Genomic DNA, 72089 nt, shown 5'->3' on the forward strand with positions numbered 1-72089 from the left:
AACTAAAAGATTGCACAACTAGAAACAATGCAATAAACCTTTGGCTCAATCACAATCTCATGAACAAAATTCACAAAACAATGACACATTTAAGTAAGAATGACTACACTCCAAATGTGAGCACCAAAAGTATAATTTTATTGCATAATAATAGTGGCCCTTGTTATATATTACAATGGGGTATTTATAAGAAATCATCTCCTCAATTTGTGTTGAGAGTGAGAGATATTCTTCATGCAATAAAATGCTTTTAACTAATAAAAAAAACTAAATATATATAGACTAACAATTAATCTGGTGCTTAGAGGGACTCCATCCATATTTTATTCATTAATTGGATGCATGAGCCCTTTACGTGTCAAAAAAAAAAAAAAAACATGAGAGAGAAAGTAGGAGGAAGCCTTCAATCAAAGTAGGAGTGTCTAGAGGTGCTAAAAATGGAAGCTAGTCCTTTACTAGGTGTGTGTTGAAGTTAAATTGTCATTAGAATATGTTCCTAGTGCCTGGAAAGGTACTTGTGGACCTATGCACCTATAGACTTGTGCATCTACGGAGCTATGGAGCTACGGACCTCAACAGTGACAAAAATCTCAAAATTTTACTAAGTGTCAAAATTAAAATTCTGGCATCTGGGTTTTGTTCTTCTCCATCCCAAAGCTATGTTTGGATGTTTGCCCTTGAATTTCTCCATCATTTCAGTAATATTGGCCACATCTAGAAGAACTAAAGCCTCATACTTGTCTTTTACCTTCTGTCTATAATTGTCTACCTCAATTCAGGTATCAACAAAATCCCCGAGTTTGGTATCCAATTCTAACAATGCTTCTTCAGTCCTGAAGGCCTGTCGGATGTCCTCATCATCAGTAACCTCAACTAAAATCTTCCTAAAATTCTCCACTACTGTCTCTATAGGTAACAACTTTTCATGTTCCTCATCTTACAAAATATCCAAGCATGCATCATTATAGTGTCTCTCTACTTCCAAAATTTTCTCTCAGGCTTGGTCCTTGAGCTGATGAATCTCCTAATGTAATGTCTCCATTACTTTATTGCTATCTGCTATTTTCTCTATCCAATCATCAATCATATCTAATTCTTCTTCGGTATATACATCAATCATAACCTGATATCTTTGACCCTTTATGGCTTGTAGAGTCTGCAAATCCTTACTCTAGGCCCATACCTTATCCATGATACTGAAGTCCTACTTCAAAATTGCTATGATCTTATTCACGTTCTCCTGCATAGCATGCAGTAACTTCAAATTCCCTATGATGATTGTAACACCTTTGTCCTCAAAACTTTCTCACCACTCCTAACAAGCCTTCAAAAATGGGTCAAGTTGCACACCTCCCCCTCCTCTAAGTATGGTATTTGGAGTTTGCTTGGGGTGTTCAGGATCAAGAGGACCAACAACTTTTGCTAGATATCCTTTTAGGATCTCAACCTATCTTCGAAGTGATTGGAGTTCAATCTCATCTTGCTCCATGTACTTCAGAACCTCTTTGACTCCCATAGTCATTATTTGTCAGGTTGAATCCCATGTAGACCTTCCCAACATAACATCTTTTAATTCATAATCCTCAAGGCTAAGGCCTTCTACATCTATGCCTTCAGGAGGGAGAGCCACTTGTGCAAATAAATATTGGTTCTTTATGCTAGTGACAAATGCCAATGGAGTTTCCTCATGTGATGGAGTCTCAAGTTTATTCAAGATCTCTGCAATATCCCAAATGTCTTCCTCTAAAGCATGGAATTAAGGCTTAGTACTCCTCATTATTTCCTTTTGGATCCATCTAGGGATGTGCCTCGGTGAGGACCTGGCTCTTGATGATGAAGGGGTATGTTATTTATCACTCCTACTTGGAGTCATCTCCTGTTGGGAGGGCTCCTCTTCTGTAGCCTCAATCTCAGTAGAACCTATAGCTTGCAACTCGATGTCTTGGGAAGGTGGTTGGGAATATTCCACCATTTTTCCTTCTAACACTTCACTCATTGTCATTTGTTCTAGTCTCTCCTCTGATGATGGTTCCTTCCAAACTTGCTCTTTCTTTGAACTCTGAGGTGAAGGAGTCACCGAGCCCTATTCTACCATTGTAACTCATGGTGGAGATGGAGGAGTAAGATCAAGACCCTATGTATCTGGTGGCATTTGGATCCAGTCTTCTTGTTGAGGTTCACCTATAGGGGTGTCCCTGATCTTATCCCCAATCAATTTTGTACCTATAGGCATGAAATCAAAATTTGACATTGAGAAAACATCATTTCTCTCTTCACTCTACTCATCCACCCACTGTCATACTTCATCTTTTGAAGTAAAGAGTTCTAAGGGTTTTTCTTGAGTGGATGGTGGGTACTTGTGGCACTCTTTCTTCTTTGCAACTATGTGGCTCTTGCTAGCCAAGTTCTTCCCTATAGGGGCACTTGTTCCTCCTCCTCTTCTGATTCTTCTTCTTCCTCCTCTTCATCTCCTTCTAGAATTCTTTTAGGAATGGATGGATCAGGCACTAATCTTCTACTAATCCTTTTCATTTTCTTCATCTGAATCTTAATTCTTTTCTTTTTTTTCTTGGAGGTAGAAGGAGAAGCTGGCTCATCTTGCATAGGAGTGATGGAGAATTATGGAATCTCACCCTCTTCTGGTTGGCTAGACACAACAAGAGGCAACTATGGTTCATCTTGGACTTAGGTAGCCCCAATATCTTGAGACCCTTGTGGATTCTATTCCTATTATTGGGGAGGCACCTATTCTACCTTAATCCTGTAAGGGGAGGTCCTCTTTTTGTCATTCTTTCCCCTCCTCTCAGGAGGGTGATAGTATCCAACTAGGTGATCAAGTTGGTATAGCATTTTTGGCCTAATAGGAGACTAAGTTGTAAAGGTAGGAATTGTTACTTTCTTCCCTCTACCTCTTTCTGGGTGGGCATGTGCTTGGAAGATCATTGTGTTAGGAATTGGATCAAGTGGAAAAGGTTTCTTGATCCAATCCTTCATCATTCTAATGACATGCCCGAATCAATGATTAATATCATCTGCCTCCTCCTTGTCAATCTCAACATTCATATTGGGTCTTTCACCAATTTTTTTAGCATTGAATAGGGGTCCAGTAACTCCTTCAAATCCTATTGCCTTATCTCCTCTGGGATGTTTAACTAGAGAGCCTTCCCTACTAGATACAAAGTCATCCTACAATAGTCCCTTATGTGGACATCATAGTCATTTGCGGCATTCATCTAGTGATATTCAACAACATCCTCATGATGGAAGTCCTTTCCTACCAAACTCTCCACTCTCCCGACATTATCAAAATTGGGTTAGGGATGGTTATATTCCTCAAGGGGATAATTCTCTCATTCCCACTCAAAAGATAGAATATCCTGCTTCCTCTTCACCTGATATGGTCCAATGACCAATGGCCATGCCCAGTAAGGTCTTCGTTGCCTCTTTATCTTCGCATAGGCTGACTCAATTTGTCAAGATATCTCCAACAACACCACTTTTTCACTTTGGTATCTCAGGAGCTTTTTAGGATTGATAGAGGTACCAGCTACTCGTAGATAGGTGAATGTTTTGAACTAGATGAAGTAGGCTCTGAGAGCTATGACTTGTGATGAGTCTTGATAGTGCCCTATTTTTGTTAATCTTTTGCCTCATACATTCCCCACTTTTATGGCATAAAATTCCCTTTTTGCTAAACTATTGATAGGAAATTAGAATATTTAAGTACTTCTCTAAAGAGGGAAGAATAGTTCCTAAAATTTATTTATTTTTTGAAAATAACATATTGTGATTGATGCTGTTACAGGAGCTAAGAAAGCTAAGGATGCGTAATCAGCCATTCAGCTAGAAGAATAGTTTTTAAAGTTGTCATTTTGTTATAGTTTTGAATGGCTCTATTTTGGCCATATGTTATTATAATTAGACTATTGTATACATTGTTATATATGGCCTGCGGCCAAAACAAACTATTGTCTATGTTTGGGAAACAGGCCAGCGGCCATTCGAGTTAGTTGTCAATATGGTTAAACACTTTAGATTATATGAGAAAATGTGAATCAAAAGACCTATGAGCGATAATATATGAAATTCCCTATTTATGTATCATTTCTGAAATATTGAATTGAGAACCCAGAACTCCTGTAGCAGCCAGTTTTAAGTTAGTTCTCACCCTGCGTACTGGAGCAGGGCCCCCTCTTGGGAAACTTGGTGAGATTAGTGCAGTTTATTTTGTAAGTATTTTCATTGTTTGATTTTGTGTGTTCCTTTCATGTTTTAAATTGTATGCATTTTCAAGAAGTCTACTATATATTTGATTGAATCTATACAGAGCTTGTCGATTGATTATCAATTCGGTTGTCTGATGAAGTAATTGGTTGTGATAAGTTATAAAGAAATTGTTTGATATTATCCTATGATTACATAAATCTATTACTGTTCACCACATTCCTCCTACCGCCTGCATTCATCCTCAATATTCACAATATCATTTGTTCTATTCCCCTTACCATATCCCTTCAATCCTTGAGCTAAAATACTCCCAATATTTATAACCTCCTGTCGCCATCCATATTATTCTCTGCCTTCTTCATCATACTTCCGACCACATTCATCACACTCTTTGTTGCACTGTATTAAAACCAGTCAGTTAAAAACCTCCTGTCGCTACCATACTTCCTGTCGCAATTGAGTAGATTATAATCTTTAATTAAACCAACCTCCAATCAGACAACAACTTTTGCAATAAGCATTCATTGAGAATAATTATCTAAAAGAGTGTGATTAATTACTTAGAGGTGTGTTAGTAAATACATTGTTTAATTGTTAAAAGGTGTGAACTTTAGATGAATTTAATCCATTTATAAAAAGTATTGTTTGGATATTAAAACTCATTTTGTAGCAGATGTGTGGTGTGTTTGACTTTTAATTGCTTTGTGTTTAAATTTCATTTGTAGTAATTTGATTCTTAATTGCTTTGTGTTCATTTGTAGTAAATGTGTGGTAGTTTAATTTATTAGTAAGCAGTAATTTGCATTCACAAAACCCTTGATTTATTACATTCACCCCTTGAGCAAACAGTCATTATATCTCTCACGAGTTTACGAATCCCAGATTGACATTTGTAAGGGTAATTTCGATTCAATTATATCCATAAAAGGCTATCCCAGTGAACCTCAATTTTACCCAACAACTTGTGCTTTGGCTTCATTAGATAACCTCTTCCCATAGTCTCCCTCAATGAATCAAATGATCGCAAAGATAAACACATAATTAACAATTTTGTATTCCTTGCTTTGCACTGAGAGTTTCCTCTTTACCAGCTAAGGGTAGATTGTATATGGCCAGGCATTGGGATCCTACATACTACCTCTCCTGTACAAATCGAGATAATTTTTTGCCCTTGTAGCAAGCAGGTATACCATATAAGAAGTCATATAAAATTTCTTCTTGTCCTTCACTGTCCTCAGTTGCTCACACAAGTTTTCACTTAGTGTGGTGGCCCAATCTAGTGGTATCTTTGCTTGTCTGATGGTCTTAATAAAGTTGACAATGAAAGTGCTGAGGTGGCCTGTTGTGGGTAAGCCCATGACTCTGCTCAGGAGAATGATGGAATAACCAATATCCTCCTTCATGTATCCTTGGGTCATATCTACTTTTCCTATTATCTTTCCCCTTAGAGGCTTCTCAATGAGATAAGAAGATTGTATGATGTCTATGGCCTCTTGTTGGTGTTGCTTGTACCATCTCTCAGCCGCTTCATATAAGAGTCTTATGAATTGGTCTCCTCTCAGGAGATGGAAGACCCTCTCAATGTTATTGGGTTGGAGGTCCAACACAACTTCTCTTGTGACGCTCTTGACTACTCTTTCATCAGGAACAAAATGATGTGATAGGGCCATGATTAATCCAGTTGATTGTATTGACATGGGATGTGAAGCTACGCTCACCAACTTGGAACGGATGAGTGAAGATACCAGTGCAGATCTCTCTGTTGGATTTTTGCAAATTTTGAGGAATTCTCCCAAATCCATGTGCCCCAGGTTAGTATCTCAATTTTTTGTGTGGTCATCATGAAATCTCAATTTTGAAGGAATGCCTTGGAATTTGAAGATGATGGGTTTGCGTACTACTCTAGACGTGGATGCCATTTAATCACCTACACATTGTGAGAAAAATGTTTATTAGTCCAAAGATAAAACATAAAAACTATGAATTGAAAAAAGCATAAAGGATAACAAAAATGCCCAATTGGGGTATTTTGATACTTCTATTTTTTTTCATCATTTTATTCTATCTTTTTTTTTAATTTTATATTTATTTATTATTAACATTTTATTTTATTTTTTATTTAAAAGAAATTAAACTTTTTCCAAAAAAATGAGTGTCTGGTGCACGGCCCACGGCGTTAAGGGTTCTCATGGCGCTGAAGCAATGCCACGGTGCCAAGGGGGTGGTGCATAGGGCAACCAGTTTGAAGGGCACTCAGCGCCAAGGCGAAGAGGAGCGTGAATTACCTTGTGTTGGCTATTCAAAAAAATGGTAAGTAAAACAAAAATGAATGAAGTGGGGGAGGGGAGAAGGGGTTTTATAACCCCACTCCCCCGCCCCCCCCCCCCCCCCCCCCCCCCCCACCGTGCGCTTGCGGCCTCACACGGGTGCGCGCTCATACAAGAAATTTTTATTTATTATTATTATTATTATTATTTTAATACTTTTCCAATTTTTGGATTTTTTTGCTTTTTTCAATTTTCTGACTTTTTGTGTTTTTCTAATATTTTTATTTTTTGGGTTTTTGTAATTTTTTTAATTTTGACGACTCTAATACTCTGAACTTCTAATATTTTCTCCTAACTCTCGAACTATGAGTCTGGGAGTCAAAAAAAAGTAGGAGGTCCCTATTCCTAGTGAGGAATGGGGTGTGTGTTGTGGACACCACAACAACACCAAGCTATCTAATACTATGTACTACTTAGTAATTAGACACTACTAGAAAATTCTAATCCAAATGAACACTTTCTTATAATCTCTTATCTAAGGTAGGAACTTGAGCTACATGCAAGTCCTATCATTTTATATTCTATTTTACTTCATCTCATCTACCTCTTACTGTAAGTGATATCAAAGCCAAAGGCAATTGTAGTTAGGACATTGAAAAGTTTCTTAAAGGAGTTAGAAGGGTTTTTCATAGTCAACAATAAAAACTTCAAGAACAACTATAAAAATTTAAAAATCACACATTTTCAAAGAAAAAACATGATTATTGGGAAAGAAAAATGAAAGCATTATTTTGGTCTCATCATATTTGAGATCTTGTGGAGAATTTGTTACTCAAAAACAACTAATATAGTAGAATATAGTATATTATCTCAAGAAGATGGAGATTTTTTGAAGGATAAAAAAAATGAAAAGATTTGTTTTATATCTTTCAAGGGGTACATGAGAGAATACCTACAAGAATAGAAGAAGAAAAAAAGTCCAAGAAAGTGTCAAACATTCTTCAAATACCCTACCAAGGAATGGAAAATGTAAAGACAATCAAGTTACAAATGCTTATAAGGGATTTTTAGACCATACATCAAGGAATTAGTAATAATAAATTCATTATTCACACAATTCATTGGAATAATAAATCAAATAAAATCACATGGTGAAATACTTGATGAAAGGAGAAAGGTTGGAAATATTTAAGAAGTCTTCCTCCAACGTTTTACACTATTACAATTGCAATAGAAGAGGTAAAGCATCTCTCAAACTTAGCTACATTTACCACTTATTTATCATGAGAATAGGCTAACTAGGTTAGAAAATACAAATTTGGAGCATGCTTTCAAGTTGTAACTTTTAATCAGTCATGGTAGAGTTAGAGGTAGAGGAACAAATTCATATAGGGGTCAAACAAGAAGCTAATGAGGCTAAACTGATAACTCAACTAGATGAGGGAATCATTAATCCCCATCTCAAAATTACCCTCAAAGAGAAAAGGTATGATGGATAATCTATTAAATTTTATTATTGTAATAAATTTGGGCATGATTTAAATCAATGTAGAAAAAAGTAATATCATTCTAGACACTAAACTATAAATTTAACCAAAGAAAACCCAAATTAGGACTATTAATGTTATAAGGCACTAAGAGGGTGGGGGGAAGAATTTGTGAAAACACATATCTATAACCTTTTATAATTGACTCCCATAGTAGCCAACATGTAATATAAACTATAACATAAAAGAAAAGTAAATCAAATATCCACAATAACAAACACATGAAGACCAAGATTTTTCGCATGGAAACCCTTGGTTAGAGAAAAAAAACCATGATGAAAATTACTTGAAATAATCTTTTTTTCTTTTTTATGTGCCTTACATCACCCTATTAGGGGCACACTTGATCAAGAGTTGTTGGAAAAATTATTCAATTATATATTGTCATTGATGTTTACACAAATGTTAGTATTAACAAAACAATGTTGAGTTTGTAGTATTAACCTTGTATATCTCAATATTAACCAAGAAATTGGGTTATGAACACTTTCCAGTATTAACCAAGTAGTTGGTTAATTAAAGGATACCTACCTACAGTACTGACTAAGTGGTCATGCAATGAAGAAGTCATGGTGTCAACCGAGTGTTCAATTCCAATTTTCAACAAGTGCCAATAGAATGAAATTGCAAAATGTTTATTATTTAAGGCCGACTATTTAGATTTTTATTGATTTTTTGAAAGGGTATTCAAGTCATCTTTTCCTAGCTTATCATATATAAGAAAGGTCAAGTTATGATGATAAAATGTAGTAAGAAGAATATGAAAAAGATGGATATGTGAGAGAAGGCAAAAGGCAGAGCAGGATAGTGTGGAAGATAAACTACAAAGAAACATTTGATCAGGAAGGATCTAGAGCTTAAGCTAGAACAGAGATCTAAACTAGCAAAGGAAATTGCTTCATAAATCAGGTCAAATTACTAATGCTTTCTAATTATTGTAGTAGTAAAAAAATCTCTTAATAGAGTTGACTTAACAGTCATTTTGGAAATCCTCTAACAAGGTGACATTTCATGATTGAAGTGTTTGAAGACCTCTAAATAGGCCACTCCTAACAGGTTGATCTAAATCCTCTAATAGGATTATACTTAACAATATGTTTTGTAACTATGGGTTAAGTATTGCCTTGAAACATTTGAACTCTCGCTCTCACTCAACGTTGTTTGCTTGGCACTCTACACTTAGATCATGGCCCCTCCTGGTAGTTCCTTGGGGGATCCTATATTTTCTCGATCAGCTTCTAATGTATATTCTATTGGGGGCAAATCTTTTGTTGATGTGGTAGCTTTCAAGGCTACAATCCATGGTTTGGGGATTCTAGTTGTGGAATGTTTGATCTTGTCCTCGGCGATGAATCCTATCGCGGTCAGCTATCAAATTCATTTGGTTTTGGTTGATGATATCACAGATGAAATTTCTCACATGGCTAAGGACTTCTCTCAGATTTCATGGATTCTGGCCTTCACTACAGACTCTTCATGCTTGGATTTCCAAGCACTGGGACCATCTAATTTTGGAATCTATTTAGATTTTCGTTGTGGCTAGGGGTTTTTTTCATCATAAAATTTGATGTTGCTGATGATAGGAGAGCTATTTTATGCAGCCACTTCAACTAGGAGGATCAGTACCCTCTATTGGCCAAACCTTGGCATGAGGGTTTCAATCCTACAACAAAATATTTTTCTAATATGCCTCTTTGGGTTAGACTCCCTAATCTTCCTCTTCACTTGTGGTTGGATTCAGTTCTTGAAGTTGTGGGAGATGTCATTGGTGACTTCCATATGGTGGACTCCAAATATTTTGATATCCTGCATTCTACTTATGCTCGCATCCTTGTGGTGGTGGGTACGTCGCAGGGACTACCTAAGAAGATCAAACTTGAGGTCCCAAGTTCATTTTCAAATATTTCGCACCTGAAAATTTTTAAAAAGAATGAGACATAAGGTTTTCATAAAAAAATTCAAAGGCTAACAAAAAGGATGACTTATCTAGAAACCCTATTCACCATTAATGGATGCAATCTAAATTTTTTATAGCTAGACAGAGGAATTTTATGATGTGAAAATTCAGACCAGCAGTGGCTCTATCTGGGGACATTGAATTCTCTAGATTCAAGTGAGGGCTCAAAATTTATGGGAGAAGTAGACCACACACTTTAGCTTTAAATTGACAACTTAGAGAGAGCAAGAACACAGAACAGAAGAATATATAGGGATTGTACAGAAGAAACAAAGATTATACATAATGTACAAGGAAACCTAGACTACTGTTCATGGAAAAAATAAGTATTTTTCAAGAAAAACAACTCTTCAAGAACTATCCATGAACTAGAAATTCAAGAATGTTGCCTGATAGATCTTTGATAATATAAGAATCTTCTCCCCATGTGTTTTCAATCAAATAGGGACCTAACCATATGAGATCAAACTTACCATGTTTTCCTTTATCTTCTATCCTAGCATTCCACATAAGGACCAAATATCCACTTTCAAATTTCTTGCTCACTTTCCTCTTATCATAGAGTGCTTTAACCTGTAATTGCAACTTTTGGTTTCTGATTGATGCTTCTTTCCCGGTCTCAGTTAGCCCAACTAGTTCATCCAATCTTTCTTGTATATCATCAATGATATCCTCATCATACATTTGAATGTAGTTATAAAAACCTACCAAGTTGTTCTAAGGCATTCTTGCTTGAATTCCATACACCATATCAAATGGAGCTACACTAATGGCTTTCTTCATAGTTACCTTGTCAACCCATATTGCTAATTGTAACTTGGAACCCCATGCTTTCTTGTTATCATCCAAGGTTCTCTTAATAACTTTTAACAAGCTCTTATTTGTGGATTTAGCTTGTCCATTTCCTTGTGGATGATAAGGAGAAGATGATGATCTTATTATTTCATATTTATCACAAAATTTGATGAATTTCTAAGACTTGAAGTACATTGCATTGTCTGTTACAATTTTCTGAGGACAACCAAATTTGGAAATAATATTATTGAGTAGGAAATTGTTGACAACTTTAGTTGTTGTATTTCTTGTGGGGATAGCCTCTATCCACTTTGTAAAGTAGTCAGTAGCCACTAGAATCCAAGAATAGCCAGTGCTAGACTTGGGGGAAATCTCTCCTATAAAATTCATACCCCATTGTTGAAATGGTGCTTGGACCTCCACTGGCTTCAATGGAGTATTACCTAAAAACTTCAAATTTCCAACAAACCTCTGACAAGGGTCACATTTCCTAATCATAATTTGAGCATCCTTGAAAAGGGAGGGCCACCAAAATCTAACCCTCATCACTTTATGTGTAGTGTTCTTGGCCATATAGTGTCCTCCACACACTCCAACATGCATTTCATTTAAGACTTCTTTTGCCTTTTCTTGATCAATACACTTCAGCAACACTCCCTCAAAATTTCTCCACCATAACTTGCCTTGGATAATTATGTATCTGATGGCTTGTAATTTATTACTCCTCTTTTCATTTTCAGGCAAATGGGGAGGAGCTTCCATGTGTTGCAGGTAATATATAACATTAGTGTACCAATCACAATGATCCATGTCACATAAGTCAGATCTGAGGTCATCAACTACCACATTTATCTGATTGGCATCCAAATTAGATTTAGCCATGATTTTAGCCAAACCTTGACCTCTTACCAACTTAGTTATCTGTATTTCAATATTAAATTCTTGGATCCTGTTAATCTATCTACATCTCCTGCCTGATACTTCCTATTGAGAAAATATGTCCTTCACAGTTGCACTGGGTACAAAGGCAATGACAATAGCACCTACTAGGTAGCATCTAAAAGCCTTTACAATGTTTACTAAAGCATATGCCTATTTTTCATTTATCTCATATTTTAATTCAGCAGGTTGCAATGACTTACTGAAAAAAGCAATGGATTGTTCATATCCTTCTTCATTTTTCTACAACAAAACTATGGCTATAGTGTGAAAGGATGCAAAAGAAAAAATATGCATAGGCCTTGTGTAATCTAGAGTTCTTAGTAGTGGAGCATTTTTTATTACAGTTTTAATATCCTGGAATGCTTGTGAAGGCTCACCATTCCAATCTATAGTAGCTCCCTTCTTGAGCATCTTTGAGATAGGTCTACTAATTTAAGCAAAATTGGTAACAAACCTTCTCAGAAAATTAACTTGGCCAAAGAAGGATTGAATTCCTTTTACATTCTTTGGCTTGGGGACTTTACCAATAGTTGCTACTCCCTCAGGGTCTATTTTCATCCCATCTTTAGACACTATATGTCCTAGTAATCTACCTTCTGTTACCCCAAATGTATATTTCTTTGGGTTCACGGATACTCCATATTCCAAAACTTTGATAAAAAAAATTTCCAAATGCTTACAGTGATCCTCAGCCTTCTTAGAATAAGTTGTAAGATCATCCTAGTATACAACCATAAATTTGTTGATATAATCATGAAATGCCACATCCATAGCTCTTTGCAAAGTAGCTCCTGCATTAATCAAGCCAAATGGCATCCTTACATATACATAGGTTCCCCATGGGGTTGTGAAGGCTATCTTGAATTTTTCATTTTCCTTTACCAAAACTTGATTGTACCCAGAGAAACCATCCATCATGGACATTAGCTCAGAACCAGTTACTTACTGCAACATGGCTTCCATATTTGGCAATCCATAATTATCCTTCAAGGATGCAATGTTCAAATTCTTGAAATCCACACATAATCTTATGTCTCCTTTTTTCTTTCTGACAGGTACCAAATTTGAAACCTAGGTGGAATATCTAATTGGTTTGATTATCCCCCCATCCCTTAATTTCATCAATTCTTCTTGCATTTTGGGAGCTAGGGTAGGGTTTACTAGTCTTTGTTTCTATCTGAAAGGTTTTACACTATCCTTTAGTGGTATGACATGTTGGAACAAATCTTCCCTATAAGCCTTAAGGTCATCATATGACCATGTAAAAACATGTCTATACTTTCTAAGCAAGTCAATTAATGGTTTTTTTATTTCAACAGGCAGATTTTGGCCAATATAAACCTTTTTGGGAGCTTCATTAGTACCAAGGTTTATTTCTTCTAATTCATGAGGCTTAGGGTCCTTAACTCCTAGTTTTACTCTATCTTGAATATCAAAAATACTTTCCAAAACCACTAACCCCTTAGGCATCTTGTTGGTTTTCAATTGCATAATCTCCTAGCCAAAAATAATTTCCTTACCATCTATGGTTTCAATTAAATCACTGCAATCCATTTCCTGACCATGGTAATTGTCTTCATTTAACAAAAAATTTATAATGTCTTTATCATCTTCAAAGACTTGCCAATTTTCAATATTATCCAGTATTGAAGGTCTACTCTATACCTCAATTTGAGAAATTTCTACAAATGATATCTCCTTAGGCTTGATTGCTACATTTACTAATAAATCAGCCATCTTATTCTGAGTCCTATCTCTCCATGAGATACCAAATGCATCAAAAGATTCTATCTAGTCCCAAACAGTATTTCTATACTGCTTTAATCTCATGTTCTTGGATGCATAGGTTTCTTTTATCTGGGAGATAACTAGTTCAAAATCCCCTATGAAATGAAATTTCTTAATTCCATGATGTGTAGCGACTTTCAATCCTAGCAACAAGGCTTCATACTCTACTATGTTATTTGTGCAAGTAAATTTTTAAGTGAATGAGTATCTGAAAGTATTTTTGTTAGGAGAAACAAAAACTACCCCTGCCCCTAAACCTTCTTCTGAACTAGCCCCATCAAAAAAAATTGTCCATAATATTGGTGAGTTCATGCAACATTCAACTTCATGTTCAATTACAGTAGGAAAATTCTCGACTTCATGAATAATCAATTTAGCTCTGAATGCATTCACACTAGTATCTAAGAAGCAAGTGGCATCTTTGTCAATTTCTTCCCCTAAAATGTGACTAATCATTGGCTCTCTATTTACCTTCATAGCTTTATCTCTAATGTGAAAAGTAGCATAGGTTAAGTCACATTGCAGACTGCCCCCTATAGCAGCACTCCATTTTTGAGAAAGCAACATTCCATAGTGTGGAGGTATATCCACTACAAGGACTGACATGGTAAAGCATTTATGGTAAAGCATTTATGGTACCTATGACTGGGACTTCCCTAGCATCCATTCCTCTACATCTACCCTGTTTGGTGTCCACTTTCAACCCTAAGGCTTCCATTACTTTGAAAGGAATTATGGTGTTAGAAGCTCTTGAGTCTATCATGCAATTTTTAAGGTTCTTCCCTTTTATGATCAGACTGAGGAAAAATGGGTCAATATCTTCTATAAATGTCACTAAGGAATCATCTAAAAACATTTGGAGAATCTGGGATATGATACCACTATCCTCTACTACTAATGGGGTTTGTGGGATAATAGTTTGTTCTACAATAGTATTTTTGTTTCCTATCCCTCCCAACCATGATAAAGCCTTGCTTTTATACTCTTCAATTCTAAGAAGTTTAGACAAAGGTACTTTTATAGTTATTTGGGACAACATGGATATCATATCAACAGGTTCAACAATAGTGGGTTTTACAAGAGTACCTGGAGTTCAAGTCTTTTGAATAGTAAGCACCACTGTTTGCTTGATAGTATCAGGTCCTAATTTCTTTAGTTGCACAACTACTTTTGTTGTTTCATTTGTTTGAAACTGGACCTTCTTTTTTTATTCCCACTTCTTAACCTTGTTGTCTTTGATCTTAGGTACATCTATATTGACTTTCTTATTTTCATCATTCATCATATGGGTAATATCTTTGATGAATACACTAGATGTCTTTCCTACATCATTATTTATTGTTCTATTTCTCAAATTGTAGTTACTGTGGACTTGTAAAATCATTTCTTTTGTGATTCTATCAATCTCCTCTTTGGAGGGCATTCTTAAGCTTGTGTGACCTACATCAAAAGATGTAACACATACCTTATTTTCATCATAACCTTCATCATCTAAAAGCACTTGTTGATGATGTAAATGATAAGCAATTCTCTAACTGGTAATATCATTTTCAAGTTCTTCAGAGTAAAAATCTATAAAATCATCACACATTTTTACCATATTGCAACTTATTATATCATCATGGCTTTCTCTTCATTTTCTTCTTCAAGTTGTAAACCTCGATCCGAGGCAAATGATTGAGAAAAAGCACAATAATCAAAAGAATTAGGTGATTGACATAGAATACAGCATGGTACATCATCATTCATATTTACAGTGTTCCTTTGCAGGGGATCTGGGGTACCCTTATCCTTCACATTTTGTGTCTAGTTGGGGACTGGCTTACCATCTTTCCACTAGGTGGTGTAAGGGTAATTTTGCATTCTAGGTTGCCTATTGAAACTGTTGTTATTCACAGGGGTTTTCTCAACAACATTTGGCTTATTGAAACTAGTGAGATTCATCTTCTTTAGTAATTCAAAAACTTGTCCTATATTAGGTTATTCTGGCTTCTTTCCTATAGGAGTTTTATCACCCTCCCTTTTGTTATTGTTCTTGGGATTAAAAAGCTTTGAATCATCCCTCCTACCTAGTTTTCCAGATGCCTTCCTATTATTCTCTATATTTACTACAACTTTATTGGTGTCCCTTAAAGTTTTGGGATCCTTATCCCTAAATTGATAAGTCATTTTGCTATCAAAAGCATTGAAATATGTTGTGAGATAAACATCCTCATTCAACCTCATAACTTGAAACAGTCTATACATACCTTTCTGGAATCTTACATTGAAGTCAAATGTGGACTCATTTGAGTTTTTCTTGATGTTATTGAATTCATTCAACATGAACCTAGCATTGGTATTATCTCCATACTACTCTTTAAATAATTTATCCAAGTCACTCCATGAGGTGATACTATCATCAGGTAGCCTTCTGAACCAATCCCTTGCATCCTTAGTGAATGCACAAACAATTTCATTACCATATCTTTATGTTCAACTTCATAATCATTTAACATATCAATGAAAATTCTCAAATGTTCTTCACCAGTAACAGCATTATTCTCAAAAAACTTAACCACTTTGTCTCTTAAATCAAACAATATGGGATGTGGAGCACCAAGGATATTAGTAAATGATATTTGTCTATACTTTTCTAGGTATACAGGTTTCTTCTAGAAACTAGGAACATTTGAGGTACTCGCTATGTTAGATTCGTTTAGAGGAACTACATTTTGAGTTTGTTGATGTTGGACAAAGGGGACTTGGGTGCTAATGGTGGATGATGAGGCAGGGGCAGATTGGGATATTCCCTAAGTTGAGATCATTGGACCACTAGCTGGTGCAGGAGTTGCAGATGGGATAGACAAATTTGGCCATGAAGCCAATGCAGAATTAGATTTTATGAATTGGATTTTTCTCCTAGTTTTCATGACTTGAGCTTCATTCCTAACCTTCTCAACTTCTTTTGCAAGATCTTCCTTCTCCTTTCTAGATTTTTCTAGGTCTAGACCTAATTTTGACATGGGAGGGTTTAAAAATTTTCTTGGTAGAGCTTGAGGTTCATTCATTTGGATTCCTATGGCTTTGCCTTTCCCTTTATATGTAGCTTTTATAGTGGGTTCTACAGGGTCTACTTGAAGAAGTTTATAGGTTTGGACTTGGGTAATAACAGGCTCTTGTCTTTGGCTTTAGATTTTTTCTGGTTCTTGAACATTAGATCTCAAAGTATCTACATCTCCAAAAACATCAGTATGAAGAGTCATAGTTTTTTCTTCTAACTTTTTATTATGCTCCTTCAAGGTAGCCATCCTTCTCAGCAAAGTATCCCTTTCTATTATGGCATCCAAGGTGACTTGCTCCTTCTCTTTTTCAAGATGAATGCATTTAGCTTCTTCCTCAGCAACCCATTTCTTCAGAACTCCTATCTTAGATTGCACTTCTTTAGGGTCTGTAGAAGTAGCCTTTGAATTAGCAAGATCATCCAAATCTATAAGATTGGGCTCCATGTACAGGGGTGTTCTGGGATTAAAAGGATCATCAAACGAACTCCTAAATCCTAGGCTACAATTCATATCTACTATGAGATCTAGCCTTGGTGAATCATTTTGTACTAGTGTCATATCTTTATCTTGATATGTTCTTTCATCTGGTACTGAGCTACTGAAAATGCCTCCTAAGAGTCTTGTGGTTTCAGATTCAGAACTGAGTGAAGAAGACTCTCTCCCTAATACCGGTTGATACTGGGAATCGACGGATACACTACCTCTGGGTTTCTAGGTGGGATTTGGAACTGTCTTTTTCTTATTTTGATTCTTCCTACCATGTTGGGGTCAATCAATATACATTGGTACATCAGGATTGGCTCGCATGTAAGCTCTTGTGTTCTTTCTCTTGTCAGCCATATTCACCAAGCACTAGCTTCAAAACCTTGACTGAGTCACCACCCTATTTTTGGGAAAATACACAATGACAATTATTCTTGGCTCCAAGGAAAAAACACACAAATAGAAATAGAAATATATGACAAAAATAGACCAATCACTGAGATCATAAGACTGCAACTCTTTACTCATTAGATAAGACACTTGGATAGGCTGGATACATCAGTGTGTCGCTGTGGTATTTGGGATTTTCTTTAAATTCTCAAGGTTTGTCACTAAAATATCCCCTTATGACCACGAAAAAAACTTAGATAATCTGACACATATGTACACATTAGGACCAAAGAAATTGTAGTACTTTTCATAGACGTATTGGAAAACTCCCCAATAGAGTCACCATTTTGTTGGTGTTTTGAAAAACTACTAAGCAACAAAATGCTCAATACCAAAATAGCATCACTCACACAATCTAAGGACTACCCAATTCCTATTAACAATTATATGTGCAAACCATTTGGACCCAACTTCAACAAAACCAAGGGTGGTTTTCTACTCTTTAGGCTTTGCAAAACCAGGTTGGGTATACCCAGGGATGATTCAAGACTGCGAAACACTGTATGAGAATTATTTTAGTTTCATTCTAATTCTCATCTCATATCCTCAAATACATGCATAATAATTGACAATTTGATAAACACATCCCATATAACAAATCCAGCCAAAATTCTTCTATAGATCTGCACAAGTTCTTAGCAATAGTGGCTAACTGAAGCTAAAACATTCCATGTAAACAAGTACAGGCCAACTTTGAAAATCTTCAAGAAATAAAAGTAAAATCGATTATAATTCTACATTTGAAAACCATTTATGACACATTTCTCTTCTAGCTAAATCAATTTGACTAGTGCCTAATCCATTGGGGTTCAGAGTCTACTACAAATCCTTAGATCTAATTTGTTTCCTTACAACAAATATTATCAGCAATTCTTAGTAGAGTTCATCATTCAAAAATCCTTTCCAGTACTACAGCAACCTTATCAAATTCATCAAAGCTTTTACTTAATCCATTGAACTAATAGCAGTGATGAACAGATATACAACCTAACTGGATTGCATTCAATTGCACAAGCCTTTACTCATACAATATCAAGATAACCAAGTAATCAAAAGGAGACAAAATTCATAAAGAATCGATATGGGGACAGCTCATAATTTGTATTCAGTTTCTTTGAAAATTGCATACATTTGTAGTAAACTCAGAATGACCTTAAGAAGAAACACAAAGATCATTCTATATTGATGTATTCTCAAGAACCAACAGAGAAAATACATCATAAACTTGCTCAAAATATTGGACCAAAAAAACTATGTATATCACCTAGAAACAATAGAAATCAGACCCTTCTCTAGCCCTAGAATCTCACTTATATAGTGTGAGATGCAACAAGCTTCAGGCTAAGAGAAAATGACAAGTGTCCTTTTCAAGAAATATTTACATATACCTATCACAAAAATGACAAAATGTGAGTAACAGAAAGACTTATACATCAAACATTCCTTTTGTGGGCCCCTTTCTATTACATCCTCTATTGTTGTTGATTTGGCTGCTATTCTGATCTCTCTTTGTATGCAACTACCAAGCTAGCCAACGATGAAGCTTGTTCTAATTATTGCACATTAATTTCCACCTGTGGGTTTTCATCATCTTTATCCTGCATAGTGGGAGTAACTTCTACTTTTTTCTCTTCTTCAGTTGTATCAGCATCCTGTGGGCTCGGGCCTGCAACTAAAAGTGACTGATTATTCTTATTTTATTCTTCTAGTTGGGCTAGTGTAGTGACAGTGTTAATAATTTGGACCTCCTCACCCTCCAACTCATCACTGTTAGTTTCATCTTCATCAAATTGTTCACCAGGAGCTATTTATGCCATCCACTTGTCAAATAATGTATCATCTGGCCAATTGAATTGCAAAATATCCCTTTGTGTTTTTAACACATACTCAGCCTCATTATCAATAGCAACAAATTCTTATTTTAAAGAATCAAATAATATTTGGGCCTTCACCATTTCTTCTGTTATGGTAGCCCACCATGCATGCCCTATTTCATTTATAACTTGATCCATTCTTAAATAGAATAAATCATCAAGTTCCTTTGCCCATTCATCTTTGTTTTTTAAATTATTTTTCTTATCTAGGGCACGAGGAAATAAATTAAATTTTTGGCTCTTGTATTTGTTCAAGTAGCCTACTATTATTATCTATAAATGAATCCTTTTATTGTCAAAATTAGCAAGATTAGAAACAATATCAAAGGTTTTTTCAATTTGATCATAAGAATTATTTATGACTGAGAAACACAAAAATGTCATTTCTTTCTCCCTTCTTACCCATTTATTCACAATAGGCTTTAAAGCCTCATCATTGGCTTTCAACTCCTCCCAGATACTGATCACCCTGGCCAATTGATCATGGATTAGTGGCCATTCAACTTTGTCCCCCAAATATGTGAGAGTTTTTCTTTATTTATCTTCATATTTTGACTCCAAATCTACATGTAAGGCCCACAGTTTACCCTTTTCTTCTTCAAAGTCCTCAGCAGTGTAGTACTGTGGCCTTTGGGGTGTATCTGGTATTTTTATGAGGGGGGTGGATTTGAAGAGTTCAACTGGGGGACGAGGGTATGTTATTCTAGGCCTGGTGGATTTTCCCAATAGCTTGTTCTCAAACTTAATTCTCTTCTTTACCTCTTTATTGTAGGCATCCACAACTATCTCATACTTGCTCTGTAGCTCAGTCATTTCCTTTTCTTCCCTCTCTTCAGTAGCCAAGGCAAATTGAGAGTAATCTACATTCATGTGAGCTGCATGTACATGTGAGGTATCAGCAACTCTCCTCACAATGATACTCCCCATTAGTCCTAAATCATTAGGCTATGATGGAACAGCCCTAGATCCTCTTCTTAATGACCACATAACAGGAGCAGCTTGGTCATTACTAAATACAATTCCCAAGAACTCCTTTTTATTTGGATCTTGCAATCCCAAATTATTTGACACAGAATTAAAAATAAAGGCATCATCAATGTCCCAATTGGGCAATAATAAAATATTTGCAGCCTTTACCATCTGTCTCCCTTCTTCAGGGGTTATATTCTAGAATTCTTGAATCATTTATTCCTTTATTTGACTTTGAATGGAGGCTTCATCCATTTCTGGATGCTCTGCTTTCATATTTTTACATCTTTCCTCAAAAATGTGCATGTTTTCCCTCCAAGCAAATTGATGGAAAGCCCTAGACCTTACAAAACTATCATCAGACAAAAATTGCTAACTAACTTGTTCCAAAATAGGGTCTAATTCCCTTCCCCTGCAATTTGCTACAATTAACTCAAAACTTGGTGCAGGAGGCTCCTGGGGATTCCTTTCATCAATCTCTACTTGGGTAACAAAAACTCCCCCTTGTGATCCCATTTGTTCAATTTGCTCATCATTGAGCTACTCCTCCTCAATTCTCATGGGGGTTTGGGAAGGTGAGTAACTCTCATCATGTGGTTCCTCTTCCCTTATTATCTTTCTCCTCTTGGGAGAAGGTTCAGGAGGCCTTTCTTCAAAAATAGCACTAGTAGATTCAACTATCTATTTTCCTTTATCCACAATGAGCCTTTGATCCTAAATGACAGTATATCATGACCTCCTTTGCACAACTAGTGGGCCTGCCCCTATATTGGGAGTGAAACCCAATCTTCTCATTATTTCCCTGGCTTTATCTGGAAAAGAATCAATGAAATGTTGCTTCTTCTCATTCATTACCTCCATTATTTTGAAGAATGTACTCATAAGCTTATTTATTTTATCTGTTGTAGTTACAGCATTACTAAGAGGGTTGTAATCTTTGTCAAAACAATTAATAAAATTCAAAACTTTTGAATAGACTCTCCATTTTTCTTTCATTGTTTCTTGCTCTTGCAGAGAGTACTCATTCCTTATTACATATTCATGGAAATAAAATTCATGCTCAACTAGACGAAGCTTGATCCTATGCCTAAGGGTCGAATTAAAGAAACCTTCTTCATCACAAAAGCGAGGGTGAGATACTGCCATTTTATACTGCTCCAAAAATTTGTAGAGGAAGACCCACCCTTCCTTGGTTATTACAAACTGGTGGGCTACTGTACAAGTGGGAAAAATTGATCTTGTTCCCCTTTTATGCAGAAAAGCTTCTTCTGCTCCTCCCAACTACCACAAGAATTCAGCTACTCCTAGCTTTAAGGGCACCTGGTAAGGTAGTACATGGGGTGTTCCCTTGAATCCATAAATTTTGATAATAGTTGAAACTGAATATGGGATAATATCTCCCCAATTATGTGAAACTTTCAAATTATGGGGTTTGTCCATAGGCCTAACGAGGTGCATTAGTGCCTTAGGAATCCTGGGATTGTCCCTTAATATGAGTGTAGACACCTAAATTTGTCCAAAACCCATTTCATGACCAATTAAATAAATATTTAATATTTATTTAATTCCCCTACCTTAATTAAATAAATTCACATTTATTTAATTACATTTGCCTTACCTTGATTTAAATAAACTAAGGTTCTTTTAAATCCTAACCTATTCCCACTTGCATCTAATCCTCTTTCACTTTAATTAAGTGTGTCATTTACTTAATTAATTCCTTGCCTAATCCCACTAGGAATTAAATATTGCATTTAATCCTATTTGAGCACATGGCTCCTACATTTAACCCTCACCTAACCTCACTAGCCTACCTAACCCATCTTGCTAAACCTACCCACTTCCTTAATCATGCTTTCTTTTCCTAATCATCCTAGCTAATCACCTCTTGATCCTAAGTGTGTTCTCACACATGTGTGAGGAATCCTCACACATGTGTGAGAGATGTTCACACTTTCCGCACCCCTCATATCTTGCATGCCTCTTGCACACTTTTCCTCTTGCATGAGAATCAAGTTGTCTCACACATGTGTGAGAAGCCATGCTTTTCACACCACATTGATCATGTCACTTTCAAAAGTGTCTCACACATGTGTGAGGAAACATGATCTTACACACCTCTTACACCTGTCATTGACATGTCACCATCAAAGGTTGCTCACACATGTGTGAGCATATTTCCCTCTTTGAATGGTCAAAACCCTAATCCATGTGGAGTCTACTTGTCCTCCACCTCATTGACACCTCATTGATCCTAAAGGATCCTAGCCCTCCATCTTTCATTCAATCTTAGCCATCCATTTTCCTATAAAGGGATAGCCCTCTCCTCATTTCCATAATCTACTATCTACCTCATTGTTATGCTGCAAGAATAGAGAGCAACCACATCCCATGAGCAAGGAAATCATCTACACTTGATGATTTCATGAGGTTTGCATAGTGCTATTTTGATGTTCATGTTATGCTTTTTACATGTTTATCTTTCATATTTTGAGGTTGTGCATGATAATGTAGGAATGTGCATTAGTTGATTAATGTTTTTTCCTTTAGTTACATTTTATGCAACACAATGAGGCAGCTCGGTTTGGTGGCAAAGTGCCTATCAAATCTAACAAAACTAGCATTTTTTGCTTCCCCAATCATATCTGCACTCCATAATTGAACTGGTAGTGCTTCCCCCTCTTGTTCTCTGTTCAAAACCATTTCTTTACCAAATTATGTAGCCCCCTTAAAAAAAAACATGTGCATCAATAGGGAGTATTGGCCCCAAACCTTTTGCACCTTGCCCTTAGCAATCCCCACCAATCCACTATGAATCTCATCAGCCAGGTAAGAAGCAAAATCAAAAATTATTTCCACACCGAAAGATGAGATTTGGGTGACCATATACATGAAGCTCACAGGGATAAAGTCTTCTTCACCCTCTCCAAAAACTCTGCACAGGATCTTGTATATCTCTACTACCCTGGCATTGAAGCATGCTTTCTTGAAAGGTTCTTTAGAGGATGATGTTATTGCTGATAGGGTTCCAATTCTGCCAATGTGGGCCTTCAGTGCACCTTGTCTAACTACATCCTTCTTTGACATATATTCTTTTTCTAAATCTATCAAATCAATGGGCACATGATACCTAGTGAGAGGTCCCAAACAGAAAACTTCCCTACTCTCTTCTGGACTGATGGTGATTAGAATTTCACCATCTACTCTTCTCAATACCCTAGTGGCTTGATCATAACTCTTTGCCATGGCCTCAAGGAGTTCATAATCCATGAACACACTGGGAATAACTAGCTTTCCCAGGTCAAAATTTCATATATTGGTATGTGGGGCAAACAATTTCCTTTTTGCAAACCATTTCTTGAACAAATTTAAACCAGTTTGTGAAGTTCGAGCATCCTAGACCCAAAAACCCTTATCATACAATCCATCAACTATCCTCAACCTGGGGTTTAATGAGGTCAACTTTTTAACTTGCACTGTCTCTATAGTAGACTCGGGCAGCAACTCAAGCAAGTCATCATGTACATTTCTATCCAAATAGTTTACTTGACCTCAAAATCCCTTCTTCGAAGGCATCTTTGATTATGCTTTACAAAATTGAAACACCTACAAAGATTATAGTAGGATTACTTACTTGAATTATGTCCTTGTTTTCCTCAGTATTTTTGCAAAAAAATTTGTGAACAAACTGCTTCACAATCTTGCCAAACTCTAGCACAATTTTCTTCAGTAATTGCTTCTGCTCAAGGAAAACTCAAAAATTTTGTTCGTGTAAGGTGAAACAAATAAAATTTCTTATATTATACTCTATTTTTCCTCACATGTGAAGCTTTCATGTCTAATTAATATGCAGAGTGGCACCACCTTCTGCGTTGTCGATCTTTAAAAATCCTACGATCATGGGATACAGAGAAAGACAACTTGGCATTGCACTTGACAAGTTGGCCAGTCAATCCAATGAAAACTGCCCATGTACACAGCTCCTTCCTTGATGGCACTTCTGTCTAGACTCACTGGTGACTGAGGACACATGTCAATAGGTTGCTACTTCGCTATACATAAAGAACAAGCACTTTGCCATAGTGAAGCAGTGACAACCATGGATTCGATCTTTGATCTTGTGGATGATATATTACTGCACTGCTTAGAAGAACAGTGGTGGGCCCTCCTTCGCTATCTCGCTATACATATTGTTCGAGAAACACTTCATGGCAAGATAGTGATGGCCATTAATCTGAAATCAAATCAAAAAGAAAGAAACTGCACGAAGTACCTTGAAAGGTGGTGGGTCCCATACTCGCTATGTCACATAGGTTAAACAACTTGCAACTTTCCATAGCGAGGTAGCTAGGACTGTTGATTCTAGTTTGATCTGACGATCGGGATCCCTTATGTGATTTCTGAATGGGGCGTGGATCCGAGGCGCTGGTGACGTAGGAAAATTTGCATTGCTGGCAGAAAACCTAACCTTGCTTAAAATTCTAGTCACCCATCCACGTTACTTGAGGTCCCATCAGTTGTTCATTTCATAGTGCCTCACTACTTCGCTAATGGTGAGATGTCAAATTTTTTTGATAACGAGGTAGCAAGCTCCGATGACTTCAATAAAACTCGATGCCATGAAATATGATAACCCATCAAATCGTCATCGCTCCTATTAACTGCTTCTGACAATAGTAGTTATTACTTCTCATGCCACCTAGATAGACCATGGTTATCGAGAAATTTGGAGGCCACTGTGTCTTTCATTTAACGATGCCTTGCTACTTTGCTAATGGAAAGATGATTAGTTTTTTCAATAGTGAGGTAGCAAGGCATCAGAAAGACCCTCATTTCGGCACTGAATTCTGACTACTTATGTTGGGTCCCTTTTCCTATTCTGACAGTACTTGCAAGGTTTACATGACTAAAAAGTCAGCCAGGAAAAATCTCCGACCATTGTAGCTTCATTTTACAGTCCCGTTTTATAAAAATTTTGGCACTCACTACCTCGCTATACATAAAAAGTGCTCATGTTTTTATAGCGAGGTAACGACAACGGTAGATTTATTCAAATTGGATGGTGAGGAATCTAAGAGGAAAGGTAACTCGGGGGCGCGAAAAAACAAAAAAAAAGAAAATAGAATATTTGCCCAAGTTTATTTTTCAAATATTTCGTGCCTAAAAATTTTTAAAAGGAATGAGACATAGGGTTTTCATTAAAAAATTCAAAGGCTAACAAAAAGGATGACTTAGCTAGAAACCCTATTCACCATTAATGGATACAATCTAAATTTTTTATACCTAGACAGAGGAATTTTATCATGCAAAAATTCAAACCAACATGCTTCCTAATCATGCAAAACTTACATATGTCACACTTTGCACTACATTGTTGGTCAAGATCATGTCCTTTCTCTTGTCCCTGAATATGTTGTTCCTTATGCTCTAGTTGTGGGCCTGCTTAATTTAGTTTCTCCAAATGAGAAAGTTGTGATGGTTTCTTCTACTCCTCCTATCTCTTCAGTGTCTTCAGGGCTTTGGCAACTATAGGCCGCAAATGTGGAGGACAGATGGACCGCTGTAAAAAGAAAGAAATCTAAGTCCTTTGTTCTTCCTTTAGATATGAATCTCAGGTCCTACAAAGGAGGCTCTAAATCAAAGAGAAAATAATGTGTTCCCTTGTTGTAATAGGCCTTTTTAAGTTTTGAGTTGGTTGGTAATTGTCTTTTCTGTCACCAGGGTTTCCCCTCTGCTAGGTTGGTGACTGGTTTTGCCTAGGTCTGTTGTTTCTTTTAAGATAGTGCTTATTGAATATCTTTAGCTTTGTACAAGGTTTCAAGTACCCTTCAAAACCAATTTTCCTTAATCAAAAACACTTTGCACTACACATGTATACTAATATGAGAATTATCATTTCAACAACACACACTGAAACATAGAAAAGCTTCATCATTGATTATTTATTCCATATCGTTCTATCATGGCATTGGTACACTAGACATTTAGCAAATTAATTTGTCCAATCTAATATTTTACTGGTATCATTGTTCTATTGCCTCTAGAATAGTTTTCTTCCTACAATGACAACACTAATTTGATACTTCATGCTTCCTAATTCCAACAATCTCTTCTAACATCATGTTTATGCCTATAATATCCCCTTTTAGAAAGTCCCATTTTGGAATATATGGAAATCCTTAGTAAAAATTTGATGAAGTGTATATATAGGTAAAATGTGTTTTGAGTAACAATAAAATTGAACCCCCCTCAACTAATGTAATGAATTGACTCAATCAATCCCCCTTACATATTCATTGGCTAGATCCCCTTATTCAAATCAAATAGTTTTTCACTTACCTCTAACTAGCCCTTTGACAACAATGACAAATGTATACAAAAGATATACAAAAATGTCAAAAGTATATTACTAGTATGCACTTAGATCCCACTAAAGGTGTCTACAAAATTCGTCTTTAGGACCTAATGATCATTCTCCTAATTATTTTTAATATTTTCCATGATCAATATCTGAACCCGCTACAAATAACACCTCTAGTGTGTCCATAGTACTCATGTTTGGTAATGCTAACACAACTTTCACTTCCTTAATACCTTTTAGCAAACAATTCATTTTTTAAATCAAATTTCACTACATCTCAAGTAGTATAGCATTTAGATCTTCCCCTACTCATTATTTAAAATTTTAAGCTTATGATTTTCAATCCCTAACATGCTCCTAAATTATATGATCTCCCACCTTTCTTCAATGCATACTTTACTTCGCTCACACCAACTAAAAATGAAACTCTTTCAAGTGCTATGGATTGACCAATTTATTTGATCTCTTCCACTCATAGCCCATTTGGACTTTATGCATAGCTATGACTTCTAAACTTTTATCTTATTCATTTACAATAGTCAAAAACTTATCCAACAACTTAATTGGTGTGTCACGTTGTTAGAGTAAATAGTTCTTTTCCATTTCACTATATTAAGTTTACTTAGGTGAGCTCATAAATCAGGAGGGATTATATATTTTGGATATTATTATTAGGAGGATATTGTTCAGTCATCTCTTTGACTTCAACTACTACTAAAATTTCACATGTGTTTAATTCCAATTTAGACACCATCCTTCTAGATTGTAGGTGGATGGTAGGTGGTTGATTCCATCAAGACTCTACTTCCTCCAAGTTGTGACACTTGTCTCACTCTTATCCAAGTATTCTCCCAGCTCTTGCCTATATAAGCAGGGTAGCTCTTATGTATTTGATATAATGAAATATTGATGATATTATGCCTTTGAGCATTTACATCAGAGATTGTTCTTGTATTCTTATTCTGACAATTTTATTTCCTCTTTATTATATGTTTTTCATTAGATTATGGTTGTATTTTTTTTATACAAATTATAACACACGTGTATCACAATGATTATAGATCTTTTCTTCATAGAATCACTCGTGCATCCTTCTTTTGTGCCTTCCTCAATTGGCTATTTTTAAAAATTGCATTGAAGTAGGAAATGCCCATCGATTCACTTGGGTTCTAAGTACTAACATCAATTGACCTTTTAAGGGATATATGTCATCTTCATCCTCTTGATCAACACTTTTCTTAAGAGAGTACAAGGTTATATATAATGGTTTCTTCCTCCTACTTATCTGCAACATCTTCCTCTATGTATTCTTTCTTTCCATTCCCATCTCGCAATTGCACGTCCTTAGTATGTGCATGCTCATCCTTAATTCTCATTTCTTTTGATAATATCCACTATCCATACTTGTTTCTCCTCCCTGATAAATGCATTCCCCATGGTATCATCTATCATCGCTTGTTCATTGCCTATGATCTTTGGTGCATCGAATTGATCATCAAGAATATATACAATGTAAATGTCATCTATGGTGACTTTGACACCTTAAATCTTCCATCCTTCATCAATATGAGTGATCTTTAGCTCATTATGTTCCAATTCATTCTCAAATTTATACACTTATTCCTTTTTTGGCTTCTCTAGACCCAAAAACTTCTTTAATACCACAAGTCTCATCCTAAACTAAATAAGAGTCACTATTAAGAAACCATGTCAACCTTTTCTTATTCTTAAAATTTGGTTTTGTCTTTCCAAGAATCTCATTAATTCCCTCCTTAGACATCTTCAACTATAATTAAAATAAAAGATATTCAATTAAGTCTCTATCTTGTTCCAAAGTGGCATGCCAACTAGCTTCGATCATATTATAGTAGAATGTGGAGATTGAATCTTGCAATGTAATTAGAGATTTACTTAGTTTGTTCATGGTAAATACAATTGCATTCTCAATCTAATTTTTCTATTCTACATTAAATTTATCATAATACTTATTAACTTCAACCAAAATATCTAATTTCCTAATTTTTCAATATTATCGATAAGGACAAAATTACACACATCTAGTTTGACATTTTTCATGATAGGGGCATCGACAACCTTGTACTTCTTTCCACTACCTTTCATCTCCTTCCAGGCATATTTAGATTCAGTCCCTTCTTTACTACTTTCATCAATTTTTTTCCCTTTCATCTTGTTAGTATATCCAAGTTCCTAAATTACTTGGGGGATGGTAAATCAGTGATCACTAACTAAAAAATAAAATCATAACTTATCAAGTCGATTAGCCAAAGTTGAACTTATCATCTATTCATTTATGCATCAATTCATGTTAACTTGTGAAACTAAATCATGAAGAAAATCACAAATGCATGCACACAAGTAAAGCCATTGTTAGTCCTAAGGGATTCTATTACTAAGAAAGGGGGAAAATGGGTAATCTGCCAAATAATCAACTTTTAAATAGTTTACACATATATCTCAAGAAATAAATAATAATAGCACATGAAATAATTCAACATAACCATCCACAATAGTGACGAAGAGATTTTGGTTTCATAGAAATGACTGGGGATTAGTATCCAAAAATGTGCACTAATTTAAAGTATGCCCTATCAGGAGCTTAACCTAATTAGGAGTTATAAAGACACTTTTATGTGTCTTGTTATTAGGTGATTTACCTCTAGACCTATTAAAAGTTTTACCTTGTTAGGATATTTACCCCATTAGGAGTATCCTAGTCAATGGACAATAAACACTAATTAAAGTACCACCCTATTAAAGGATTTACAACAAAGGACCTATTAGGATCCACGTTATTAAGGGATTTTGACTTTTGTAACTTTTAGGAAATAACAAAAAGAATGATCTATCTAATAACATTACTTATGCTTGATCAAATCAAAGATCAAATATACTTAAGTTTCTTCTAGCTAGATCATACTTTGTACTTCTTCACAACACTTTCTCAACCATGATCAAACAACAGCAAACTTTTCAGGTTTTGTTGGTATATATTGGAAATTCAAGTCCACTTCCTTAATCAAGATCTATAGTTTCAAATCAATATGTATTTTGAGTATCAATCTTATATCCAACAACCTTGTGAAAAATCTTAAACCGAAAAACACATCTACATGATCATGTTAGCCAAATCATAGAATTTTGTGCCATGGGTCAAACATGTTTTGACCAAACACTTGATTCCTCTACAATATTCTCCATACTCTATCATTAAACAATGTGATATTAGGTCATCATCTCTAATTGTAGATCCATGTCACTTGATTGTGATTGACACATATGTATCCATCCCAACGTTAATATCGGTCACTAGTCACAAATTTACTGAGTTTAACTCAAGAACTCATTTTTCTTGAACCTCTTCATCAACCCTTTCACTTCTTCATCAGTCACGTTTTCATTCTATTATTATTTCACCTATCATACTAATGAGTTGGAGTCATAATTGTTTCAACTTCATTGTCTTGTCCACATTATCCTAAGATTACTCCATTTCATGCATTATAGATCTGAGAAACCAATCAAATTACTTCTTTATCGCTTACTATTCTAGCAAACGTCGTCATAACTAGTATAACCGTTGGTGTGATAAATGATTATGTTAGTAATGCCATGATATAGATTTGATTGCATGATGATCAACTATTGCATTATTATTGATTTCAGCGATTGAATTATTGTTCCTAGTGTATTGTCAAGCATAATTATGATGAGCAGTGTTGCAGTAAGGTTCAGTGGTTGTGATCATAAAGAGAGTTAGAGAGGTCTCTTGAAGTGAATATTGTGACCTCTTCTACTAAATTAAATATTAATTTGATTAGTGAATTAATAGCGTAACTAGTAGGTTAGTGATAAGCAATTGTTGATTTCATTAGTTTGTTAAATCTATGTTGAATAGAGTTGAGAACCACAGGATGATGTGAAGAAGTTATTTAAGATAATGTGTTATGGTAGTAACTCATTATCATTATAGGTAAATCAATTCTTGGATGGGAATGTGACCGATGAAGAGGTGATAAGTTTGATGAATAAGTTAAAGAAGAATGAGTTCTTGAGTATCAATTAGTTAGTTGATAATTGGTTACTAGTGTAAAGGTTGTAGTGAATCTATATGAGTCATTAGTGATCCATTAATATGCATGAACATATAAAAGTGATCATCTAGTGTCATGATTTTTTAGGACAACATATGGACATGATTCTAGAGGAAGAAAATGTTTAATCAAAATGAGTTTTTCTTGGCACTGAATTCTCTAAATTAGTTGGAGAAATATTGTAAATGAGTTTCCTAATTTAATATTTTTCTTACAACATATTGGGTATGAGTGGGATATTTGAATTTCATATCAGTAAAATAGACTTGGAAGTCCTATATATACTAGTAAAAGATCAATAGTTCATGTTGTTGATTGCAGTCGAGAAAGTGTAGTAAATATGTGCAAGGTACAATCCATATAGGAAGAAGTTAGGTGTATTAAGAAGTGATTTTGAAATTTGGTGGATTTGATTTGGCAGTCATCATTTTTTAGGTTGTTCCCTAGTGGTTACAATAGTAACATCTCTTAACTAGTTGGATCCTAATAGATCCTTTATTGTAAATCCTTTAACAAAGTGGCACTTTAATTAGTTCCCAAAATCCTTTAACAAGGCTACCTTATGCAGAGCATCCCCAAGCAACCATCATTCTATTAAAATTATGATGATCCAATCTTGATTCCATTAATAAATCATCTTATTAGAGCTATTACAATTGATATTTTTATTACTATAGTCATACTACTATAGAACCTTGATAGGTTCCTCAATCCCACCAATGAAACATTCAACATTTTAACCAAGTTATATTTCTAGTTGTTAAACTCAAAAAATCCCTATACTCACGTTCAATTACTATGTTCACAGGGTCATCCTATTACTCAAGTTCAAATAGGTTGATTGATCCATAAAAACACCCTTTACTAAGAGAACTCGATTAGTTGTATCACTTATCTTCACTCCGTGTCCACTTGTTCCCATTATCCCAAAACTATATATTTGATCCCAAAGAGTGTATTACTTATTCATATGTCATTAGCACATAACCAACATCAAAATTCATTAAGTCAATCAATTTTACTCTAATCAAGGTCATTATGTTGTCATTAACAAGTCAATAAATCCATCTTAATAACACATTGAAGGTATCACCCAATCATTATTCAGTTGGTATCTATCTAGGATCCGCATATTATCCAACATTAAGGTGATAGAATTATATATCAATTAACTTGTCCATATCACAATCAATCGATTTTGTTTAACAAAATATTACCATTAGTCATGATCGTTTATCCTTCTCTACATTTTAGTAGTAACTTTATAACTATCTTAATACTATCTAATTAGGATAGTCGTCCTTTTATTTCATAACAATGAGTGAAACTATACCTCCTATTAGATGATATACTCGCCCATTCAACATGTTCTAACCAATAGCACAAAAAAATCTAATAGATAATGATGCAGGACCATCCTAGGTTGCCTTATTATCTTACTCATTTTTGTTCATTCTACATGTTGATGTCAAGTTACTATAGCTCTAACGGATGCCGAGTTACTGTAGCTCTAATGGATGCTAAGTTACTGTAGCTCTAATGGATGCCAAGTTACCATAGCTCTAATGGATGTCGAGTTATCGTAGCTATAATGGATGTCGAGTTATTGTAGCTCTAATGGATGCTATGTTACTGTAGCTCTAATGGATGCCGAGTTACTATAGCAATCTAGTGTTGACCGAGTGTTCCTTCATGTGTTGAATTACCCAGTGTATGTCGAGTGACTCTTCATGTGCTGAGTTACCTTAGTGTATGCTAAGTGAGACTTCATGTGCTGAGTTTTCCTGTTTCTGTCGAGTGTCAGCATTTGGACATGATTTCTGCGAGCCAACTTGCGAGATTTATTTCGATCACGACATTTATGTTAAGATCTTTTTTTGGGATGTGTCCAAACTGTTGTTGGATTTTCCTTCCTCTTATGTAATGTTCTAGAATGATTTGTAAGTTTTTTTGGCAAGTATATATAGAGTGTTTAGTCTTAGAGTTACTGCAATTTTTGGGAGGGATTCTGGAGTAGAACATGAAAGTTTGGAAAGTTTGTTTCATATGCACTAGAGCTATGAATTTGATGTTGGATCTTTGATCTTGAATATACTTTGTATATGGTCCTAACCCAGAAGGCCTTATAGTTGGAAATGTATGCTAATTATTTGATGAATCAATAAGTGTTTTCTCTTCTTTCTCCTTTGGTTGTTGTTCAGTGTGTTGTGTTTTCACTATGTTAACTCTTGCAGGGTGGTTCGAATAGCTAGGTATGCCTTTGGCCCTAGTTATTCATCCCTCCCTATGTCAAGTGGTATCAAAGCTTGAGGTTCGTCCTTGTGGTGATTGGAACATGTAGAACCTTGAGTGAATTGGGTTGTAGGGTTGTAGATCTGTGGATTTGACCTATAACTTGCAGTGGGTTACAATCTTGCAGGAACCTAATTTGTAAAGACGGTTTGAGGTACAGGAAATGCTCATAACGCAATATTAGATACATTGAGACAAATTATAGCCAGGATAGATGATGTGGAGACAGCCTAAAGGAGACAAGCACATCTAGATGATGTAAGTGATGATGAAGTAGTAGCACTAAACACTAATCCAGAACCTGAAGAAGACCAAGATGAAGCAAGGTTGCTAAGATTGTTATCTAGGGAAAATTCAAAGCTTGTTGTAGAAGTTATTCCTTATGATGGAAAATTGGATACTAATGTTCTGTTGGATTGGATCTCGGATATGGAGAAGTTCTTTGAGTATGAAAACACTCCTGATAATAGGAAGGTGAAGATTGCAGTTACTAGGTTGAAAGGTCATGCTTTACTGTGGTGGGAGCATTTGCAAACTAATAGACAAAGGAGAGGAGAAGAGAAGATCAAGACTTGGTCGAAAATGGTGAACAATGTAAAGAACAAATTCCTTCTTGTTGATTACCAAGTTAGCTTGTTGAGAAAGATGAAAAATTTGAGATAAAGAGACATAAGTCTGAAAGAGTATACTGAGGAATTCTATAGATTAGACATCAGATCTAGACATGTGGATGATGATGTTGAGAAAATTGCAAGGTACATAAACAAATTAAGATCTGGAATACAAGATGAAATAAGTTTTGTGAAGTTGGAAAGTGTGGAAGAAGCATACCAATATGCCCTGAAAGTTGAGGAGATCTTGACAAAGAAGCATGAACAAAGACAAAGAGGTAGAGGTGGTAGATTCTAGAGAGGAAAAGGTAGCTCTTATAGTGAAGGTGGCAGATCTAACAATTTTGTACAGGATAAAGGAAAATCGAAGTGGAAGAATGATGACAAAGGCAAGACCGAATAGAAAAGTGGTAATTCTTACCAAGGAAGTACTAATTCTTACCGATGAAGAGGTAATTCTTATTCTAGAGGTGATTTTCATGGTAATTGTTTCAGATGTGGTAAAGCGGGTATAGATCTTTTGAATGTAGATCCTCTAAAAATAGACAAGGTAACAGAAATGTTGTGAATCAAGGAGATGATGAGGGTTCACCAAGTGGACCTGAAGCTAGTAAAAATCTGGTGGTGAGAAGAACCTTATGTAATAAGGGAAGTGATGAGGAACCTTTTTTAAGGAGAAGTCTTTTCAAGACAAGATGTAAGATGGCTGGAAAATGCTGCAAAGTGATCACTGACAGTGAAAGTTCTACAAATTTGGCATCAGAAGAGCTTCTTACAAAGTTGTAGTTGCAGAGGCTGGAACATCCTAAACTCTATCATGTTTTATGGATCAAAAATGAGCATAAAATATTGGTAAGTGAGCAATGCCTTGTGAAGTTCAAGATTGGACATTACTTTGATGAAGTTTTGTGTGATATTATGCCTATGTATTGTTGTCATATTCTATTGGGTAGACCTTGGCAATATGATAGATGTGTTATACATGATGGAAGATTGAATCAATATAATCTTTGGATGAATGGGAAGAACCAAATATTGCTGCCTTTAATTGAAAGTCTAGATGAGGTTAATTGTACTGCTGTAAAAAATTGCATGGTTAATAGGAAACAATTTCAAAAGGAAATGAAAAAGAATCAAGTTTGTTTTGCTATAATTCCAAACAAACCGAGTTGTGTCAATAGTAACCAAGTGCTAGAAAATAGTGTTAATTGAATGCCAATCAGTGGTGATCGAGTGGCAGCTGGTAGTATTGACCAAGTACCAGAAGAAATTGCAAAATTGTTGAATGAGTATAAAGAGATTGGTGTAGAGGATATACCTGATGGTTTACCTCCAATGAGAAGTATAAGTCATTGTATGGATCTGATTCCTGGAGCTAGTTTGCAGAACAAAGCACCATATAGATTGACACCTATAGAGGATGAAGAACTTAATAGACAAGTGCATGAGTTGTTGATGAAAGGTTTGATCAGAGAAAGCTTGAGTCCATGTGTTGTACTTGTTGTATTAGCACCTAAAAGAATGGAGAATGGAGAATGTGTATTGATTCCAAAGCTATTAACAAGATCATAGTGAAATATAGGTTTCTTATGCCAAGGATGGATGACATAATGGATTGTTTGAATGGAGCAAAGTATTTTACCAAGATTGATTTGAAGAGTGGTTATCATCAGATCAGAATCAGAGAAGGTGATATATGGAAGACTACTTTCAAGACAAAAGATGGTTTGTATGAATGGTTGGTTATGCCTTTTGGTTTGACTAATGCACCTAGAACTTCCATGAGGTTGATGAATGAAGTTCTGAAAAGATTCTTGGGTAAGTTTGTGATTGTTTATTTGGATGATATTCGGATATTCAGTAATACTAACGAAAAACATCTTGAGCATATTAGACAAGTATTACAGAGGTTGAAAGAGAAAAAGTTGTTGATTAATCTGAAAAAGTGTTCTTTTATGCAAGAGGAGATTGTGTATTTGGGATTTTTGATTTCAACTGCTAGATTAAAGATGGATCCTGAAAAGGTTAAAGCAATTTTGGAATGGCTTACACCTGAGAATGTGGGTGAGGTAATATATTTCATGGTTTGGCAAGTTTTTACAGAAAGTTTATAAAGAATTTTAGTGTTCTTTGTAATGCTATGACTGAGACAATGAGAGGAGATAAAAAGGAATCTAAGTGGACATATGGAACTAATAAGAGTTTTGGGACTTTGAAACAAAAGGTTGTTGAGTTACTTGTATTGACTTTGCCTGATTTCAGTAAGATATTTCAATTTGAATGTGATGCAAGTGGTAGTGCCATACGAGCTATATTAAGTCGAGAAGGTAAACTTGTTGCTTTCTTTAGTGAGAAGCTGAATGATGCTAAAAAGAAATACTTTGTATATGATCAAGAGTTTTATGCTATTGTTCAAGCCTTGAAGAAGTGGAGACATTATTTGATTCCTAAGGAGTTTGTGTTGTACACTAATCATAAAGCTTTACAATACTTGGGAAGTCAACATAAATTGAATCAAAGACATATGAAGTGGGTTGAGTACTTGCAGAGTTTCACATTTGTCATTAAGCATAAGAGTGGAGTTACTAAAAAAGTTGTTAATGCATTGAGTAGAAGATGTTCTTTATTGGCTGAGATAAAAGTTGAAGTTCTTAGTTTTGATGAAATGAAAGAGTTGTATGATGTTGATCTTGATTTTTTTGAGGCATGGAGAGAGTGCAGAGGACAAATCTGACAGATCACATCAGTAAGTATGATGAATATTTCATTCAAGAAGGTATGTTTTTCAAAGGTATTCAGTTGTGTATCTCTAGAAGTTCTATGATAGTTAATCTAATTGAGGAAAATCATAGTCGTGCATTGGTTGGACATTTTGGAATTGATAAGACATTGAGTTTGCTAAAGGATAAGTATTATTGGCCACAAATGTATAAGGATGTTCAAAAATTTGTAAAGAATCGTGGGGTTTGTCAAGTTGCAAAAGGAGTAAGTCAAAATATTGGTTTGTATACACCTATTACTGTTCCTCAGAAACCTTGGAGTGACATCAGTATAGATTTTGTTCTTGGATTACCTAAGACAGTGAAGGGATATGATTCTATATTTGTTGTAGTGGATAGATTTTTTAAGATGGCTCATTTTATACCATGTAAAAAAACATCAAATGTAGAGCATGTTGCTGAACTTTTCTTTAAAGAGATTGTGAAATTGCATGGATTACCAATAAGTATTATTTTTGACAAAGATGGTAAGTTTGTTGGTTGTTTTTGGAAGACTTTGTGGAAGAAGATGGGTATTGAGTTGAAGTTTAGTTCTACATTCCATCCACAAATAGATGGACAGATAAAGGTTGTGAATAGAAACTTGGGTAATTTGCTAAGATGTTTGATTGGAGATAAGCCAAATAATTGGAAAGTAGCATTGGCACAAGTTGAGTTTTCATATAACAATTCTGTGAATAGGAGTACAGAGAAAACACCTTTTGAGATTGTTACTGGAATGCACTGTAGAGGTATATAAAATTTGAGAGATGTTGGTAGTGAAGAAAAGAGAAGCACTGCAGGAGAAGAATTTGTTGATTTTATGGATTCTTTGCATAAGGAAGTGAAGTTGAGGTTGGAGAAAAGTATTCAGAAGTATAAGGAGAATGCTAATAAGATATCATGATTTTGAAGTTGGTGATGAGGTGATGGTTCATTTAAAGAAATGAAGATTTCCTGTTGGAACATACAGTAAGCTGAAGATGATGAAATTTGAACCTTGTAAGATTTTGAAGAAGTTTGACAGTGGTAATGCTTATGAATTTGAGTTACCTGATGACATGGATATATCTCTCATATTCAATATTGTTGATTTTTATAAGTATCATGAGTCAGATGAAGAAGCTGTTGTATCAGAAGATTATCCTAAGAAGCAGATTTAAGAAGTTGAACAAATATTGGATCAGAGAGTTGGCAAGAGCACAAGAGAAAAAGATTACTATGAATATTTGGTGAAGTGGAAGAACAAGTCTATTGAAGATGCTTCATAGATTTCTCAATCCAAGTTGGATTCAACTCAGATTGTGACATCTCAATGATTCAGGAGAATCATTTCTTTCAACCTTGGTTGCCTGATGCAAGAGCATCCTGGGTTGCCTTGTTTTAGATTAAGGTAAAAGCAGGTTTTGAAGGGGTCCCGAAACCCTTTACAAAAAAAGAAAGATAAACCATTAAGCACACCCAGGTTTTAAGAGTACCTGAAACCAACAAAACAACTAAACCAGGTTTTATAGGGACCTGAGACCAACAGATGTGACAAGAAAAATCAACCATAAGAACACTGGAACCTAGAAAGTCAACAGACTGGAACAAAGCAACTTGACAAACCTCCCAAACCAGTTTCCAGCAAACCAGAAACTCGGCCAGTTCACCATCACTAAAAAACCAGTCAACATAAGGGAACATAAGATTTTCCTTTTGATTTGAAGTTGTCCTTACGCGACCAAAGGATCATATCTAATGGGGGAGCAGAAGACTTAGTCTTCTTCCTTTTAACCACAATCCAACCATCCTAGGTTGCCTTGTTATCCTGCTCATTTTTGTTCATTCTGCATGTTGATGCCAAGTTATTGTACCTCTAATGGATGCCGAGTTACTGTAGCTCTAATGGATGTCGAGTTACTGTAGCAATCTAGTGTTGACCGAGTGTTCTTTCATGTGCGGAATTACCCAGTGTATGTCTAGTGACTCTTTATGTGTCGAGTTACCTAGTGTATGCTAAGTGAGCCCTCATGTGCCAAGTTTTCCTATTTATGCTGAGTGTCAGCATTTGGACGTAATTTATGCGAGCCGAGTTGCGAGATTTATTTTGATCGCAACATTTATGTTAAGATCTTTTTTTGGGATGTATCCAGACCGTTGTTTGGTCAGCTTTCCTCTTATGTAATGTTCTAGAATGATCTGTAAGCCATTTTGGCAAGTATATGTAGAGTGTTTAGGCTTAGAGTTAGGGCAGTTTTTGGGAGGAATTCTGGAGCAGAACGCAAAATTTTGGAAAGTTTTTTGCATATGTACCTATAGCTACAAATTTGATGTTGGATCTTTAATCTTGAATATATTTTATATTTGTTCGTAACCCAGAAGGCCTTATAGCTAGGCATGTATGTTGATTATTTGATGAATCAATGAGTGTTTTCTCTTATTCCTCCTTTGGTTGTTTAGTGTGTTGTGTTTCCGTTGTGTTAACTCTTGAAGGGTGGTTCGGATAGTTGGGTGTGCCTTTGGCCCTATTTATTCATTTCTCCCTGTGTCAAATAATGAGTATTCTTTCATTAATAAGAGTGTCATCAACATAATATTCATATTACAACCTAGTAAAATATTGACCAAATCCTTGAAATCTTCATCCAATCCATAGAGTGATGATATTGGATAAATCCAACTCTTAATTGATCTCCTAATACCCTTAAAGATCAATTCATTTTGGAAGCAATCAATTCATTGAAAGATTACTATCAAAACATGCATTTCTAGTGTATCATGTTTGCCAGGGCTTCAATTTCCTCCCATGTGGAACAACTATTTAATGGAAGACAAGATGAATTGAAAGGTATATGAATCTAATTCAAAATCAGTCAAGAATATAATTTTTCAATGGTTAGAATTTGAGATAATATCAAACCCTTGTCACTTGGTGTGAATATAAGGGTTTCAAGATACTTATTACAAAAGTCAATAGATCTTTTCTTACTCTTCATAGCTAGAGGTTTAAGTGAGTGAAAATGATAGTTGATCCATTGCTCCACAAGATCCAATCAATGTAATAGACATTTCAATCCATTAAACAATGCAATTATGCATTTAATCACAAACGAACGTGGTTGTCTAGGGAAATAGTTAACATAACTACATTCAAACACTAAATTGTTCATTATGATACTATATGCATATATTACACTGATACTAGATGGTGTATATCCTTCCTTCCTTGTCTTCGAAAACTTCCAAGAAGAAGGTATTGATCAAAATACTTGACTACCATTTCTTGTTCTTGCAAGAACCATCTCTTGGCAATCAGAATTGTCTCTAATCTACTTCTATGCACACCACCAAATTAAATATCTTACCTCTATTCAACCATTTACAACATTTTATAAGGAATTTGATCATTTAAAATTGTGTAACCAAGTTTTAGACTGAAGAATACCACTTTAGCAACTTTGAGTGCAATTTGCAAAATTTTGTGTTCTGCAATGTTGCAATTTCACAACTTTTAGCAACAATTTTTTCGTCTTTGTCAAAATGACTTTGAAACTTGTAAATTGTTGAAGTAATAGCTTCAATTGGATCTAATATAGGTATATGGAACATGCATATTTATATTTATATACATGCATATTTAAATACATATACATGCATATATGTATATGTTTGATTTACTTCACATACTAATATCTCATGCTATTCAATACTTTATGATCATGCCTTGATTGTGCTGTATAATTTAATATATATGCTATGATAGTTCCTCTCATTGATTCATGACATTAATGATACTACATTTGTTCTTGTTCTATTATCATGATACACTACATTGTTGTCTTGAAATGTGTCAGAGATCATGATAATGAATGTATCATGACATACTACATTAAGCTGATGTCCTGGAGTGTGTCAGAGGTTGTGATACTTGTCATGATGGGCTACATTAAGTGGTTGTCCTTGAAATTGTGATTTGTATCTAATAGACTACATTCATTTGTTGTCCCAGAGTGCCAAAAATCAGAGAACACACATTTTCAAGATAAAATATATTCTTTTGTCAAGCATCAAGCATTTGATGCCAATGCACATGCCAAAAGAATATAAGTATGATGAATATTATATGATTGATATTTCTTGTTGAATCATACTTCGGGTTATATTGAAAGATAACATCTAAGTTGATGTATATATGTTGATATCCTTAAATATGTCATTCTAAGAATATCATATGGAGATGATATCTCTCCATATACTTAAGAGCATAATGTCTTCTATAACAATCCTCCATGGCTAAGAGGGAGTGTCAAGGTTGTATGAATTGACCTAAAGATAAATTTTGTATGGTTATTGGTAAATCATCATTTAGAAAACAAAATTATATATATATATATATATATATATATATATATATATATATATATATATATATATATATAATGTCAGTGCACATACCAAAAGAATATAAATATGATGAATATTATATAATTGATATTTCTTGTTGAATCATACTTCGGATTATATTGAAAGATAACATCTAAGTTGATGTATATATGTTGATATACTTAAATATGTCATTCCAAGATTTTCTTACTGAGATTATATCTCTCCATATACTTAGAGCATAATGTCTTCTATAACAATCCTCCCTAGCTAAGAGGGAGTGTTAAGGTTGTAGCTTCAGTTGGATTGAATTGACCTGGAGATAAATCATTTTTTGTTTATTGCTAAATCATCATTATTAACCATAGAAACATGTCTTTTCATGAGACGTGTCTCCTCTCATATTTATAAGTCATTCAACTCCGCAATTGGTACACGCCAATATGAAAGCAGTGTTATTACATTTACAAAAAATGATCTTAGCTACTTATCATAAATAACCTTCCAACACCTCGATGGTCATTTGATGTAATTTTACCTAATTATTACCCTTTTATGGGTCATTTCACAATTTTTTACCAAATAGACCTAATCAAGACCTAGTTAAAAATTTAAGCAACTTTTCCACAACCTTGATGAGAATGGTTTGTGGCCTTGTAAATGGATCAAAATAAATTCAATATACATGTATTAGACCAATTACATTACAATAATAAAATAGTGACCTTATTGTGGCCCTTTTCCTCAATGTGACTAGGTGCTCTTGCACCATACTTTCTGCCAACAAGATTTATAAGTCTCTTGAAAAAATGGGATTTAGAGACCTACAATATTTTGTGGCCAAAATAATCATTTGGAACTTTTATATTTATCTTAATCTCTGCATTTTATCTATGCATCTTATCTTCTTTCCTTTTTGAGGTCTTTGCTTCCATTGTGTGTTCAATGTAGACTCTTATCAATGGAGTTCTTAGATTTCTTCCAAGGTTTTTCACCAAACTCTAAGTCCACCCCCCAATGTTGTTCCACTCACTAATAACCCATCCCTTACCTGGTAGTCATTCATTCACTTAATACCAGAATGACAGTACATACACAATCTAAAGACTAGCCTATTCTTATCAACAATTGCATATGTAAGGTATTCGGACCCAACTTCAACAAAACCACAAATGGTTTTCTACTCTTTTGGCTCTGCACAACCAGGGTGGGTATACCCAGGGATGGTTCAAATATGAAACTACTGTATGAGGATTATTCTTAGTTTCATTTTGATTCTCATTTCAAAATCCTCAAATATATACATAATTCTTACTAACTTGCCAAAACACATCCCATAAACAGATATGGCCAAGAAATCTTCTATAGATCTGCAGACGTTTTTAACAACAATGGCTAACTGAAGTTAAAAAGATTTCATGCAGACAAGTGCTGGCCAACTTTGAAGATCTACAGGAAATAAAAAGTAAAATTTGATTTGATGATTTATTTGAACAACCATTTGTAAGGTACTTCTCTTTCAGCTGAAATAACTTGATCAGTGCCTAATCCATTGGGGTTTCAGAGTCTATAGCAAAATATAAGATCTAATTTGTTGCCTTACAACAAATTGTATCAGCAATTCTTATCAGAATTTATCATTCAAAATCCTTTTCAATACTTAAGGAATCTTATCACATTCATCAAAGCTTTTACTTAATCCATTGAATTAACAGCAATGATAGATGGATACACAACCTAACTAGATTGCATTCAATTGCACAGGCTTTTACTCATACAACATCAAGGTAGCTAAGTATTGAGCAGGAGACAAAATTCAGAAAGAACTGATGTGGGGACAGTTCATAGTTTGTATTCATTTCCTTTGAAAATGGTACATCTTTTACAATAAACTCAAAATAGCCTTCAGAAACAAACACAGTTTATTCTATCTTCATGTATTTTCAGAAAATTTGACAGAAAAATACATTACAAATTTGCCTTCAAAATTTGGACCAAAAACTAGACTAAGCACAATACTTAGAAGAAAAAGAATTCGGACCCTTCTTTAGCCTTGGGATCTCACTTAAATAGTGTGAGATGCAACAAGCTTCAGGCTAAACAAATGACAGGTGTCCTTCTAAAGACAGGAACAAAATAACAGAAAGGTTAATTACAACAAACATTTCTTGGGGGTCCCTTTCTGTTATGCTTCTTATTTGTTGAGATACAAATAAAACAATCTGATCTTACAATCAATCTTCATCCTCGGAGTAAGTAGCCATGAGGTTTGAAAGTGATGTGTTGTCTTTAGTTATCTGTAAATTTACTTCAGCCTGGGGAGTTTCTGTGTCCTCAGTATTAACTTCAGGGGTGATTGTTACTTTTTCACCTTCTTCCTCATCATCTTCTGATATTTGTTCTAGAAACTGATTTTTCCATTGATTAAAAGCATCATCATCTGGCCAATCAAAATTCAGAACTTCTCTTTGTATCATTATTAAAGAATTTGCTTTTTCTTCTAAAACACCAAATTCTTTCCCTTTATCAGTATAAAATAACTGTACTTTTACAAGTTCCTCATTAGTCAGCCCAGAACCAGTGGCCAATCTCACTCATGATGTTTATCATTCTTTCATTTAATAATTCATCCATCTCCCTTTTCCACTTTTCTTTTTCTTTTAGTATATCCACAGATTCTAAAGCACAAGGAAAAAGTGTGAAATTTTCAGCGATATATTGGGAAAAGCAGAGGGTTAATCTTCTCTGTAAAGAATCCCTTTCATCATCAAAATTCTCTAGTTTATTTAATAAATCAAAAAATTTCTCAACTTGATGATAGGGCATTTGAACTGCAGATATACATATGATTGTAATATCATTATTTCTCTCCTTCCATTTCTATGCAAGAAGAGTCAGCTTATCCTTATCCCTGTTCAATTCATCCATGAGGGCTGCAATTCTGGCCAACTGATCAAAGAATTTTGACCATTGTATTTTATCCCTCAAATATATTATACCCTATTTCAACTTTTCTTCATATTGATTTCTCAATTCTATCTACAACTCATGCAATTTTGTTTTTTCTACTTCAAAGTCCTCTGCAATATAGAATTGGGGCCTTTCAGGGGTGTCAGGTATTTCAATGATAGGGGTTGATCCAACAAATGACTGTGAAGGGTATGAAATTCTAAGTGTACTGAATTCTCCCACCTTTCTTTTCCCAAGTATCTTCTCCAATTGAGATACCCTGTTTTCCAGCTCAATTCTCTTTTTTACTTCTTGATTGTAGGCATCCACCACTATTTCATACTTATTCTGCAAATCAGTCATTTCATTTTCTTCTCTCTTTGCAGTGGCCAAGGCAAATTTAGAATAGTCCACATTCATGTAGGTTGCCTGTACATTTGAAGTATCAGCGACCCTCCTCACAATGATATTCCTGTTAGTCCTGAATCATCAGGCTGTAATGGAGTAGTCTTGGATCCTCTTCTTAGTGACCACATAACAAGGGCAGCTTGATCATTACTGAATGTTGTCCCTAAGAATTCCTTTTTATCTAGATCCTGTAATCTTAAATTATTTGACACAGAGTTAAAAATTAAGGCATCCGCAATATCCCAATTGGGCAATAATAAAATATTTGCATTTTTCACCATCTGTCTACCCTCGTTAGGGGTTATATTTTGGAATTCCTGTATCATTTGTTCTTTTATTTGATTCTGAATGGAGGATTCATCCATTTCTGGATGCTCTGCTTTCATATCCCTACACCTTTGTTCAAAAATGTGCATGTTTGCCCTCCATGCAAACTGATGGAAAGCCCTAGATTTAACAAAACTGTTATCAGACAAAAATTGTTGACTGGCCTGCTCCAAAACAGGGTCTAATTCCCTTCCTCTGAAATCTGCTATAGTCAATTCAAAACTTGGCACAGGAGGCTCTTGGGGGTTCCCTTCATCAATTTCTGCTTGAGTAACAAAAACTCCTCCTTGCGACCCCATTTGTTCAATTTGCTCATTGGTGAGCTACTCTTCCTCAATTCTCATTAGAGTTTGGGAAGGTGAGTAACCTTCATCATGGGATTCTTCTTCCCTTATTATTTTCCTTCTTTTGGGAGAAGGTTCAGGGGTCTTTCTTCAAGGACAGTACTAGTAGATTCAATTACCTGTTTTTCTTTGTTTACAATGGGCATCTGCTCTCGAATAACAGTATATCATGTCCTCTTTCGGACAACCAGTGGACCTACTCCTATGTTAGGGGTGAAACCCAATTTCCTCATAACTTCTCTGGCTTTATCTGGAAAAGAATAAATAAAATGTTGTTTCTTTTCATTCATTACCTCCATTATTTCTGAAAATGTACTCATGAGTTTATTTATCCTATCTGCATTATTTGCAGCATTACTAAGAGGACTGTAATCTTTGTCAAAACAATTAATGAATTCCAAAACTTTTGAATAGACTCTCCATTTTTCTTTCTTTGTTTCTTGTTCCTGGAGAGAATATTCATTCCTTATTATATCTTCAGGGAAATAAAATTCATGCTGACTTGGACGAAGCTTGATTCTATGTCTGAGAGCAGAATTAAAGAAGTCTTCTGTGTCACAAAAACGAGCATGAGATACTGCCATCTTATACCGATCCAAAAATTTGTAGAGGAAGATCCACCCTTCTTTAGTTATTACAAACTGGTGAGCTATAGTGCAAGTAGGAAAAATTGATCATGTTCCCCTTTTGTGCAAAAAGGTCTCCTCCACTCCTCCCAACTGCCATAAAAATTCAGCTACCCCTACCTTTAAAGGTACCTGATAGGGTAGTACATGGGGTGTCCCTTTGAAAACATAGACCCTAATGACAGTTGAGACTGGATATGAAATGATATCTCCCCAATTATGTGACACTTTTAAACTGTGGGGTCTGTCCATAGGCCTAACAAGATGCATTAGTGCCTTAAGTCACTTAATATGAGGCATCTTAGTTTAGAAGCAAAATGCCTATCAAATCTGACAAAACTAGCATTTTCTGCCTCCCAAGTCATGTATGCACTCCATAATTGAACTGGTAGTGCCTCCCCCTCTTGTTCCCTATTTAAAACCATTTCTTTAGCGAAATGTGTAGCCCCTTTAAAAAGAAACATATGCATCAATAGGGAGTACTGACCCCAAACCTTTTCCACCTTGCCCTTTGCAATCCCCACTAATCCATTGTGAATCTCATTAGCCAGGTAGGATGCAAAATCAAAAAATATTTCTACACCGAAAGAAGAGATTTGGGTGATCATATACATGAAGCTCACTGGAATAAAGTCTTCTTCACCCTCTCTGAAGACTCTGCACAGGGTCCTGTATATTTCTACTGCCCTGGCATTAAAGCATGATTTCTTGAAAGGTTCTTTAGAACATGATGTTATTGTTGGTAGATTTCCAATCTTGCCTATGTGGGCTTTCAATGCACCTTGTCTAACTATATCCCTTTTGGACATATATTCTTTTTCTAACTCTATCAAATTAATGGGCACATGATACATGGTGAGAGGTCCCAAACTGAAAACCTTCCTAATTTCTTCTGGACTGATGGTAATTAAAACCTCACCATCCATTCTTCTCACTACCTTAGTGGTTGGATCATAGCTTTTCGCTACAGTTTCAAGCAGGTCATAATCCATAAACACACTAGGAACAACAAGCTTCCCAAGATCAAAATTCCATATATTGGCATGAGGGGCATATAATTTCCTTTCTGCGAACCATTTTTTGAACAGACTCAAACCAGTTTGAGAAGTCTGAGCATCCTGAACCCAATTACCCTTATCATACAGTCCATCAGCTATCCTTAGCCTAGGGTTCAATGAGGTTAACCTCTTAACTTGTGTTGTCTCTACAGTAGACTCAGGAAGCAACTCAAGCAAATCATCATGCACATTCCTATCCAAATAATTTACTGCACCTGAAAATCCCTTCTTTGGAGGCATCTTGGACTTATTTTTCACAGAACTGGAAAGCCTACGAGGATTATGGTAGTATTACTTACTTGAATTTTGTCTTTGTTTTCCTCTGTATTTTCGCAAACTTTTCGCGAATAGACAACTTCACAATTTCTACCAGGCTTTGGCACACTTTCCTTCAGTAATTGCTTCTGCACAAGAATGGCTTCAAATCTTTGCTCGCATAAGATGAAACTGATGAAATCTCTCTGTCTTATACTCTGTTTTTTCTCACGGACGATGCTTTCATATCTAATTAATACAAGGAGTGGCACTACATTTTGTGTTTAAAACTGCGCCGTCGATCTTTAAAGATCCTACGATCATGTGATACAGAGAGAACAACTAGGAGTTGCATTTGACGTGTCAATCACTTTACCCAATGAGAACTTACCACACATATCATTCTTTCCTTGATGGCGCTTGTATCTTGACCCATTGACATCTGAGGACACGTGTCAGCATGTCGCTACTTCGTTATGCATAAAAAACAAGCATCTTGCCATAGCGAAGCAGCGACAATCGTCGATCTGATTCGAAAACAATCAAATGATATGCTACTGGGTTTTCTCAGAAAGAAGGCGGTGGGTCCTATTCGCTATGTCGCTATAATTATCTCCCTCGCAACTCTTCATAGCGAGAAGGTGACAACCATTGATCACATACTCAATCAAGGGTGAGGAAACTGCGCGGGGTCTTCTGATTCATACTCGCTATGTCACATGGCTTAAAAAAACATGCAATTTTGCATAGCGAGGTAGCGAGGACCGTTGATTGCGTTCCAAGCTGACGTTCAGGATCTCTTTGCACATTCGGTCAGAAAGGCATTAATGAAAACAAAGATCTTTGCATAATTGGCGCCTGTCAAAAATTTGTTATAGTCCTAATTATCATTCCACGTCACCAAAGGTCACCGTCGATCTTTCTTTTTTACGGGGCCTCGCTACTTCACTAACGGTGAAGTATCTGATTTTTCCAATAGCGAGGTAGCGAGCTCCGACGTTTTAATGAATTTCGTACCGAAAAATGCAAGGGGCAGAAGATAATAATTTATGTTACTTAAACTGCTGCTGACAACGGCATTTATGACTTGTCACGCCACCTGGTGAAGTCGAGGCACCGGCAAAATGCAACGTCACCGCCCCTTCGGACTTTACGGGGCCTCGCTACTTCGCTAACGGCGAAGTGTCTGATTTTTTCGATAACGAGGTGGCGAAGCGTCAAAAAAATCATCATTCCGGCTCTTGTTTCAGATATCCTATGGGGTCCCCTTTCCTATTTGGATGGTAGTTGCAACGTGTACCTGCACAATAAATCATTCAAAAAATAAAGTTTCGACCGCCGTATCTTCACTTTGCGGTCCCGCCTCGTAAAAACTCAGCATTCGCTACCTCGCATGGCTTAAAAAGCATGCAACTCTTCATAGCGAGGTAACGACAGCGGAAGATCTACTTGGATCTGACGATTAGAAAAATTGAGAAAAAAGGGAATCTTGGGGAAACAGAAAATAAAAGGGACAGAATATTCGTCTCACTTGAAAATTCAAAAGTTTCGTGCCCAACAGTTTATGAACAAATAGAACATAGGGTTTTCATGAGTTTTTTCTTATGGATGGATTATCCAAAAACCCTATGTTTCACCTAGAAATAAAAAAAATCTGACTTTTCTACAATTTAACAAAAACCTCTGTTGCACAAAAAGTCAGACCAACACAGAGCTTAATCCCAAGGAATCCAAGCAGAATACCTAGATACCTAAGATTGGTAGCATTTAAAAGACTATTTCCAGAAGGAAGCGTAATCTTTAAGGATCCAGACAGAACGTCTAGATACCTGAAATTGATAAGTATTTAAAAGGTTTCTTCAAAACAAAGTTTAACCTTTAAGGATCCAGACTGAACATCTAGATACTTGAGAATAATAGCATTTAGAAGACTATCTCCAGAACAGAGCGTAATCTTCAAGGATCTAGATAGAACACCTAGATACCTGAGATTGAAAGCATTTAGAAGACTATCTCCAGAACGGAGCTTAACCTTCAAGGATCCAGATAGAACACCTAGATACCTAAGATTGATAAAAGAAAGATAACAAGGTCCAATCATTAGTCTTAGAATCATCCTCAGAACGAGGCTTGATCCTCAAGAGAAGGGGTTTAGACTGTCCCAATACCTGTCCATCGAACTCTGAGAAGAGTTGTTATAAGGTTGATCAATTGATGAAAAGATAAGATAGATGGCAAAGATGCCAGATAGAAGGGAACAAAATGCCCCGAGTGATGAGATGCCCCAAGTGATAAGGACATAAGATGGAAACCAGATGCCCCGAGCAAAAGTATTTAATGATGTAATCGTCCTGCCCATTTAATTAAATAACTTCGTTTAATTAATTAGAAGTACTCCATTTAATTAAATAATTTTTTTTAATTGCATAGAAATACCTTTCCCATTTAATTAAATAATTACATTTAATTAATCAAGATAGGCGTATTTATTAAATTAAATAAATTTAATTCCATAGTACATTAGCCTTAAGATATAATTTAATATAATTAAAGTATAAATACTTAGTAATTAAATTAAATATTAATCAATAGGTTTAATGTGACTAATATGAGTAAATAGTATAGGAATTAAATAATAAGCATGATGAATGCAAATTTAGATTTTCTACATTTGACAATTAAGTCAAGTAGCGAGTAGCAGAATGAGAATTGCCTATTAAAATAGGTCTTAAGATTGATTAGAAATATACCAGAATTGGTTAAGATGGCAACGAGCCAATTTTGGGGTATTACAATATGCACCTACAACCACAACTTCATCAACAAGAATCAAATTTAAAAACCATAAGGCTAGGTCCTAATGGGAGTTGTCACCCCACACTCTCAGGAGTCTCTCTCTAATACCAATATTATGTAGAGAATCCCCAAACAACCATCATTCAATTAGGAACTTGATGATCAAATCTTGATTCCATCAACCATTCATCTTATTAGAGGCATTACAATCAATATCTTTATTATTATAATCAGATTAATATAGAACCTTGATATGATTTCAATCCCATCAATAAAAAATTCAACATTTAAACCATGTATGAAGGTATATTTCTAAGTCTTGAAGTCAACCAATCCCTTTACTCACTTAGACTCAATTATTATGTTCACAAGGTCATCGTATTACTCTAGTTCAATTATTCAATTCCAATAGGGTCACTGATCCATCAAACATACTTTACTAAGAGAACAAACTCAATCAACAAGAGACGCAATGGTCAAAGTTCCTACCAATAACTGGAAAAGAAGGAAAATGGAGATTTATAGATAGAAAGAAAGGATATGAAGATAGCCAAAATAGAGAATAATATGTTATGAAGACAGTTGAAGGGAATTTTAAAAATATTAATAATTATATTATTTTAAGAAATATATAAATAACAAAAAAAATTATATTATATGAATGAACTACTCATTTCTACCAATTCAATTATAAATTGAAATATTTAATTTTCAAAAATAAATTGTTGATTACTTAATTCAAACTACCAAAATATCTAGTAAATTTAAGGGGTACATTTAGTTTTACAATTTGTAAATTGGTATAATAATAAAAATTAGAGCATGAGTGTAAAATAGTAGTAAGTAAAACAAAGTGTAAACTTAAAAGAAATAAACATTTTACAATTGGCAAAAATAAATATATTTAAAATAATAATAAATATAAAACATTTAACTCTATATTTCAACTTCGTAATAAAAATGTATTGTGATCATTAATATTGATAAGACATTCACTTTTGTCCAAAGTGGTATGAGATGGAAGATAAAAATAATTTTTTTTAGAAAATCTAATCAAGGGCAAGGGATCTCCTCTCCCCTTGGGGTTGCTGCCTCGACCCTTTAAGCGGGCTTCTTCTTCTCCCCCTCTAAGGAGTGGGCGCAAAACAGACCAAGAGAAGATTAAACTCACAGGAGATATATTGATTGAGTCTGGTTCAGTGAAACCTTTGGATTCTCATTTTCCCAAATCTACCCAATGATGATTATTCTCTCATGGAATGTAAGGGGGTTGAATAGCATCCCTAGACAAAAGGCTATTCATAACTTGGTGGTTGATCATAGTTCTGATGTTTTTTGTATCCAAGAGACTAAGCTCTCTGTGGAGTCTATGGTCCAACATGCCTCTAGTATTTGGTCTCGTGGCCAATGCCAGTGTGTTAGGGCAACAGGCAGTGCTAGTGGTTTAGCTATATTTTGGGATCCTCAAAAAATTTCTCCTCTTGGCTGGATGTCTTCTCGCTCAGCTCTCTCTATGGTAGCTTCTCCTCTAGACTCGGGAGAAGTAATAATGGTTACTAATGTGTATGCACCTGTTGATCTTGTGGGAAAGGAGGAACTTTGGGAACATATTCAATATGTTAGAAATTGTCATCCTTATCATCCTTGGGTGTTAGCAAGGGACTTCAATTCAGTTTTAAGTCTGGAAGAGAAGCATGGTGGTTTGGCTAAATTGGGGCCTTCTTCTGCTCTTCTTCGGCAACACATATCTCTTTTGCATCTCTCTGATGTTAAGCCTTCTAATGGCCTCTATACCTGGAATAATCGCAGGACTGGTGTTGCTGCTATCTCAGAACGCTTGGATAGATTTCTTGTTTCTTGCTTCTGGCTTAGTGGCACCCTTACTATCTCTTCAGAAATCCTTGATTGGAGGGGTTCAGATCATTGGCCAATCAAATTTTCCGCTATAGGGGCTTATGTTCCAAAGCATCCTCCTTTTAAGTTCCAGTTGATGTGGCTTCGTGACTCCTCTCTTCATGATTTTGTTTTTTGTTGGTGGAAAGATGGTGCCCCTACATATGGTACTGCAATGTTCTCATTTTCTAAAAGGCTTCAATATGTTAAAAGGCAGCTCAAGATATGGAATAGGGAATGCTTTGGGAATCTTCACTTTATGAAGAGGCTTGCTCAAGAAAATCTTCATGTCATCACAAGGGAGATTAGAGATCGAGGTTTCTCGGAGGATCTTGGCCAGGCTGAATCCCTTGCTTCTAGAGCTCTAGAAGAATGGAAACTTCGAGAGGAAATTTTTTGGAAGCAAAAGGCTCGAGTTGATTGGCTCCAGGAAGGTGATCGAAACACTGCCTTTTTCCATAAAATAGTGCAATCTCGCCGGAATCAGAGCACTATCTCCTTTGGTTAATTCTCAAGGTATCCAACTGAATTCCTTGCCAGCTTTGTTCCAGGAGGCTATTTCGTACTTCTCTACCCTCTTCTCTGAGGACTCTCCTCCTGCTAATAATGAAGAAAATATTATTTTGTCATGTATTCCTTCCCTTATCACTCAGGAAATGAATGATTATCTCATGCGTCCTATCTCTTTGGAAGAGCTGGAGGCGGTGGTCTTTGGCATGCCTAAGGGGAAGGCTCCTGGTCCTGATGGTTTTCCAATTGAATTCTTTCAGGAATTTTGGGACATCATTAATCATGATTTGTTAGAGGTGGTTAAAGAATCCTATGCTAGCAAGCAGATGCTTCGAGCTTTGAACTCTACATTCTTGACTCTTATTCCTAAGAGAGAGGGTACTAATCAATTGGAGTTTTTTAGACCAATTGCCCTATGTAATGTGGTCTACAAAGTTATTACTAAGCTGATTGCTGAGAGACTGAAAAGGTGGCTTCCCATTATTATCTCAGAAGAACAAGGTGGTTTTGTTGCTGGAAGACAAATTTTGGATGGGGTGGTTATTGCTACTGAGGCTATTCACTCTATGGCTACTTCAAGGGAGAGAGCCATGTTTGTTAAGCTGGATATGGCTAAGGCCTACGATAGAGTTAAATGGAGCTTCCTAAGGAGTATTCTTCTTTCTTTTGGATTTAGCTCTGACTGGGTGAGTTGGATTATGAGTTGCGTTACTTCTGCCTCTTTTTCTATTCTTATTAATGGTCAGCCTTCACAACTATTTGGTGCTTCTAGAGGCCTCCGCCAGGGTGACCCTCTCTCCCCATATCTTTTCATCATCATGGCTGAAGGCTTGGACAGATTCATTAAGCATCAAGTGTCCCAGAATTCTATTCAAGGCTGGCGGTGGGGTAATGGCTTACCTTCTCTTTCCCATCTTCAATTTGTTGATGATTCTGCTCTTGTCGGTCTTGCTAGGATCAAGGAAGCTGAAGCCTTTCGACATGCTTTGGACGTTTATTTGACAGCTTCAAGCCAGAAAGTTAATGAACACAAATCTTTCATTTACTTTTTTAACACTCCTGATCCTATTCAGCACAGGATTGTTGGTATCCTACGATTTCAGATAGGTTCACTTCCTTTGACTTATCTTGACATTCCTATTGCTATTTCCAGGCAGCCACGTCTCTTCTGGCAAAATTTGATTACCAAGCTTCAAGATAAGGTAAATCATTGGACTCATAGATGGCTTTCTACTGCTGCCCGGGTTACTCTTCTTCAAGCTGTTATCCAAGCTCTTCCTACTTATAGAAGCATGGTTCATGCTGCACCTATTTACTTTCTCAAGGAGTTTGATGCTCTTTCTCGACAATTCCTTTGGAGTGGTAATTTGTGTAGTACTAAATGGAGCTTGGTTAATTGGGCAACTGTTTGTAGGCCTAAAAAGGAGGGTGGTCTTGGTCTTCGTTCTGCTCTATTGAGTAGACAATCTTTGGCTGCTAAACTTTATTGGCGATGGTGCTCTAGACAGCATCAACTTTGGGCTCGTATTATCACTCATAAATATTTTCATGGTGTTGATCATTGCTCTGTTTCTGCACTTCCTCTTGAAGGTCGTGGCTCAATGGTTTGGCATACTTTGAAGACAGGTGCGATGTTGGTGAAGAGGGGTCTGTTCTGGATATGTAAAGGAGGTTCTCAGGCTTTGTTTTGGTCTGATGCTTGGGATGGATTCCCTTCCATTTTATCCATATACCCTCATCTTCAGCCTCTTTGTGACTCTTTTCTTGCCGCTGGATGGGATAAAGTGGCTCATTACAAGACTCCTTATCAATTGGGACCTGTTGTTGGTTATAGGTGGAAGCATTCCTCTGATTGGCCTCCTGAAGGTACAGACATGGATCGTCAGGAGCTTTCTCAAATTCTGGCCTCTAGAGAGTGTTCCTCTTTACTTGGTCCAGATGTATTGGCTTGGGGCGGTACCTTGTCTGGTAAATATCATGTCTCTGCTGGGTATCAGGAGATAACTAGACAATTATTTGGGGATGATGAGGTCCCTTGGTGGAAGCAAGTCTGGAATAAAGTTTCTTAGTCCAAGTGCAATTTTTTCATGTGGCTAGTGGCTCACAACCGTTGTCTTACCTGGGATAATCTTTGTAAACGTGGATTTCAGGGCCCCTCTTATTGTGTTTTGTGTGGTAATGGAGAAGAGTCTATCTCCCATCTGTTCTTCCATTGCTCCTATTCTACTCAGATATGGCACCTTTGGTGGAGCGCTTGGGGTTGCTCTTGTCGGCATGCTTCCTCTTTGCCTGAGTTCTAGGCTTGCTTGGGTAGTGCTCCCTCCAAGTCTTCTTCTCTCCATGCTCCTTGGATTGCTGGCCCATCTTTCATGCTTTGGCATATCTGGTTGGAGAGGAATCGTCGCATATTCCAAGATGTTCGGCTTGGTGTTTTACATCTTTGGTGGAAAATATCACATTCTCTCCAATAAACTATTTTTGTGAAGTGTGAGCTTGATGGGGGTATGGATCCAGTTGATCTTGCTATCTGTAATCGCCTCAATTTTCATCTGCAGGATGGGGTTGCGGCTCATAGGTTTCCTTCTATGTCCAGGCAGCTTCACCATCAGAGGAAGGGTCGGGTTAACCGAGATGGGCACTGGACTCCTCCTCCCTGTGGAGTTCTGAAAATTAACACTGATGGTTCTTCTCGTGGGAATCCTGGTCCGGCTGGTATTGGCAGAGTGGCTCGTTGTAGTTCTGGGAATGTTAAATTTTTCTTCTCAATTCATAAGAGTGATTATACTAACAATCTCATGGAAGCTCAGGCTATTTTATATGCTGTGGAACAGTGTTGCTTGTGGGGATGGAGTAAGATTATTTGTGAGTCTGATTCCCAGATGGTGGTGAACATGCTTTCTTCGCAAGAGCTTGAGGATGTTAGTTGGCAGCTGGCCACTGTTGTTAAGTAGATTCTTTTCTTCTCTTCCTCTTTTCAGTTCATTAGGTTCAAGTATATTCCGCGAGAATGTAATAGACCTGCTGATTGTTTAGCCAAATGGGCTTCTAGTCATGATCCGGGTTGGAATATTAGGGATAGGGGGCAACTGTCCTTTGAGATGGTGCAAGAATTTGATTATCTTGTTGCTCAGGATCGAGCTCCTTGTTGAGCTCTCCTTGTTGTATTCCTTTCTGTCTTAATAAATTTTTACCCCTCTTTTTGCAAACTTGTCACAAATGTGAAAAATAAAAAGTTGTAATTAATGCAATACATGATAGAATTGTTAGAAAATATTTGTATTTTTGTTGAAGAAAATTGAATTTTCTCCCTACCAAAAATAGTATGGTCCAATAGAATGATTGAAAAATGTGATTTATAAAATAATGAAAAATTAGAAAAAGATATAAACATTTGAAGTTTCTTTTAATCTTTTAAATTCTCTGAGTTGATTGGTCAATTAAATTGAAAAATTGAATTGAATGAAAGCAATAGTATCCTGCCTTTGGCAGGAACTAATAATATCATTTAACTTTACTCCATGTCCACTTGTTCCCATTATCCCATTACTCTATCTTTGATCCCAAATAGGGTATTACCTATTCACATGTCATCAACACACATCAAACGTCAAGGTTTATTAAGCAAATCAATTTTACTATCATCAAGGTCATTATAATGTGATTAACCATTCAAAGAAACCATCTTCGTAACACGTCAAAGGTATCATCAAATCAATCTTCAACTAAGGTCTATCTAGGATCCACATAAAATAAAATATTGAGGCAATGTAACTCTATCTTCATTAACTTCTGCATACACCATCAATTGGTTTTGATAAATAAAACATTACCATTAGACATGATTCTTCAACCTTATCCACATTCCAACAATAACTTTATAACTATGTCACTATCACACATTAGGATAGTCATCTTTTTATTCAATAACAATGAGTGATAGTACACCTTCTATTAGATTGTCTATGCACCCACTCAACATGTTCTCACCAATAGCATAACAAAGATACAAGAAATAATAAGTATTCTTCCATTAATGAGAGTGACATCAACATAACAGTCACAAGTTAAAATATTGACCAAAGCCTTGAAATCTTCATCCAATCCACAAAGTGATGATATTTGATAAATACAACTCTTAATCCATCTTCATATGCCCTTAAAGATCAATTCATTTTGGAAACAATCCATTTAATGAAAGAATATTGTGAACACATGCATTTTTAGTGTATTTTGCCTGCTAGGGCATCAATTTCCTTCCATGTGCCACAACTATTTAATGTAAGGTCATGTGCATTTGAATGGTTTGTAATTATAAATTAAAACAAATCGAGAACTGTGAATTTTCAATAGTTAGAATGAGATAATATCAAACCCTTGTCCCCTGCTTTGAATATGAGAATTTCAAGATAGTTATTACAAAAGAATAGATCTTTGGTTACTCTTCATGGCTAGAGGTCTAAGTGAGTGAAAATGGAAATTTATTCACTGCTCCACAAGATCCAATCGATGGAATGAACATTTAAATTCAGTCAATAATGCAATTATTCATATAAAGGAACATGATTATTCAAGGAAGTAGTTTTAAAACTGCACTCAAACATAAAATTGCTCATTAAAACACTACATCCATACATTTTACTATTATTTGATGGGGTCCATCCTTCCTTCCATGTCTTCCAAAACTTTCAAGATAAAGGTATTCATCAAAATACTTTACTGTCATTTCCTATTCATGTAGGAACCGTTTCTTGGCAATCAGAGGTGTCTTTGTTTTGCTTCATGCACACCTCAAAACTAACTACCCGATCCCCATTCAATCATTTGCAACCTTTTACAAGGAATTTGATAGTTTACAACTATGTTACCACCTTTTAGACCGACAGAACCTCTTTAGCAACTTTGAGTGCAACTTAAAAAATCTTGCATTTTGCAATATTGCAATTTTGCAACTTTTAGGAGCAACCTTTACATCTGTCATAATGACTTTGAAGCTTGCAAATAATCTTCCTAAAAGCTCATCATGTACATCTAATATTATTTGTAATGATTATTACTCTTTCATGCATCATTTTGTAATTTTTTTCAGCTTAAACATGCAAAATAATTGCAATGGATTTGAAAACTCAGTACTCAAAACAAAATTCAATATCCAGCAATGCAGGAGTGAACAAGGATTTGTTTCAAAATACAGAAGTGACCTTTTTTTTTGTCAAAATGTAAAAACTTGCTCTGGTCTGTGCATTATTTCTAAAAGAACATCAGGTCAACCACTGGCTGTCCCAAGGACCTAGCAGACTCTGTTTTACATTCAACAGCCATTTAGGCTTTAATAACCCTAACGCAGCATTTATTCCTTCTCAGTTGGTGATTGGTTTGGACTTGTGTAGGGCTCCCTCAATCTGATACCAAATTTTTAAAGACTAAACGTAGGGGATCTTCAAATGGCTCACACTTCAATGAGCTTACGTCATGCTATTGCATTATCAAAATAAGTGATAGATGCCTAAATCAACATTATAGAAAGTGTCTATAATTATACTATATGTAATGTCATTCATTTAAGAGAAATATACCTTCACTAATTCTATCCAGAGCCATTACATACATAGTCTCCTTTCCCCAATATTGAGGTAACTAATATACTAGGTTGGCATTGTCGTAATACAATGACAATATTATTCTGTTACTGACTGTGGAGAAGCCAATATTTGATCAGTAATGGTAGTAAGAATGATGGCAAAAGAAAAATATCACTACACGGCAATAGTAGTTAGCTGGACAGTGACATATAATTTGAAGTGTTGTGAGCTTTGCATTGTCAATAGGCCTTTACTTGCAATTGCCACTGGTGTTACTTTTCTAAACTAATGAGGGTGACATGATACTTTCTGCAAATTACTTGGATTGGAAATCAGTGGCCCACTAACCACATTAACTGATTCTTGTGTGTTCATTGGGTCATAAGTTATCACAGTTGCACCCCACATTTGGCCTGTGTGGACGTGACCTAGCTAAACCATAGTCAGCAGTGTTTATCGAGAACATGAATAACTTAATGCCTCAAAAGGATTAGAGTTATGTATAACCTTAATTTAACCCTGCAATCAAAAATGGGTAATATGATTAACAACCTTAATATGAATAACATAACTTAATGCCTCATGAGGACTAGAGTTATGTCTAACCTTAATTTAACCCTACAATCAATTATAGGTAATATGATTAACAACCTTCATTATAGAAATTGTTAATATCTAAGCTAATAACTTTCAAATGCCTATCTTTTAACTATGCTTGGAAGCATGCTCTTGTTCAATAATTTTCAAATGCCTGTATCTTTTAAATATGCTTGGAAGCGTGCTCTTAATCATTCTTTATGAAGCTTATTATTATATTTATATTGATGATGGACTAGTACGGATGGAATTGTCACAATGTCTTTTTTTATGGCTAGTTTGGAGTTTTAGTTCTTCTCCACAAAGCCACTTCCTTGTGATCCATCAAGCTTGCTAAGTACCCTCCAAGCAAGGAGTTTGATGCAAGAATACATGCTAAAGAAGCCAGATAGAATGAGAAAATTCGTTCTTGTTCACATAACATTTCTGTGCAAATGCTCTTAGTTTCAAATTATGTTGAAACTACCTAAAACTTGGAATTTACATCCTATATTGGCTTGCAAGAATATATTTAAAATTTCAGTTCTTTTTTGGTTTGGCATCTCACAGTTGTCACTTGGTCAGGCAAAGAGCAAAGAGCTGCAGGGATCAGGTCATTGACCTGAGGCAGAAAGAAGAGTGTCAAAATTACCTGGAGCAGCTCCAAATCCTGATGATGCTTTTGAATCAGTGGCACCTGCACATGCATAATTTTTAAAATTTTGTAATGCAACCTACAGGTGGATATTTATATATGGAACTTACTGGAGGTTTTGATTATTTGTTGACAGAAGCAACGGCTAAATTCTCATAGAACTTCTAATGTTAGGAACAAGAACTGAAACACATAGCCCCAGGAATTACTTGTTGATCCCCAAATGTCTGTGCAACATTCTTATAAAACAACAGCTAGCGCTTACCATGTGACACCTGTGATTGCGCACTGTGGACCTCTCATATGCCTATGGGAGTGGTTCAACTGCAACTTTCAGAAGACGTATAAAGAAGATAGTACAGATAAACATCCTGCTCAAACCTCAGTTCAATCATTTTAGTTACCAGTATAATGTGAATTAAAAACCCAGGGAATCTACAAACAACAATCTGTGGGTGATTTGTCAAAGGCTGCGAAATTGAAAGCACAAAGAAAATATGGTGCTACAATGTAGTCTTTTACAACAGAATCTTGGTGACACTATGGGTGGCTTGCAGAATGGCAAGCAAAGGTTTAAAAATTCCAGACTGTTCAACAAAACAAAACATGGTTCAACAGCAGAGACACAAGTCATTAAAACATCTAGATAGTTTTCAACTGCGGGTTATGTCTGGATTATTTCCTCGAAAGGGTGAAAGAGTTCCTGGTAGAGACCCTTTCATGGTGAGTATTCTTGGTTTACTAATTTGATTATTTAATACTTGAGACAAGTAAAAAGTCATTATGCAAGTTTGATTGTATTTTTATTTTGTCATAGGGCTTACGTAGTGGAACTGCAGGGACATGATCATCAAGGAGAGAGAATTCTTTACTCTGAACCTCTGGCCTTTGTTGCCTCCAACTGCCAATATTGATGACATTTTTATAAGCATGAGCAGAACATCTAAAAAGCTGTATGCAAGGCACGCCAGAGTAAAGGTGAAACAACAAAAACTAATTCATCTTTCTCTGGGAGGAAATCATTTGAACAGAAATGTTTGGCTTTTAATCTAAAAGGCGTAGAGGATCTTCAGAATGTAAAAGTGAATTGAAAACATTGTTAATCAACAATAGACAAAACATGAAATCCAGTTTAACTAAGGAACTTGCAAATGAGGAATGAGAAACAGGCCCCTTCTCATCAGTTGTGAAGAAGTATGAAAGGGAGCAAGAAACTCAATTTCTCTCATATTGTTCACTTTAAAGTATTTCATGGATTGGTCAGGATGAGAGAAGTTTAGTTATTGTAAATTCTTGAAGGCTTCAAATGGATAATCAGTGGTTGTGCATTTTATGCTACAGAATGGCTTTTGTTCTTCTAGAGTCAGGTATAACCATTTTCTCTTCGTGGAAGTCCCAAGGGTATTACCAGCCTACCAGGTCCTTCATCTCCGGCAATAATCAGGTGACTTCAGGATCTTCAACTAAAAATTTTGTATTGCACACAATTGCCTGCTGGGAATTCAACTGTTTCTTGAATCTAGCTATTGAAACATTAAAGGATTAACACTAGATTTTATTGGATTTGTTGCAGTTTCCTTGTAATGTAACAACTGAACAGATAAGTCATTCTCCACTTGCACCTGATGTCACTAGCTAAAGTGACACAATAATTACTTTTCAAACGTTTTTTACAGTGGAACAGACAGTTTCTGCCAAAGGTAGGGTTCCATATTTGTTGTCACATTATTCAATAAAAGCTTAGGTAATTGCACAGAAGTCTTTCTCTAGGAACAGGTTTTGAGCTTAAAGGATTGAAGAATAGTTTCATTTGAATGATTTAGAATTGGCTATAAGTACAATAAGTCTGGTTCTTTCATCAGGATCTGCGGGCCTATTTTGCGGCCTTGTGTTCTCGTCGTGACATCCTTGCTGGAAGATGCTACTATTTTCTGTGAACAGAAGAAATGCATCGAGGAAGCAGCTGTCAATATATGTTGTAAAATAAAATATGAAGTCAGAATTGCAAATTAAGCATTATATCTTCATTCTGGAGATTAATAATGTGGTTTGTTTTAAGCCCTGTACGGATGGGGTTTCATTTTTTTATTTTTCTGCTTTTTGCCTTTTTAATTTTATGTTCTTTTATTACAAAAGCTCATAATAAAAGCATTTTTCTTAGAACAGTTTTTGGTCTAGAAGATCGAGGAATAGTTTCATTTAAAGATTTGGAATCAGGCATGGCTGTCAAATGTTTAGTTCTTTTATCAGGACCTGCAGGCATTTTTGTGGGCCATATATTCTCATCGAAGTGTCCTGGAGAAATGTACTATTTGCCATGAAGTGAGGAAAACTAAAAATTGTATTGAGAAAGTAGCTGCCATTCTGTATTTCTCTAATGGTAGTAGAAGAATGTAATATCCCCAAATGGGATACTAAAAAAGAAAGAGTAATTTATGCAAACTAGGGCAAATCTAATAACAAGAACTATTACAAACTAGGGCATAAATCTGGAAATTTATTTGCATATAAATATCTGCATGACAAACCTGGAATTCTGGTCAATAATTCAAATCTGATTTTTGCAGCTACACAAAATATGGATTTTAGATTATTTCTGAGCTTAGAACAATTCAACCAAAACCCTTACTTCTGCTCAAAATTTTCAGAACCGTGAATTGGACATTTACATCAAACAATGTGCAGATAATATACCAAAATATTCCAGATTTGGGTCAGAATACTTTCTAACCCTAGCTGACCTTCCAAAAGTAGTGATAGGCTCCCAAATTGACCAGCATTACGTCGGAAATTGATGTTCTTTAACAGCCATCCACAGAAAACTCAGAAATAGATGATTTGTTGTGGCAAATGCTTCCAGATTGAGTCTCCAACATTAATATTGTCCATAATTTGACCTCTAAACCTAATGAATACTTGCAGCCCAGAATCAGCAATGCGCTAGGGTTTCACAAACTGTAGTTTTTCTACTGAAACGCACCCTTCTGACTAGGGAGAGCCCGTATGTCTCACCAAAATCAGGGATGCTCAAGAGTTTGAATCCTCAAGCCAAGTTGCAACAGCAATACGCAGAAAGCTTCATCACACAATGAGCCCTTAGGGTGTTTTATAGCACCTTCTAGAAAGATGAATCAAACTCCAATCTTGATATTCCACCTCTTAATCCAATGCTCCAAAATAGATACCTAAAGTGTGCACCAATGAAACTCTTTGAAGCTGGGGAACCACGTTGGCTTTTTGTCATGTTTTTATTAAGTCACTCAAGTACATAAAAGATGGGATAACTTAAGCCCCTTGGCTAGGCATGCAACACTTAAGTTGCCTAAAAAGATGTGCCTAACTTAAATTCACTTAAAAATAACTTAAGCTAAGTTAAGTTGCATTAAAAGATGTGCCCTCAACTTAAAACTAGAATTTAGAAAAAGCCAAGGACTTCGTTTCTTACACAATGAGGCTTTATACCCTCTTCCTCTTTGGGTAATCCAAGGAAGGGACAGCAAATTGCTATTAATTATCTTGCTTTGAGCTGGGGACATTACAAAGAATTGCAAACTAAGCATTATATCTCATTTTGGATAGTACTAAAGTGATTTATTTTAACTTTTATGCCTTCTAACGACAGGCTTTCAGCATTTCTAAACTTTACACTGTTCCAATTGAATAACACATGATGAGAATCTATATTATGGAACAGCCTTGTCAAATTTAAATTCCAGATAGATTCTGTAGTTTAAAACAATGGACTCTATAAGATTCAATAAATATAACCTTCTCCTTTATTGTTCACCATAGACTACTACACATTAACTACAAGCTTAAATTAGTGATAGCAATTATAGCAACTTATAACTTAAACAAATCAATGTCAAGCCACCTCTCGCACATATGGATAAGGGCAAGGAAACATCATAGAATCAGTTGTCATTGGATAAGGCCACACATCAGGAGCTTAGGAGAAGAAAGATTCTCTACACATGCAAGGAGCCTTGGGAACCAAGTCGCTGTTGCCAAGGTAAGAAGAAGATCCATCATATAGAGGCAATGTCTAATAGTGAAGAAGAAGACAAAGAACTTGAGAAGCAAGCAATGGAGACTGCTCATACAAAAATGATTGTCGCAGCTGTGAAGAAATAGTGTCCATCACCACTCTCTCAGGAGCTCCTAGTTGTAGTGTATTTTGGGCATGTGGTACCCTTCAAAGGGAAAGGATTGTGGTCATGCTTGATTGATACACTAAATTTCATTAAGTCATCCATAATTATCATAGGGGGCTTACACACGTGGAACATGAGGATGAGGTCAAGGTACAGGAGGACCTTCATTACCATGTGCACATGTGGTTTCACAATTGAGCATTACCTTGGGCAGCTACAACATAACAGTTGATTTCTCCGTGGTTGATTTGGATGACACGGAGGTCATATTGGGGATTCAATGGATGGAAACCCTTGACAAATACACACAGAATTTCAAGATGATGAATTTTTCATTCAAGATGGATGGCAAGAAGGTAGTGCTGCAAGGGATGTCTAATAGAGGTCCTAAAGTGATTTCTGCAAAACATATGGAGGTAATTATCAGACATGATGAAGATGTCAGGTACAAATCATCATCCATATGTTCTTTGTCTCAGACTACAGTTAGATTAGAAGGCTAAATTGCTGGTAGAGTTTTCCAAAAACACTTTTGCTTGTTAATTGATGGATGGGTAGAATTAAAAATGACAAGTACAAGGTCATGGATAATGTCATTTACTGCAAGGACATAATCCACTTGGAACTTGAGTCATAGTTGAAGGAGACAATTCCATGGAAGATTCATAATTCACCAGTAGCAAGATATCTAGGATCAAGTTGGCCATTGCTTGAGCGAAAGCAATCCTTGGGTCAAGAGGACTGTATTGTCCACAAAATATTCAAATGACTTTATTAGATTGATTGATTAAGTAGTCCCAAATTTTAAATAATATCACAAGGACTACTTTAATTAGTTAGTTTGATCATAAAATGAAAGAAAAAAATGGCAAATAAAAAGTCATGTTGGCCTTTGGTAACCTTCTCGAAACTTCTGGGAGCCCTTTATAAGGAGGTGGTGGCATCGTATGAGATCATCACATGGAATTCATGTTTCTAGAGTATTTGCAATTCCAACTAGAAAGAGTTCTCTCATGTGTCAATTCAGAGGTGGGAGTTAACTCTTCACCCTAGACTACCTATTGTTGTCAAATTTTTGAAGTTACTATTAGAGACATATTTGTAATTCAGATACCTATTGGAATTCAAATATTCATAGTCTTCATTGCTCGTGGGCTATTTGTGTTCAGTAATTCATCCTCATATGCTGTGCAATATTTTCCTTGGCGATTGCTTTAAAGTTTAGATATAATATAGTTTCTGTGAAACATATAATGTTGCACATTTAAGACTGTCAACAATCCATATTTCATTTGTGAGAAATTGCCAAATCTATAATAGCAAAATATACATATTGTTTACAAGTCATTGGGTGATGATTGCCTGGCAAGTTAGGCTAAGTGCGTAACTGGATTGTACAGGCATGTCACTTGATCATATGGTTGTGACAAAATCACCGTACGGTAGTACAAGCCAATTGCCATAATTGAGGGCAGATTGTTGTATGGGTAGTACGAAAGATTGTCGTACAATGTGAGGATTGGGCTTTGTCATACAACTTGCCATATAGGTATGTTAGGGGGAAATATTTTATCTGCCATTTCAAGCATAAGAAGCAATCGAATGTAATATCTCACAAATTGAAAGGTTACCATTCACTTAATGATAAACGAGGTTTGGGTGTCAGGCATGAGGAGAGAAGAGAAGGTACAAGCAACAGTGTCATACATGGAAAGTATTTTCGTGTCCAGCTTATTTGGGGACATTACAACCTATGAGCAGACCTAAGAGCAAACCATAAAAGGTTAATAATTGCAGACATACAAGCAAATTTAGGAAGTGAATAAATAAAGGAGATCTAGCGTCCATCATCCATTGAAGAAGTAATATAAAAGGCAAAATCTAGCTTTGATTTGAAAGTTAGTGCTTCCCAAAGAAGATTAGAGTGTTTGCCCTTAGATGTGGAGGTTTGTTCCTACAAGCCAAGGTGATTTGTGTCTCTCATGCATTGGTACCTACAAAGTTCTAAGAAATTTTCTCTAAAAGCAATATTTTCTTGTGGTTTTCTTCTGCAGGGGTTTCCGTGCAAAATCAAGTGTGCATCTTGTGTTCTAATTTGCTAGACCTTACTTGTGTGGATGTCTTGATTATTTCTTACAATTGCTAAAGCTATAAATTGAGAAGATTGCTCTTATACTACACCCACCTCCAACCCCCCAACATAAAAGTGTGTTTACTTCAATAATTAATAATTTTTTGCATTGTGAAACATAAATATGAACATGAGTCAATAAAGGCATGATTGACTTGTGTGACTCAAATGAGGGATTTATTATTGATTTCTCCCTAAAACCTTCAAGGCTGCATGTTCTATTGTCAAACTCATTAACAAAGATGAATGGTTAAGAGGAAAGATAACCTGTTATGTTGTAATTTAACCTCAACCAAGAAACTAATTACTACACTACAACCGACAGGATTAGTTAGTGTCCAAAAGGTTGTGTGACGGTTATTATTGATTTCTCCCTAAAACCTTCAAGGCTGCATGTTCTATTGTCAAACTCATTAACAAAGATGAATGGTTAAGTGGAAAGATAACCTGTTATGTTGTAATTTAACCTCAACCAAGAAACTAATTACTACACTACAACCGACAGGATTAGTTAGTGTCCAAAAGGTTGTGTGACGGTTGAGTCACCCCTTCGGGAGATATATGTACATCGTTTGAATGGAATTATGAAGCATCATGGTACTCGTGATTGTATACTCTGCTTGTATGAATAAAGTACTATCTTGTTCTGTGTTACATTCTAGTCTCTTAATGCAATAACTATCTATATTTGTTTACCCTATATGGTAAACATTTGGCATCATTGCCTGTCGAACTTGGTATAAAAGATGTGTTCTAAAGATCAATGTCGAATTTGCTCAATAAAGATCAAAATAAAATAAAATAAAAGATGAGGTCTGCACAACACAAGAAGCAATGATTCTTACACAACAGGCAAAACGAAAGCAGAAGTTTCCATAGCTCGTTGACGGTCACCGAAGTGGTGAAGGAGCACGTACCGACTAGCAGACAGAGGAGTGTCGAGAACTTGCTTGAGGAGACGTGGCAAATATTGAATTTGGTGGAAGACACAAGGGAGGAGTTCCTAAACTTGTATAGGCCAAGGGTAGAGAATCCAAATGGAAGAGAAGGAAATAGCACGGCTCAAGGTGGCGAAGGAGTACAAGTGTGGGGTGATGTCTTTGTCCTGGATACACCAGACAAATGGATACAAGTTGAGAATCGAACAACTTCGCTTGTAGAATACCTCTTCACACCACAGAGTAACGCAGTTGTCTAGAGTAGCACGATTGTGCAAAACAACACGGATACTCAAAACAATGTGGGTGCTCAAAACAGCGCAAGTGCATGGAACAGAGCAGGCACACAGAATAGTACGGGTACACAACAAGTACAACAAATACAGAAGAAGTTAACAATAGCAGGGCCAAAAGAAAAACTACCAAAATTTAATGGCAATGGGATGGTCGATCCAATTCGACATTGTAAAAAGTGTGAAACAATATGGACTGTGAATGGCATAACAAACCAAGATGACTGAATCTGACAGATTCCAGCTACCCTACTGGGTGTAGCAATCGATTGGTTTTCAAACATCAACCCGATGAAGCTGACTACATGGATGGACGTCAAGAAGGAATTTACGGCGGAGTTCCGACTACTCAAGGATGACAATGAGATCGTAGCAAAAATTTACAATATAAAACAGGGAACCAATTCTGCGATATCTGCCAAATTGCAGGACATTCCACCAAGGAATGCCCATTCAATATGAAAACAAAGGGACACTAGCAAGTGCTAATAACGCAAGAAGTGCCCACCTCAAGAGCAGGAACAAATATAAAGAATGACGCGGCAACCTCAAGAGGGTATCAAAACAACAATCAACACAAACAAGGCAGCAACAACAATAATGGGGGTCGTAACCAAATATAGTACAATCCAACCAAATGGCCAATGATACAATGTCGTGTGTGGAACCCCTAGGGCCACTTCGCCAAAGACTATACTACGAAGGGAACACCGCAATTGTTGTGCAGATGGTGTGGTCTTGGAGACCACGATGGCTCAAAATGACCTAAACTTGGGGTGAACCTATTGACCATAGAAAGATGTGAGGAAGAAACATTAGCAATCACTTGCACACAAGCCAAGGCAATGTCCCCCAATCCGGAAGACGAAAAGAAAAGGATGCAGCAAGCAAAAACAGAAATAGAAAAAGAGATGGAGGCTAAAAAATGGCAAATGAAAGGCACTGTCGGAACCTCAAGGAAGAACTAGGCAGAACAAAACATCATATGGCAGGTAATGCAAGCCGAGGTTCCCATGAAACTGATAGACCACCTTGCAATGCCTCAATTACGGACCACAATCCTAAACATGACACCATTCCCAAAGGCGATGGAAGAGCCAAGGAAGAACACACAAAGCAGAAGCAGAATGACCACGGTAGACCCAATGCTACTTGCGTTGAACACAGGAATACACCCTATAGTAGTTCAGATGGGTATTCTCGGGACTATCCTCACGGACACCATCGTAGATGGAGAGTCGGGCGTAAATGTATTGCTTGAAGAAACATGGAAGAAGTTTGGATAACCTACCCTATGGCCGCCTACATTCTAACTGTTCATTGCCAATCAACATGCAATCAAACCCCTCGAAACTTTAATGGCACAACCCGTAACAATCAGGACACAACCCTTCTTACTCAACTTTGTGGTCATTCCGTTGAAAATTAAAGGTTACGATGCCATCCTCGGAAGGGGCTGGTTGGTGCAGGCAAAGGTGAAACACAACTAAAAAAAGAACACTGTCCATGGAAAGAGGTAGTACGTTTGTAATTGATCTAAACACTCAGATGGTGGGAGAAGATGTGGCGTCATCAAATTTTAAAGGTGAAGGAGAGAACGAAGGAAAGAAAAGAATGGAACCCAACGAAGAAGGAAACCTGAAGCTGGAAGCAGGATCCGATGATGATGAATTTAACTCTATGAATGGCCTACTCCATTTGCCTGAAGCTGGAAGGAGGATCCCACGATGACGAATTGAACTCTATGAATGGCCTACTCCATTGACAAATGGAGTACTATGAACTCTTTCCAAGTTGTCACATGTTAGGGGTTGAAGAAGGAAGTAAGGAAGAAAAAAAGAACGAATTTCAAATGGAATACAAAGAAATTAAGGAAGGGGAGGCGCCGATAGATGAAACACCTACACATACATTCCGCGACGAAAAACCTATTAAATACAAAGAACCCACGGTGAAGATGATGAACTTAGGAGACAAGGCTAATCCAAAAAGCATATTTGTGGGAGATGACTAGAATCCAATCTTGAAAGCAACAGCATTTAAGATATTCATGGAGTATAAAGATGTTTTCACGTGGACATGCAAAGACCTGAAGAGGGTGCCGCCAGAATTGTGTGCCCACCTGGTGCAGAGCACCTCCCTTTTTGGCTTTGTCAGTTGCTTAGGGTGTTAGTTAAGAGTCTTGTGTGAGTTTAATTAGATCCAATGGTCCTTGGATCCAAATTTGTCCCAATTTGTTTGTAAAGAGCAAAAATTGCTTATAAGATCCTAAAGTTGTCAAATGTTGTTAAGTGGGTTGAAAGTAGCTAAGATTGAGCAACTAGGGTACTTGGTCCCCTATAGGGTCCTACGGTCCTAACTAAGGTCCTAGGAAAGGTCTAGGGCCACCCACTTGCTCAAAACAAGGAAAAAAACAAAATTGCTCAAAAGTTGCTTTTTGCAATTTTTGCAAGAAAGTTGCAAATGCAGGAATGGGCGGTTGTAACCACCCATGCTCAGGTATTTGAGCATGGGATGAAGATTTTTGGAGGAATGATTTTTGGAGGTTAGAATGAATTTCAGTTGCAGATCACACGTATAAGCAAATTGTATGAACTTTTTCTAAGTTTTTCCTTGTATTTGCAGAGTTTTTGTACTCTTGTAAGGTTGCGTACGGATTGGGATGCATGATCTGACTTCATGGAAATGTAGAGTTGTGTCTTAGCTATTCTTTTGCATATTCAAGTTTGATTTCAAGTTGTAGGGTTGAAAAGTTACACTAGTTTTTAGGTGACTGGACTATAATCTCCATTTACAAAGTTGTTGGAACAAAAATGGGCCTAACCTGATCATCCATTATTGAAAATACATGAAACCTTGTGGAATGATAGGTTAGGACTTGTACATAGTGTTTTTGTTTTCCTTTGTGTTTTTGCAACTGATCCCCTAGTTGTGGAGTGATGCCCTAGGCTGAGTCAGGACAGCGAGAAGATGTGTTTGAAGAGCACACCTATGCACTGACATGGCCAACCCAATGGCATGGTTAGAAACCCTAGAATTTCCCCTTGAAGAAACAAGTGGTTGCAGGGGTTAGTATGAAGTCTGAAGACGTCTATGAGACATTTTGTCGAAACTGGTCCAGAGGCCTAAAAGATAGCCTAAAAACTAGGGCCTAAGAGAAAATAGAGTTGTGGGTGACTTGGAGCTCTATAATTTGGGATTCCTCAAGTGCTAGGTAATAGCTTTCAGAATCATATCATCTTCTATAGGGTTGTGTGGAAGAATTTGGAGAAATTGACCAAAATAGTGAACTAGACCTAAAACAATTAGGCCTACTTAGGCTTATTTGTGGATGGTGATAGCTAAGTGCTTGCTAATATAACCAGTAGTGTTTGAAAGGACTAGAAAGGATATGGAAGATATCTTCAACATCAAGAAGGCCCTAAGGATTGTAAGGGAAAGATAATAAGCAGGGGTTTAGAGTTCTAGGGGAAGGAACAAGGTAAACAAGGGCTAGTAGGACTAGTTACTAAACAAGAAGGTTATGTTCTAGCATCAACCCAACTATACTTGGGAGGCAAGTTGAGGTGTGGGTCTTGGAGGCCAAGGTAGTGGAAAGACCATAGGAGGAAGGAACCATTGGATGGTTCAAAGGGTTAAACCCTAACTAGTAGAAGTTAAGTTCTAGAACCCTAGACCATCTGCATCACCACTACATCCCACTAATACAAGGAGTAGTACCCGTACGGAAGCAACCATACCACATGAACAAAAACTATGTCTCACAGGTCACAAATGAGATTAGTCGGATGCTTGATGCAAGTATTATATTTCGAGTACAGACAAGTGAGTCGGTATATCCAATTGTGATATCATTGAAGAATGATACCACTCAAATAAGGATGTGTAGACTTTCATTGTCTGAACGCAGTAACAATTAAGGATCCATTTCCGATACCGTTTACTGACAATATTTTGGAGGAAGTTGCGGGGCATGAAATATACTCATTCATGGATGGATTTTTCGCTTACAACCAGATATCCATCGCAGAGGAAGATAAGCTTAAAACAACCTTCGTGGTAGAAGATGGAGTGTACGCCTACAACAGGATGTCATTCGGTCTGTGTAACGCCCCGACAACATTTCAAAGAATCATTATGCACATCTTTGACAAGATGTTAGTAGGAAAATTCAAAGCGTTCTTGGACAATTGGTCAATTTTCAGTGTGAAGGACAAGCATCTAATCGCACTTGAGGAATGTATGGAAAGATGCAGACAGGCACAACTAGCACTAAACCCTAAGAAGTGCAAATTTATGGTACCTTGGAGAAAACTATTAGGACACATCATGTGCAAGGTAGGATTGAAGACAGATCCGTATAAGGTCCAAGTGATTCTGAAAATGCCAACTTCAACAAATGTGACTGAAGTAAAATCATTCCTAGGGCATATAGGGTATTATCGGAGGTTTATTAAAAACTTCGCCAAAATATCTTACCCACTCGACAAGCTGACTTGCAAGGGAGAGCCCTACAAATGGGAAACAAAGCAGGATGAAGCCCTTCAGGGATTGAAAACACAACTAGCCACAGCATGTATCCTAGCTTATCCAAACTGGGACAAGGAGTTCCATGTACATGTCAATGCGTCAAACTATGCAATCGAAGCAACGCTAGCACAGACAAGTGATCACAGATTGAACCACCCGATGTGCTTCGCAAGTAGAGGGTTGTCAAAAGCAACATGATGGAGCGAGAGGCTCTGGGAATGGTGTACGTCGTACAGAAGTTTAGACACTACTTACTGCCGACCCCATTTGTGTTCTACATAGACCATCAGGCCTTACTATATCTTGAAAATAAACCAATCATTCAAGGATGGATAAGTAGATTGTTACTACTCTTGCAGGAGTTCACATTTAAAATTGTGCTATGGCCCAAGAAAAGCCACATGAGCGCGAATCATCTATCTAGGATCAAGTCGGAAGAACCTTCAGAGGGAGCTAATGATGACTTTCTAGATGCACAACTATTTCAGATCGTCGTACTATCATCTTGGTACGCAAGTATCGGAAAGTATCTTTCAACAGGGCAATTCCCTAAAGAAATGCCACCAAACGAAAGGAGGAAACTCATACTAAGAAGCTGAACATTCCAATTGATCAACGGGTTGCTATACAAGATGGGACCTGAGCAAATTCTATGACGATGTGTTCCAGAGGAACAAATACCAAAAGTACTAAAAGAAGCACATGAAGGGCCTGCAGGTGGACATATGGGGCCAAACACAACTACGCGCAAGATACTTCTCGCAAGATTGTGGTGGCCAAACGTGCACGACGCCAAGGAGTGGGTCGTTGCATGTGATACATGCCAGAGAGTCGGGAAGCCACTAAAGAGGGATTTTATGCCTTTGAACCCCTCACAAGTGCAAGAACTATTCGAACAGTGGGGATTGGACTTTAAGGGCCATTGAAGGTAAGCAAAGCTCGGAAAGGCAGATATATTGTTGTAGCAACCGAGTACCTTACAAAGTGGGTAGCGGCACGAGCCCTACCAGACAACTCTGCACTAAGTATGACAAGATTTATCTACGAGCAAATCATTACAAGGTACAAAATCTCGATACAATTGACAAGCGACTATGGGGGAGATTTTGTCAACCATGTCATCTGACTACTCACTGCGGAATTCAAAATCTACCATTCCTTGTCAAGCTCGTACTACCCAAGAGCAAACGGACAGGCAAAATCAACAAATAAAATCTTGGTCAC

General features: G+C 36.3%; 1 pseudogene; it reads left to right on the forward strand.

Annotated features, from left to right (window-relative positions):
* The first annotated feature begins 6415 nt into the window (after positions 1 to 6415).
* On the forward strand, positions 6416 to 60319 carry LOC149559626 (uncharacterized; annotated as a pseudogene).
* The last annotated feature ends 11770 nt before the right edge of the window (positions 60320 to 72089 follow it).

This window comes from Cupressus sempervirens, chromosome 4, assembly GCF_028749045.1.
Source record: "Cupressus sempervirens isolate cs-2001-9-10 chromosome 4, ASM2874904v1, whole genome shotgun sequence".
NCBI lineage: Eukaryota > Viridiplantae > Streptophyta > Pinopsida > Cupressales > Cupressaceae > Cupressus > Cupressus sempervirens.